The sequence below is a fragment of the Hylobates moloch genome, unplaced genomic scaffold (assembly GCF_009828535.3).
Source record: "Hylobates moloch isolate HMO894 unplaced genomic scaffold, HMol_V3 SCAFFOLD_9, whole genome shotgun sequence".
NCBI classification, from domain to species: domain Eukaryota; kingdom Metazoa; phylum Chordata; class Mammalia; order Primates; family Hylobatidae; genus Hylobates; species Hylobates moloch.
Window position 1 is genome coordinate 111661733 of NW_026652284.1, and position 72089 is coordinate 111733821.

Below are 72089 nucleotides of genomic sequence, written 5' to 3' on the forward strand. Positions count from 1 at the left end.
AGAATGGCCATCATTCAAAAGTCAGGAAACAACAGGTGCTGGAGAGGATGTGGAGAATTAGGAACACTTTTACACTGTTGGTGGGACTGTAAACTAGTTCAACCATTGTGGAAGTCAGTGTGGCGATTCCTCAGGGATCTCCAACTAGAAATACCATTTGACCCAGCCATCCCATTACTGGGTATATACCCAAAGGACTATAAATCATGCTGCTATAAAGACACATGCACACGTATGTTTGTTGCGGCACTATTCACAATAGCAAAGACTTGGAACCGACCCAAATGTCCAACAACGATAGACTGGATTAAGAAAATGTGGCACATATACACCATGGAATACTATGCAGCCATAAAAAATGATGAGTTCATGTCCTTTGTAGGGACATGGATGAAACTGGAAATCATCATTCTCAGTAAACTATCGCAAGGACAAAAAGCCAAACACCGCATGTTCTCACTCATAGGTGGGAATTGAACAAGAATTCATGGACACAGGAAGGGGAACATCACACTCCGGGGACTGTTGTGGGGTGGGGGGAGGGGGGAGGGACAGCATTAGGAGATATACCTAATGCTAAATGACGAGTTAATGAGTGCAGCAAAACAACATGGCACATGGATACATATGTAACAAACCTGCACATTGTGCACATGTACCCTAGAACTTAAAGTATAATAATTAAAAAACCAAAAAAACAACAAAAAAAATGTCCTTTGTGTAAGTCCAAGGGTTGGCAAACTTTTTCTGTAGAAGCCACTTTACATATATATAGTACTTTACACTAAAAAATATAGTAAATAACAAACTTCTTATTCTTTGTGTACCTGAAGGTCTGCCATAGCTACTCAACACTGCCTTTACAGTGCTAAAGCAGACATTGACAATACATTTAAGAATGCACGTGGCTGGATTTGGCTCTCAGGCATAGTTTACCAATCCCTGTACAGTAAATCCCCTTTATCCATGGGAAATACATTCTAAGACCCCCCCCCCCCATAGATGCCTGAAACTATGGATAGTATCAAAACCTCTATATAGTATGTTTTTTCCTAAGCATACATACCTATGATAAAGTTTAATTATAAATTAGGCACAGTAAGAGATTAACAACAATAGCGAATAATGAAAGAATGATTGTGACAGTATACTGTAGTAAAACATGTGAATGTGGTCTCTCAAAATTTCTAATTGTACTGTACTCACCTGTCTTGTGATGATGTGAGACGATAAAATGCCTAATGATGAGATGAAGTGGGATAAATGACATAGGCATTGGAGTGAGGCATTAGGCTACCACTGACCTTCTGAAGATATGTCAGAAGGAGGATCATTTGCTTCAGGTGATCCTGGATCACTGATCCATGATGATGTTGATGGTGGTATTTCAGGAGCAGACCATGTAGATGACTAATGGGTGGGTGATGTATGTAGAGTAGATACACTGGACAAAAAAATGATTCATGACCCAGGCAGGATGGATTTCATCGCAAAATACTTCGCAGTTTAATACTTAGAAATTGTTTATTTTCAGAGGTTGACTGAGGGTAACTGAAATCTTGGAAAGTGAAACTGGGGATAAGGGTGACTAATGCACTACTCCTTTAACTCTGTATGTGATTGTAAATTCTCATCATATAAAGTGTGGAGAGAAAACGGAGACTTGGTGTTGATCATCATAATGCATATCAATGAGGAAGTATTCAATATGCACAATGGAGTGGTGATGGACAAGGGTTGGCAAGAGGGCACCTCACAGTCTCTGATAAGGGCATGGGGCTTTGTGAGTGAGTAACATTGAGCCAGCAAAAGCATTCTCTACTCTCCTTACAATTGCTTGTTTTAAGAGCTTGGCTCCAAATCACTGTGTTATTTCACATTTGGTCTTTTTTTATTTTCCTCAGGTTTTTAAAATGTATTATTGTTGTTTCCTGTTTGCCCCCAAATGCTACTTGTGTATTTTTAATACAACTCAAAAATCTCTAGGTTTACTCAAATCTATCTTTATTGATCTTGCCAGTTATTGACTGTATAAAATAGAAAGGCCTTGAACCAATTGCAGACAATTATTTTATTTCTAACGCCCTTATCTTGATGTTCAGTTCTTTAGCAAGACTTATCTACTTTGACAGCTGGGCACTCTGGGACTTCATTCTGCCAAACCTCAAGTAGATGTGAAGCTATTAAGGGAGTTTGTTGGTTTGGAAAATTGAGCACTGAAAGTTCTCAGGTAAATAGGGAGGAAGTGCTAAAATGCTGCTTCTTCAGCTTCAGTCTGCTTTTGGCTAGCATTTTATCCAAGTTAACATTATAAAGAAAGGTTGGGGTTCTTCTGTTTAGTCAAGCTTTGTTTTCAAAGATCTGCATGTACCTCTACTTGGACAACACCTCAACCTTTGTTCTTTCTAGAGCGCTGACAGTCTTATCAGACAAACAGTCTGTTCAGAGTCAATCAACCTTATCTGGCAATTAGGCTGAAGATAAGCTATTCCTCTTTTTTGCATTTGCAGGTAAAATCATGCTTCCCATTCAAGAGGTTCACTCTGGGTATAGACGGCATTTCTGAAAACATGGCATTGACTGACATTATTGACAGTGGACTGGGAATGGAAAGATCAGAGTACTTTGCATGGCTGAGCATCTTACTTTTCCTTGATCTTGGGAAGGCAGGCGCCTTCTCTGATGGAGATTATCTGTCAGTGAAACTAGGTGGGTAGACCTGGAGACTTCCAGCTCCCACCTCCTATTTAACTACAAATCTATACACATGTTCATTTTTCCATTTTATTTTATTTTCTAGTCATGAAGGCAATTTTATGTTTCAAAATAAGAATCCATTTCCAGAGGAAGAATTTGTTAATTCAACTGTGCTGTTTAAATGATGAGGAAAATAGTGACTAAAGAAAATACACACACACGCATGCATGTACCTGCAGGCTTCCAGAACAATACTTTCTCAGAACAAATGTGTCAGAACTTGAAAGAAAATGTTATTAAATTGCCATGTCATTGTCATGCTCAACATGCTCTCTCTCAAAAGGAAAGAAGAGAAAGTAACCATTGTCACTTATTTAATCTGTAGTATATTCTCAAAATTCTTACCCTAATGTGTAATCTGTGTATATATTATAATTGACCTTCGTGTGTTATTTTTGTTGCTGTTCATTCTCCTGCTCCACTTTAAGCTGAGTACAGGTAGGCAAGGAATCTCTCAAACACCATTGTATCTCTAGTGCTCTGCAGTTTCAAGTGCATGTGCTCAATAACTATATGTTGAATCAAATACAACTGAATTAAATAGAGAAACAGAGTCTATGGAATCAGGTTTTATACTTAGACTATGCAACTAGTGTTTGAAGTGTGCTAGACGTTAGCCTGTGTTCATTCCGCTGAACTGTTTTGTCTTGTAAGATTATTATTTAGCATAGCCAAATAAGTGAACTTGAGGCACTTTACAAACAGAAAAGCTCTGGTTCACCTCCCCTCCCGCCACCAAGAAGCCCATTTTAAATCTAGCTGATACCAACAATTCTACCATAGTACGATGATTTTATCCTATGAGTGTAAGGTTCTGATTAATATGAGCAAATGCTAATAACCTTGGAAGATCTCACATGCACATTATCAGATATCTATCCTTTTATTTAAATAAAACATCTTATTCCAGCAGCACATGTTCTTTTCAGAGTTTAAATACCAATCACTATGGAGAAACAGATGGAGGAATGAAAACCAGGAATAAGGGGGAATTAAGAAATGTAAAACAATCTGACACAGTTCTCACAGTGACAGCACTTTCATTTTCTCTCTCAGCACTGTGCTTCTGGTGTCACTGGTATCCAAGTCATTAGCTGGTAAAGCTTAGCACCTCATCGAGGGGTCTGCATTATTTCACTCTTCAAGACAGAAAAGTTGTCAAGACCGAAAGAAAATAAACCTCTTAGGAAAAAGAGGATTGCTATTTTGGGATTTGGGGTTCTACCCAGCAACACCCAAGATACCACCTTTTTTACCATGGAGATGAGATCATTAAAAGTACACATACAAATGCTTATGTGAAATTAAATTATTTAGAACAAAAAGCAATATGATTTCAGAAGAAAGCATTTATGTGAAGACATATGTCTTGTTTGGCTCATTTGATTCTTTGAAATTGTTTCTTTTAAGGGAAGGAGAATGAAAAAAATCTCTATAATTCTACAAACATAAAATTATATGACTCAGTGATTCAGTTTCATACCGAGTATACTGCTAGCCAAAATATAAAAGCCTTTTTATTATTATTTTACTCTTTTAAAAAGAGTTGTTCCCAAATGACATGAATTCACATTGTGGCATAGAGAGTTAGCAAAACCCTAGAGGTGTTCAATCATTAACTAGATCATTATTTGGCAAATACATTATAGAGGCGAGTCCTGCAAAACATACGGTGGTTTTCAAAGTGTAGTCTGTGGTTCATACACATGAAAATCACCTAGGTTGCTTATTAAAAAGTAGTAACTAAAATCTCTAGTGACGAATTTTAGTAATTTGCATTTTAAACCATTTAACGGGAATTCTTTTGTTATCTGAAACTAAGAAGTACTAACAAAGAGAACTGGATCTAATATCATAAAGTCCAATTTCAGACCCTATTTTCTCTTCCTTTATGTTAGTTTTTAAAAGCATTCTGTTTGCTCAAAAGAAAACGGATGAGATAGTAGATCATCTAGAGTTCCTGAGTTAGGAGCACCAGAAACAAATTCTGCTAAAAAATGATAACAGAATAAAGGGAAAATAGTACAAAATCTAGCCTTTGGAAACACATGACCTGCAGTTGCTCTTATGAACTTGGGCAGTATGGGCTATCTTTTGAGGACATTGCTGCTAGCATAATTCATTTCTAGTTAACTTCAGCTTCCTAGATTAAAATTCAAAAGTTTTAGAGAAAAAGGCATTCATGTTGGAAAGAAAAAAGTAAAACTATATCTATTCACATATAAGATGATATATATGTGTATGTGTGTATACATGCATATGTATGTGTTTTATACACACACACACATACACACACACACACATATATATATAAAATCCACAAGAATGCTACTAGAGCTAATGAAGAAGTAAGCAAAGCTGCAGGGCACAGGACCCACATACAAAATAATTGTGTTTCTGTATACCACCAGTGAACAGTCCAAAAAGAAAATTTAAAAAGTAATTTTTAATTTTACTTACAATAGAATCTTTAAAATTTTAAAGATTTAAATTTAGATTTATTTAGGAATACATTTAAACAGAGAAGTGAAAAATCTTGTACACTGAAAACTGTAAAACATTGTTGAAAGAAATTAAGGAAGATCTTAAGAAATGGAAAGACATCCCACATTTATGGATAGGAAGACTTAACATTGTTAAGATGTGAATATTATTCAAAGCAATCTGCAGATTTGACACAATTTCTATCAGAATTCCTGCAGCTTTTTCCACCAGGATTCATAGCAGCATTATTCACAATAGCCCAAAGGTAGAAACTACCCAAGTGTTCAATAAATAGATAAACGAAATGTACTATATACACACTATGGAATATTATTCAGCCATAAGAAGAAATAACATTTTTATGTAGGTTACAACATGCATGAACCCTGAAGACATTGTGCTAAGTGAAATAAGCTAGACGCAAAAGGATGAATGTTGAATGATTCCACTTATATAAGGTCGAATAGACAAATTTCATAGAGACAGAGAGTAGAATAGAGGTTACCAGGATCTGGAGACAGTGAGGAATGCAGAGTTATTGTTTAATGAATAAAGGGTTTATGTTAGGGATGATTAACATGTTTTGATTATAGATAGTGGCAATGGTTACAAAACACTGTAAATGTATTTAATACCACTAAATCAAACACTTATAAATAGTTAACATGATAAATATGTCATACATATTTTACCACAGTAAAAAAAGAAAGGGAAAATGCCTTATGATAAAGAGACTAAGCATTAGCTTAGACTCGGATCCTATCTATGACCACTCCTTGCCTGGGAATAGTGTTTGTAGGGTGGGAGTTAGGATTTGGGGATGGGAGTAAATTTGATGGGTGGCCCCATCCAGGCTGCCAAAACGGTGAAAAAAATGCTTCCTCAAAGAAAAATCAAGAGGAAAGTAAGGAAACAAAAGCAAATGTTTACTGCAGTTATTTGAATGGAGGTTACTTCTTAGTATCCACACACTGCTAATCTCTTAAATTCTCAACTGCATTAACAAAAGAATGATTCAGCTGACCCCAGCAAACATAATTTGTATTTGCTGATTTAAAATATCACTTGCCCTTGACAATTTGACACGTGCCTCATTCAGTCATCTAGAGTGAGGGACTTCTTACAGAAGGAATAAAAACCTGCTGTCCCCAAAATTAGTGATTTCTGAAAATTTTTATTTGAATTTGTTTAATAGAAACCGATACTATCCAGTACACTTTAGGCCTCACAACCCCTCCAAGATCTTATACTTGACCCAACTCACTCACGGTGTGATCTACTTGGTCTACGTAGATTTTTAAGTTGCAGCCCTGGGCTTATGGTGAATTGGCAAGCACATGTGAGAAAGATCATGTTGTCTTAAGCAACTTTGATTCCAAGAGAAGAAGAGTAATATGAGTACTCCAGTCCAGTCACCTGATGAGAGATTCCTGAAGGGAGAACTTGCATCTTCAAAGCATTGGAGGTAGAAGGAAGACGGGCAGAAGGACATCCCAGAATCAACCCAGGTACTGTCCTCTGCCTGTCACACTTTCCACGTCTTCTCTCAGCTCTTTTCTCACTTATTTTCTTCACAGCACTTATTACTCCTTTCAGTGGTATGTATTTATTTCATTACTGTTTTTTTCCTCACATAGAATGTGCCTAGAATAAGAGGAGTTTTTTTTCCACTGCTCTACTTGAAGTATCTAATACAGTTTAGGCATACTTAGCTAGCACAAAATAGGTGGACTATAAATATTTGGTGAAAGAATAAATTCAAATCCGTATTCTTAAAAGTCAACTTTCTTAAACTACCTCCAACACCTCCCTCCTCCACAAAATGAAAAATGTGTTAGAGTCAGAGGGTTTCATATGGCACTATCTACTGCCTTCTATTATAGCAGATGAACAGATACAACAATAAATGTTATGTTTGTTCATTTTGATGTCTTTCCACTGAATTCTCAACTCTTCAAAAACAGGGAGTGTATAAACTCTTTTCAGTGAATATTTATGGAAGGGATGAAATAAAGCATGATTTGGGAAGTGAACTCTAAGCATAAACAATAAAAAATAAACTTCAGGTAGAATGGAATGCTTTTCTTCTCTTACTATCCATCAAATTCAAGAAAGTACATTGGTCCTGATTTGTTGCCCTAGTTATTTAAGCTTTTTGCTTCCAGCAGAGGATATCTAGATTAAAAGATAAAGGTTGAGATAAAGATGGATTGTAGAATGCCAAAAATAATTGTTATTGTCTTTTGAACAGTTCCAGTATAGTAGGATCTAAATTAATCCTGGATTACTAATATTTATTGTCAATCATATGAGAGATAACACAAAGGCCATATTAAAATTTTTGATCTTTAAAATCTTGCCTCCAAAGTTCAAGTAAGTTCAAGAATATATGGATAAAAGAAACACAAGCACTTTTTTAAAAATGTTATTAAGAAAGATGACTTTTCCCTAAGTTTCAAGAGGAATAACTTTAGCATTTAGAAAATATAGAAAATAAATGTGTATGTATTCATCAACATATATATGTGTATAGAGTTTAATATTTTCCACATTATTTAATATTTATACATTTTAACATATTTAATATATTTAGTATTAATTATTAAACTCCTGTTTTCTTATTTTATTAAATATTCCTTAAAATTACAATTACTGTTTATGATTTCAGTGTATTTGCATTATTGATTTATTCAGTCCCTTATTGTAGGGCTTTTATATCCTAATAGCAAGAATTGTCCAGTAATCTCTACTCTTATCTGTATTCTCACCATTTTTCAATGCAACTTTGAAGCTTCTCTTATTAAAAGATGCAAACTATTTCCCCACTGGTCTTTGATTAACAGAATGTGGTGGAAGTGACTGCATCAACCCTGAGCCGACACACCCAGAAGCCTTACAGACTTCTACTTCCTGCCTTGGAATCCTGACAAGCCACTACTTAAGCAAACATGAGCTACCCTTTTGGTGGTGGTTACACGGGATTAGATGAGATACATGGGGCCCAGATTCCTGATTGCCCCACGTGACAGCTGAGAAACACCTGGGAGCAGGGCTGCCCAGCTAACATCTGCTGACTGCAGATGAATGAACAAGCCCAGCCAGATAGAGAAGAAACAGTCAGCTGGGCCATAAACAACGTTTCGTAATAATCATTTATTTATATGGTTTACATTTTGTTTAACTCTCATTTTTTAATGGGAATAGGACTTTTTTATTGTGGTAAAATGTACATAATGAAAATTTACCATTTTAACTATTTTAGCTGTACAATTCAGTGGCATTCAATGTTGTGCAATGCTCACAAATATTTCCAATTTTTTTCATTGTTCCAAACAGAAACTCTATGCCATTAAGCAATAACTTTTGATTCTTCCCATCCCCAGCTCTTGGTAATCTTGATTCTACTTTCTGCCTATATGAATTTGCCTATTTTAGACACCCCACATAAGTAGAATCATACAATATTTGTTCTTTTGTATTTGACTTACTCTACTTGGCATATTTTCAAGGTTCATCATGTTGTATTATGTATCATACTTTTATTTCTACTTATGGCTGAATATCATCCTATGGTAGATAGATAGATATAAAATATGGTAAATAAATGTACATATATTATTTATCTCTTCATTTGTTAATGGGCACTTGAGTTGTTTCTACCTTTTAACTCCTGTGAATAACATTGCTATGAACACTTGTATAGAACTACCTGAATGTCTGCTCAATTACTTTGGGTATGTACCTAGAGGTTGAATTGCTGGGTCAAATAGTTATTCTATGTTGAACATTTTGAAGATTGCCAAAATTTTCCAGAGTGACTGCATCATTTTATATTCTCACCAGCAGTTCACAAAGATAACATTTTCTCCACATCCTTGCCAACACTTGTAATTTTCTATTTGTTTGATACCAGTCATGATAGTGAGTGTGAAGTATTGATATCTCACTGTGGCTTTGATTTGCATTTTCCCAATGACTAATGATGTTGAACATTTTCATGTGGTTATTGATCACTTGTATATCTTTTTTTGGAAAAACTGTCTATTCAAGTCTTTTGCTCACTTTTTAATTAAGTCTTTTTTGTTACTGAGTCATAGAAGTTCTTTACATATTCTGGATATGAATTTCTTTTTAGATATATGTTTTAAAAATATTTTCTCTCATTTTGTTGGTTTTCTTGATAGTGTTCTATCATTACCAAGTGTCAATGCTAATTTAAAAAATATTTGATGAAGTCTAATTTATTCATTTTTAAATTACTTGTAGTTTAATTACCATAATTAGACACCATTACCAAATCTAAGGTCATGACAATTTTTTCTTATGCTTTCTTTTAAAAATACTGTAGTTTTAACTTTAAATTCAGTTATGTAACTCTTCCGAACAATTTTTTCAAAGCATGCATTCCTTGGTGTGTTTGGCCATTGAAGTTTCTGTTCTATTATATTTGTGATCAGCCTGACAAGTAATTCTTTAAATGTCTGACTGACTCCAAAATGGGAAGGAACATTAAAAAGATGCTGTCTCCTTAAATCTGATAGATGCTTCTCAGGAATTCTGCTTCTGCTGAGAGGACCAAAACAAAGGCAAGCATTTGGGCAGGTTCCTCAGGGCACTGCCAGACCAACCTAAACACACAACTCCAAATGTTTAGAGGAGAATGTCTCCACTGCCTGTCCTGGCACCAGGCAGCAACTCCAAAATGTGGGATGCTAATTCCACAGCCTTGAAGGAACTAAGAAATAGGACATGATATTGGGTTCAAGCATGAGCACACTGGTCACTTACATGAGATCAGCAGCCTTTCCCTTCATTGAGCACTGCTCTAGTTGCTGTAAGTGTTAGATCGGTTCCAGAACTCCAATGAAATTCATCCAAATCACTTTCATCAGTTCAGTGATTTATTTGGGGGAGGACTCAATGTCTCCATTTCATCATAACATTTTCTACTCTGCCATTGTGTGACATTATTCCTTTCACATTTTTTAATTAAACATTTTGAGATAACTGTTGATTCACATGAAGTTGAAAAAATGATACAGAGAAATCCCACATATTTATTTATCCAGTTTCAACTTCTGGTAGCATGTTGTAAAACTGTAGTGCAAAATTACAAGTTGAATATCAGCATTGGTACAGTCAAGATGCAGAACATTTCCATAATACAAGAATTACTCATGTGGTCTTCAAATAGCCACATCCACTTCCCTTTAGCTCTCAACCCTTCTGAACCCCTGGTAATTAATATTCTGTTCTCCATTTCTATAATTTTGTCATTTCATCATTTGATCATTATTCCATAATTTTCTCAACCTTAAAATAAGAGTAATATTACTTCCTTCCCAGTGTAATTTCACATAATATACTTCAAATTTATTTGAGTACTTATCTGGTACATATTAAGTACTCCAATAAATGTTAGCTGTAATTATTGATGCTATTATTACTAATGGTCAGAATCATAGCCTTAGGGTATCAATATCAGGGATAAAGTATTGTCATTGGAAAAAAGTTAAAGAATATGGATTTGGCTTTAACTTTTTCTTAGCTAACTAGAAGGTATCCTCCATTATGTCATAATATTTCTAAATCTCACTTTCTTCACATTTAGAATGGAAATAAAAACTTATTTTACATTCAATGTTTTTGCGGTGATTAAATGTACAATGTTTATATAGGCTGATTCAGTCAGCTTTCTTTCACCTTTTATTATTCACTGACAATGTATGAGAGTTAAAGGTTAAATCTATTGTCAACCTGCAATGTACCCATTAGCAGAGGACACAGGCAAGAACATACTATACAATTCTTTAATGAAATTCTTACCCTTCTGCCTCAATGGCAGAGGAGAACAATATTTTGAAAATGCTTATTCTACCTCTTCTATGCTTTTTCTGGGAAAGCAAGTTGGTGTACTATCTTTGGAAGGTTATATGTTAGGTCTATTGAATTAGGCCATTCTTGCTTGCTACAAAGAAATACCTGAGACTGAGTAATTGATAAAGAAAAGAGGTTTACTTGACTCATTTTTCTGCAGGCTATACAGAAAACATGGTGCTGGTATGTGCTTGGCTTCTGGAAGCTTTTACTCAGGGTGGAAGGCAAAGTAGGGAGAAGACACATCACATGGCACAAGAAAGAGCAAAAGACAGTGACTTAGCGGGGAGGTGCAACACACATTTGTTTAAATGACCAGGTCTCATGTGAACTCTTATTATCCAAATCTTCATGATCCAAATACCTCTCACTAGGTCCACCTCCAACATTAAGGATTGCATTTCAACATGAAATTTGGGTGGAGATAAATATGCAAATAATATCATTTCATCTCTGGACCCTCCCAGATCTCATGTTCTTCTCATATTGAAAAATACAATCGTGCCTTCCCAATAGTCCTTTAAAGTCTTAACTTGTTTCAATGCTAACTCAGAAGTCCAAAGTCTCATCTGAGATAAGGCAAGTCCCTTCCATCTATGAGCCTGTAAAACCAAAAACAAGTTATTTACTTCTAAGATAAAATGGTGGTATAGGCAGTATAGGGTAAACATTGCCATTCAAAAAGGGAGAAATCAGTCAAAATAAGGGGCTGTGGGCCCCACATGAGTTCAAAACCTACCATGGCAGTCATTAATCTTAAAGAGCCAAAATAATTTTCTTTGACTGCATGTCCCACATCCAGGGCACACTGGTGCAAGGGGCAGCTCCATCCTTGTGGCTTTGCAAGGTTTAGCCCCTGTGGCTGCTCTCACAGGTTATTGAGTGCATGAGGCTTTTCCAGGCACAAGGTGCAAGCTGCCAGTGGATCTATCATTCTGCAATTCTTTCCTACAGCTCCAATAGGCAGTGCCTAGTGGGGACTCTGTGTGGGGGCTTGAAACTCACATTTTCGCTCGCATTGTCCTATTAGAGGTTCTCTGTGGGGCTTCAGCATGCTTCTGCCTGGGCACCCAGGGTTTCTCATACATCCTCTGAAATCTAGGTCAAGGTCAAGCCTCCTTAATTCATGTACTCTGCACACCAAGGCTTAATACCACATGGAAGCTGCCAAGGCTTATGGCTTGAATTTTCCAAAGTGACAGCTCTAGGTGTACCTGGGCCCTTTGAGCTCCAACTGAAGCTGGAGTGCGTGGGATCTCAGAAGTAGTGTACCAAGGCTGTGCAGGGCAGCAGGGGCCCTAAGCCATGCCCAGGAAACCATTCTTCCCTTCAAAGCCTCTGGGCCTATGATGGGAGGGTCTGCTGTGGAGGTTTCTAAAATACCTTTGAAGTCATTTCCATTATTGTCTTGGATATTAGCACTTGGCTTTCTTTTAGTTATGCAAATTTCTCTAGGAAGTGATTGTTCCACAGCATGTTTGAATTCCTTTCCCAAAAAGCTTTTTCTTTTTCTGCCACATGGCCAGGCTGCAAACTTTCCAAACTTTTATGCTCTGCTTCCCTTTTAAATGCAACTTCCAACTTTACCTCATTCTTCTGCTCCTGCATATGAGTGTAGCTCATTAGAAGCAGCCAGGAAACATCTTGAACTCTTTCCTGCTTAGACATTTCCTCTGCCAGATACTCAAAATAATCACTATTTAGTTCAAACTTCCACAGATCCTCAGGGCATGAACAGAATACAGCCAAGTTCTTTGCTAAGGCATAACAGGCATGAATGACCTTTGCTCCAGTTCCCAATACATTTTTCATTTCCATCTGAGACCTCACTGTTGATATAACTATCAGAATTTTGGTCACAATCATTTAACTATTCTCTCAGAAGTTTCAAACTTTCCCTCATCTTTCTATCTTCTTCTGAACCCTCCAAACTTCCAATCTCTGCCTTTTTCCCAGTTCCAAAATTACTTGCACATTTTCAGATATATTTATAGCAATGCCCCTCTCTTGGTAGCAATTTTCTTCATTCAGTGTTCTTGCATTGCTGTAAAGAAATAACTGAGACTGGGCAATTTATAAAGAAAGAAAGTTTAATTGTCTCATAGTTCTACAGGTTTTACAGGAAGCATGGTGGTGATATCTGCTTAGCTTTTGGGGTGACCTCAGAAACTTACAATCATGGCACAAGGTGAAAGGGGAGCAGACACATCACACGGCAAATGCAAGAGCAAGAGGGAGAGTTGGGGGGGAGGTGCCACACACACATAAACAACAAAATCTCAGGAGAACTCACAGCAAGAGCTGGCTTATTATGGCCCAAGCCATTTGTGAAAGATCTGCCCCTATGAACCAAACACCTCCCACTAGGCCCCAGTTCCAGAATTGAGGATTACTATTCAACACGAGATTTGAGTGGGGATGAATATACAAACTGTATCACCTATCAAAATGAAAAATCTACAAACTTGTATTTCTATGAATTCTATTTTCAGGTATTCATTATATAGACAGTTTTACAAGCGTAAAAGAGTATTATATTTTATTTTATTGCTTATTTGTAAGAGCTCTATACATATTGTAGATACAAATCCCTTATCAGATATATAATATGCAAATGTTTTCTCCCAATTGGTGAGATAATAAACATCCATTTAATAAAAATTTATTTCTATAAATTTAAGGGATACATGTGCAATTTTGTTATATGAATATATTGCATAGTGTTGAAGTCTTGGCTTTTAGTGTACCCATCACCCAAATAATGTACATTGTAATCTTAAGTAATTTGTTATCTCCCTTCCTCCTTTCAAGCCTTAGCCTTCTCAGTTTCCAATGTCTATCATTCCACACTCTTTTGTCCATGTGTACACATCATTTAGCTCCTGCTTACAAGTGAGAACAAGCAGAATTTGACTTTCTGTTTCTGAGTTGTTTGACTTAAGACAATGGCTTCCAGTTCCATCCATTTTGCTACAAAATACATCATTTCATTCTTTTATATGGCTGAATAGTATTCCATTTTGTATATATACACCATATTTTCTTTATCCAGTCATCCATCAGTGGACACTTGATTCTGTATCTTTGCTATTGTGAACAGTACAGCAATAAACATACAAGAACAGGTATCTATTTTATATAATTATTTTCCTTTGAGTAGTTACCAAGTAGTGGGATTGCTACACTTGTATTTTTAGTTCTTTGATAACTCTCCATACTGTTTTCTTTAGAAGTTGTACTAATTTACATTACCACCAACCCTTTTCTTTGCAACCTCACTAAGGTTATTTTTTGACTTCTTAGTAACAGCTATTTTCACTGGTGTAAAGTGATATCTCATTGTGGTTTCACTTTGCCTTTACATTTTGATTATTGATGTTGTGAATTTTTTCATTTGCTTGTTGGTCATTTGTTTTCTTTTGAAAAATATATATTCATAGCCTTTGCCCACTTTTAAATGGTGCTTTTTGTTGCTGTTGTTGCTGGAGTTGTCTGAGTTCCTTGTAAATTCTAGATATTAGTCCCACACTGGATGCACAGTTTGCAAATATTTGCAAATATTTTCTCCCATTCTGCTGGTTATCTGTTCACTCTGTTGATTATTTCTTTTGCTCTACAGAAGCTTTTTAGTTTAATGAAGTCAAGTTCCATTTGTCTATTTTTGTTTTTGTCATTTGTGCTTTTGAGTTTTTAGTCATGAATTCTTTCCTTAGACCAATATTCAGAAGAGTTTTCCCTTGGTGTTCTTCTAGTACTTTTCTAGTCTCAGGTCTCAAATTTAAGTCTTTAATACATCTTGGGTTGGTTTTTGTGTATTGTAAAAGATGAGTCCATTTTTATTATTCTGCATATGGCAATCCAAATTTCCCACCATTTATTGAAAAGAATGTCCTTTCCCCAGTGTATATTTTTGTTAACCTTGAAAAAACGGTTACCTGTAGATATGTGGCTTTATTTCTGGGTTCTCTATTCTGTTCCATTGATCTATGTGTCTATTTTTACACAAGTACCATGCTGTTTTGGTTACTATTGCCTTCTACTATAATTTGAAGTCAGGTAATGTGATGCCTCCAGCTTTGTTCTTTTTGCTTATGGTTGCTTTGGCTCTTCAGGCTCTTTTTTGGTTTTATATAAATTTTAGAATTCTTCTAATTCTGTAAAAACTCGTTTGGATTTTTATATAGATGACATTGAATCTGTAGATGTTTGGGGCAGTATAATCATTTTAGTTTTTTTTTTACTTTTATTTTAGGTTTGGGGGTACATGTGAAGTTTGTTACATAGGTAAACATGTATCTCTGGGGTTTGTTGTACATATTATTTTTTCACCCAGGTATTAAGTCCAGTACCCATTAATTATATTTTCTGTTCCTCTTCTACCTCCCACCTTCCCCTCTCAAGTAGACGCCAGTGTCTGTTGTTTCCTTCTTTGTGTTGATAAGTTCCTACCATTTTGCTCTCACTCATAAGTGAGAACATGCGGTATCTGCTTTTCTGTTGTTGAATTAGTTTGCTAAGGATAATAACTGGTAGCTCCATCCATGTTCCCACAAAAGACATGATCTCATTCTTTTTTATGGCTGCATAGTATTCCATGAAGTATATGTACCACATTTTCTTTATCCAACTTGTCATTGATGGACATTTAGGTTGAGTCCATGTCTTTGATAATATGAATACTACTGCAATGAACATTTTCACACATGTGTCTTTATGGTAGAATGATTTATATTCCTCTGGGTATATACCCAGGACTGGGATTGCTGGGTCAAATGGCAGTTCCTCTTTTAGCTCGTTGAGGAATCAACATACTGATTTTCACAACTGTTTAAAGGATCAATATTACTAAAATGGCATATTACCCAAAATAATTTAGAGATTCAATGCTATTCCTTTCAAACTACCAATGATATTCTTCACAGACATAGAAAAAGGTATTTTACAATTTATATGGAACCAGAAAAGAGCCCAAATAGCCAAGGCAAAACTAAGAAAAATAAAAAAATGAAGCCAAAAGCATCATGCTACCTGACTTCAAACTACACTACAAGGCTATAGTAGTCAAAACAGCATGGTACTGGTACAAAAACAGGTATATAGACCAATGGAACAGAATAGAGAGCCCAGAAATAAGGTTGCACATCTACGACCATCTGATCTTTAACAAAGCTGACAAAAACAAGCAATCAGGGACTTAAATGTAAAACCCAAATATAAAACCCTGGAATACAACCTAGGCAATACCATTCTGGACATAGGAATGAGCAAAGGTTTCACAGCAAAGACACCAAAAGCAATAGCAACAAAAGCAAAAATTGACAAGTGGAATCTATTCAAACTTAAGAGCATCTTCACAGCAAAACAAACTATCAACAGAGTAAACAACCTACAGAATGTGACAAAATATATGCAAACTATGCATCTGACATAGATCTAATATCCAGCATCTATAAGGAACTTTAACACATTTACAAGAGAAAAACAAACAACTCCATTAAAAAGCGGACAAAGAGCATGAATAGAAATTTCTCAAAAGAGGACATACATGCAGCCAACAAGTATATTTTAAAAATCTCAGTATCAGTGATCACTAGAGAAATACAAATCAAAGCCACAATGATCATTTAACAATAGTAATTCTTCTGTTTCATAAGCATGGAATGTTTTACCATTTGTGTCATCTATCATTTCCTTCATCAATGTTTTGTATTTTTCCTTGTAGAGATCTTTAACCATCTTGGTTTCCAGATATTTTTTTGTTGTTCTTGTGGTTGAAAACAGAATTATCTTCTTTATTTGATTTTTAGTTTTATAGTTATTGGTGTATAAAAATTCTACTGATATTTATATGTTGGTGCTGTATCCTGAAAACTTATTGAATTTTTTAAATCAAATCTAAGATATTTTGGTGGAGTCTTTAGGGTTTTTAAATGTAAGATCACATTGTCGGCAAACAGAGATCATTTGACTTTCTCTGTTTCCAATTTGGCTACCTTTTATTTCTTTCCCTTACCTCATTGCTCTGGCTAGGACTTCCAGGACTAAGTTGAATGAGAGTAATGAAATTGACCAAATAAGATAAGGACACTTTTATCTTGTTTTAGGGGGAATTCTTTCAACTTTTACCCATTCAGTGTGATGTCGGCTGAGGGTTTATTGTATATGGCCTTTATTATGTTGAGATATGTTCCTTCTATGCCTAGAAGGCAATACAAAAAGGAACTGTAGAAATGATATAAAAACACTGAAATTTTAAAACATGCCCTGAATGACCATTGAGTCAATGATGAAATTAATATAGAACTTAAAATAATTTTAATTATTGCATGAAATGAAAACATAACATACCAAAATATTTAGGATACAGCTAGTTGTAGATATTTTGGTATGTTATGTTTTCATTTCATGCAATAATTAAAATTATTTTAAGTTCCATATTAATTTCATCATTGACTCTACATATCTACAACTATCTGATCTTTGACAAACCTGACAAAAACAAGAAATGGGGAAAGGATTCCCTATTTAATAAATGGTGCTGGGAAAACTGGCTAGCCATATGTAGAAAGCTGAAACTGGATCCCTTCCTTACACCTTATACAAAAATTAATTCAAGATGGATTAAAGACTTACATGTTAGATCTAAAACCATACAAACTCTAGAAGAAAGCCTAGGCAATACCATTCAGGACATAGGCGTGGGCAAGAACTTCATGTCTAAAACACCAAAAGCAATGGCAACAAAAGCCAAAATTGACAAATGGGATCTAATTAAAGAGCTTCTGCACAGCAAAAGAAACTACCATCAGAGTGAACAGGCAACCTACAAAATGGGAGAAAATTTTTGCAACCTACTCATCTGACAAAGGGCTAATATCCAGAATCTACAATGAACTCAAACAAATTTACAAGAAAAAAACAAACAATCACATCAAAATGTGGGCGAAGGACATGAACAGACACTTCTCAAAAGAAGACATTTATGCAGCCAAAAAACACATGAGAAAATGCTCATCATCACTGGCCATCAGAGAAATGCAAATCCAAACCACAATGAGATAGCATCTCACACCAGTTAGAATGGCCATCATTAAAAAGTCAGGAAACAACAGGTGCTGGAGAGGATGTGGAGAAATAGGAACACTTTTACACTGTTGGTGGGACTGTAAACTAGTTCAACCATTGTGGAAGTCAGTGTGGCGATTCCTCAGGGATCTAGAACTAGAAATACCATTTGACCCAGCCATCCCATTACTGGGTATATACCCAAAGGACTATAAATCATGCTGCTATAAAGACACATGCACACGTATGTTTGTTGTGGCACAATTCACAATAGCAAAGACTTGGAAACAACCCAAATGTCCAACAACGATAGACTGGATTAAGAAAATGTGGCACATATACACCATGGAATACTATGCAGCCATAAAAAATGATGAGTTCATGTCCTTTGTAGGGACATGGATGAAACTGGAGAACATCATTCTCAGTAAACTATTCCAAGGACAAAAAACCAAACACAGCATGTTCTCACTCATAGGTGGGAATTGAACAATGAGAACTCATGGACACAAGAAGGGGAACATCACAGTCCGGGGACTGTTGTGGGTTGGGGAGAGGGAGGAGGGACAGCATTAGGAGATATACCTAATGCTAAATGACGAGTTAATGGGTGCAGCAAACCAACACGGCACATGGATACATATGTAACAGGCCTGCATATTGTGCACATGTACCCTAAAACCTAAAGTATAATAATTAAAAAAAAACATTGTAAAAAAAAATTTAGGATACAGCAAAATTAGTACCAAGTGAAAAGTTTATAGCATTTTTTGATGCCCACATGAAAAATACAGAAAGATTACAAATTAGCAGCCTAATGTCACACCTCAAGGAACTTTAGAAAAACAAAAACAAATCAAATCCAAAGCTAGCAGTAGAAAAGAAATAACAAAGATCAGAGTAGAACTAAACGAAAATGAGACCAAGAAAATAATGCAAGGATTTGTGAAACCAATAGTTAGTTCTTTAAAAAGATAAACAAAATTGGCCAGGCACAGTGGCTCACACCTGTAATCCCAGCACTTTGGAAGGCCGAGGTGGGTGGATCACGAGGTCAGGAGATCGAGACCATCCTGGCTAGCATGGTGAAACCCCGTCTCTGCTGAAAATACAAAAAGTTAGCTGAGTGCTGTGGCAGGCGCCTGTAGTCCCAGCTACTCGGGAGGCTGAGGCAGGAGAATGGTGTGAACCCAGGAGGTGGAGCTTGCAGTGAGCCGAGATTGCGCCACTGCATTCCAGCCTGGGTGAGAGAGAGAGACTCTATCTCAAAAAAAAAAAAAAAAAAAGAAAAAGAAAAAAGATAAACAAAATTGATAACTCACTAGCTGGACTAACCAAGAAGAGAGAAGATCCAAATAAACACAATCAGAAATGAAAAAGAAAACATTACAACATATGTCACAGAAATACAAAAGATTATCAGAGGCTCTTATTAACAACTATACATTTACAAACAAGAAAACCTAAAAGAAATGGATAAATTATTGGAAACATACAAATGCCAAGATTGAACCAGGAAGAAATAGAAATCCTGAACAGACCAATAAAAAGTATTGAGATTGAACTAGTAATAAAAATCTCCCAACAAAATAAAGCCCAGGACCAGATGTATTCACAGCATAAGTTCTATTAAATGTACAATGAAGAACTGGGAGCAATCCTCCTGAAACTATTTCAAAAAATTAAGGAGGAGGGAATTACCCCTAACTCATTCTAGGAAGCCAGTATCATCCAAGACAATGATATAACAACAACAACAACAACAAATGAAAATCAATATCCTTGATGAACATAGATGCAAAAATTGTCAACAAAATACTAGCAACCAAGTCCACCAGCATATCAAAAAAATCAAGATCAAACTCATGATGAAGTTGGTTCTACTCCAGGGATTAAAGGATGGTTCAACCTACAAAAATCAATAAATGTGACTCATCACAGAAACAGAAAATTAAAGACAAAAACTATATGATCATCTCAACAGATGCAGAGGAAGCATTTGATAAAACTCAGCATCCCTTCCTTCATAATAAAAACCATTTACTTTTAACATGAATCTTTACATTTAAAGTGGGTTTCTTGTAGCTCACATATAATTGGGTTGTTGTTCTTTTTTTATCCACTCTGACAATATATGTCTTTTAACTGGTGTAATGTGACCAGTCACATTTAAAGTAATTATTGATATAGCTGGATTAATATCTACCACATTTGTAGCTGTTTCCTATTTGTTGCACTTTATCTTTTCCTTTCTTTTTCTTTTGATCTTGCTTTAATTGAACATTTTATATAATTCCATTTTCTCTCTTCTTTCAGCATATCAGTAATGCTGCTAACAAAAAACTTACTACTTCTCCTAAAGTTTCCAATATACATTTCTAACTAATCTAAATTTAACTTCAAATAACACATCACCTCACATGTAATGCAAGTGCTTCATAATATTCTCAATCCCTCCCTCCTGTCCTTTGTGAATTGCTTCATTTCTTTTACTTATTTATGTTATGATTGCTTAATGCATTGTTACTAATATTGCTTTAAACAAAGTTACCTTTCATATCAATTAAAACTAAAAAATAAAATATTTTACCTTCATTTACTCTTTCTCTGATACCCTACCTTTATGTAAGTCCAATTTTCTGACATCATTTCCCTCCTGCCCAAAGATCTTTTATTATTATTATGATTATACTTTAAGTTCTAGGGTACATGTGCATAATGTGCAGGTTTGTTACATAGGTATACATGTTCCATGTTGGTTTACTGCACCCATCAACTTGTCATTTACATTACGTATTTCTTCTAATGCTATCCCTCCCCTAGCCCCTCACCCCCCAAGAGGCCCCGGTGTGTGATGTTCCCCTCCAAAGACCTTTTAAATGTCATGCACAGCAGATCTGCTGGTTACAAGTTCGCTCAGCTTTTGTCAGATATCATTATTATTTCTCTTTAACTTTGGAAGGATAATTTTCACTGGGTATAGAATTCTAGGCTGGTGTTTTGTTTCCTTTCAACACTTTAAATATTTCACTCCACTTTGTTTCCACTTGCATTATTTTTGACAAAAAGTCTGCTATTCCTATTCTTATTCCTGATAAGTAGGTATTTTATTTCTCTGACTTCTTTCAAGGTGTTCTCTTTGTAAGGCCTCTGAGCCCAAGCCTGCAGGTATACATCCAGATGGCCTGAAGCAACTGAAGAATCACAAAAGAAGTGAAAATTGCTGGTTCCTGCCTTAACTGATGACATTACCTTGTGAAATTCCTTCTCCTGGACAATGAATCTCAGGAGCTCCCCCACTGAGCACCTTGTGACCCCCCCCACCACCACCCCTCCCTGCAAGAGAACAAACCCCTTTGACTGTAATTTTCCATTACCTACCCAAATCCTAAAAAACTGCCCCACCCCTAACTCCCATTGCTGACTCTCTTTTAGGACTCAGCCCACCTGCACCCTGGTGATTAAAAAGCTTTATTGCTCACACAAAGCCTGTTGGTGGTCTCTTTACATGGATGCACGTGACACTGTTGACTTTAATTTTCTGCAGTATGAATATAAGAAGAGTATGTATTTGTTGGTGGTGGTAGTGTTTGTTTTGTTGCTGCTGTTGTTGCTTTTTGTCTTTATTATGCTTGGGGTTCTCTAAACTTTCTGTATCTGTGATTTGGTGTCTATCATTAATTTTGGAAAGCCCTTTGCTGTTATTACTTCAATGTTTGGGGTTCTCTAAATTTTCTGTATCTGTGATTTGGTGTCTTTCATTAATTTTGGAAAGCTCTTTGCTATTACTACTTCAAAATTTTTTTTTCTGTTTGGTTCTGTCTTTCTTTTCCTTTTGGTATTCCAAAGTTTCTCACAGTTCTATAATCTTCTAATTAGAACTCAGTCTTTTACTGGACATGTGTCTCAGGGCTGAGGCCTTCCTGTGTGTTTCTCAAATGATATAGCATTTCCTCCCCTGCTTTCAAGCTGCAACATTTCCACTGCATTTCCTTGAAGTTCCCAAAACCTGTTGGCTATATTTTTCCCTTCATGTGTGAGACAGGAAGAGAAGAGTGGATTAGATTGAGAAAAATACCTTTTCTTAAACTGAAATACATCTCTACACATTCTCTTCTTCTGGAGGGTAGCTCTTTGTTATAGAGAACACTCTGGGTGTGTTTCACAATTTTGATTCTTCCCTATTCTGTGCCACAGCCAGGAAAGGGTCTTTCTTGGATCTTTGAGGATATGATAGGATTCCTTGAAATACAGCCCATGCAAATATGGGATTTCCTAAAACTGTGGTCCCCAAAAGGCTCTCCCTCTCATGCTATTATACAGTTAGCCTCCATCAGTTTGTTAAAATTGCAATTTCAGTATCTTTACAGGGTATATGGCTCTATTACATTCTGCTCCAGTGTTGCTGTATTTTTCTGATTGTACCTGTCTCTAGATTTTAGATTGCAATTTGCCCTGTGACCTCAGTTTTCTGATAAGTAGCATAAAAGAAAAGTCACTTTTCAGAATTTTCAGCTTTTTCTTACTGTAGGCATGGGAGTAAGAACTTCGAAGCTCTTACATGTTGGAGCTAAAATTGCCAACTCCCATGCATGGGGTTATGATAAATAGTAATCATTCATCTTCAGAAAAACTGATATCAGCTTTGCCAAAAGTATGCTTAAGAAAAATCTTTCTTTATGTTAATATCAGACCCTGTATGGTTTTTAGCCCTTTCTCATCCCTACAGCTAAAGGCATGTGGTCCTCTGTTCCTATACCAAACACTATGAGTCAAGATGGAGATTTCAGGGGCCTCATTTTTACTTACTACTGAAATCAGTCCTTCTATAGCTAAGTCATTTTGGGGCCTAATTTCCAGATTTCTAATTCTTGGGATTGTTTTCTCCAGCTGAGGTATTCTTAACCAAATAAGAGACTTGTTTTTTCATTTCCTAATCTGATGATTCCCTTTCCTATCACCTGTTTTTAAGACTTAATTCTTGCCTCTAAACTCCAGCTAAGTGTTACCTTTTGAGCCTAATCCTTGTATCTCTGGAAGTCAGTATTTGCTACCTGTCAGGCCTCTGAGCCCAAGCTAAGACATCATATCCCCTGTGACCTGCACATACACATACAGATGGCTGATTCTTGCCATAACTGATGACATTCCACCACAAAAGAAGTGAAAATGGCCTGTTCCTGCCTTAACTGATGACATTGTCTTGTCATTCTCCTGGCTCATCCTGGCTCAAAAGCCCCCCCACTGAGTACCTTGTGACCCCCACTCCTGCCTGCCAGAGAACAACCCCCCTTTTTCCTTTACCTACCCAAATCCTATAAAATGGCCCCACCCCTATCTCCCTTCTCTGACACTCTTTTCGGACTCAGCCTGCCTGCACCCAGGTGAAATAAACAGTCATGTTGCTCACACAAAGCCTGTTTGGTGGTCTCTTCACACAGAAGCACATGAAATTTGGTGCCATGACTCGGATCTGGGGACCTCCCTTGGGAGATTAATCCCCTGTCCTCCTGCTCTTTGCTCCATGAGAAAGGTCCACCTACGACCTCAAGTCCTCAGACTGACCAGCCCAAGAAACATCTCACCAATTTCTTTTTTTTTTTTTTTTTTTTTGAGACAGAGTCTCGCTCTGTTGCCCAGGCTGGAGTGCAGTGGCACGATCTCGGCTCACTGCAAGCTCCACATCCCGGGTTCATGCCATTCTCCTGCCTCAGCCTCTCCGAGTAGCTGGGACTACAGGCGCCCACCACCACGCCCGGCTAATTTTTTGTATTTTTAGTAGAGACGGGGTTTCACCATGGTCTCGATCTGACCTCGTGATCCGCCCGCCTCAGCCTCCCAAAGTGCTGGGATTACAAGCGTGAGCCACCGTGCCCAGCCACATCTCACTAATTTCAAATCCAGTAAGAAGCCTATTTTTACTCTCTTCTCCAACCTCCCTCACTATCCCTCAACCTCTTTCTCCTTTCAATCTTGGTGCCACACTTCAATCTCTCCCTTCTCTTAATTTCAATTCCTTTCATTTTCTGGTAGAGACAAAGGAGACACGTTTTATCCGTGGACCCAAAACTCTGGCACTGGTGGCAGACTAGGGAAGGCAAGCTTCCCTTGGTGTTTAATCATTGCAGGGATGCCTCTCTGATTATTCACCCAGGTTTCAGAGGTGTCAGACCACAGAGGGATGCTTGCCTTGGTCTTTCACCCTTAGCGGCAAGTCCTGCGTTTCTGGGGGAGAGGCAAGTACCCCAACCCCTTCTCTCCGTGTCTCTACCCCTTCTCCACCTTTCTGGGGGGCAAGAAACCCCTGACCCCTTCTCCTTCACTCTTAGCAGCAAGTCCTGCTTTTCTAGGGGAGGGGCAATTACCCCAACCCCTTCTCTCTGTGTCTGTACCTCTTCTCTGCCTTTCTGGGGGGCAAGAAACCCCCAACCCCTTCTCCTTCAGTCTTAGTGGCAAGTCCCGCTTTTCTAGGGGAGGGGCAATTACCCTAACCTCGTATCTCTGCACCCCAATACCTTTTTTCTGTGCCCCAACCTCTTATCTCTGTGCCCCAATCCCTTATTTCTGTGCCCCAACCTCTTATCTCTGAGCCCCGATCCCTTATTTCCATACCCCGACCTCTTATCTCTGCACCCCATCCCTTATTTCCATGCCCTGACCTCTTATCTCTGTGCCCTAACCCCTTATTTCCATGCCCCAACCCCTTTCCTGCTTTTCTGGAAGGTAAGAACCCCTGAACCCCTTCCCTCTGTGTCTCTACTCTCTCTTTTCTTTGGGCTTGCTTCCTTCACTATGGGCAAACTTCCACCCTCCATTCCTCCTTCTTCTCCCTTAGCCTGTGTTCTCAAAAACTTAAAACCTCTTCAACTCACACCTGACCTAAAACCTAAATGCCTTATTTTCTTCTGCAATGCCACTTGACCCCAATACAAACTTGACAGTAGTTCCAAATAGCCAGAAAATGGCACTTTCAATTTTTCCATCCTGCAAGATCTAAATAATTCTTGTCATAAAATAGGCAAATGGTCTGAGGTGCCTGACGTCCAGGCATTCTTTTACACATCAGTCCCTTCCTAGTCTCTGTGCCCAATGTAACTCATCCCAAATCTTCCTTCTTTCCCTCTTGCCTGTCCCCTCAGTCCCAACCCCAAGCGTCATTGAGTCTTTCTAATCTTCCTTTTCTACAGACCCATCTGACCTCTCCCCTCCTCGCCAGGCTGAGCTAGGTCCCAATTCTTCCTCAGCCTCTGCTCCTCCACCCTATAATCCTTTTATCACCTCCCCTCCTCACACCCAGTCTGGCTTACAGTTTCGTTCCGTGACTAGCCCTCCCCCACCTGCCCAGCAATTTCCTCTTAAAAAGGTGGCTGAAGCTAAAGGCATTTAGTCAAGGTTAATGCTCCATTTTCTTTTTCAGACCTCTCCCAAATCAGTGAGCATTTAGGCTCTTTCATCAAATGTGAAAAACCCAGCCCAGTTCATGGCTTGTTCAGCAGCAACCCTGAGACGCTTTACAGCCCCAGACCCTAAAAGGTCAAAAGGTCGTCTTATTCTCAATATACATTTTACTACCCAATCTGCTCCCGACATTAAATAAAACTCCAAAAATTAAATTCTGACCCTCAAACCCCACAACAGGACTTAATTAACCTCACCTTCAAGGTGTACAATTAATAGAGTAGAGGCAGCCAAGTAGCAACATATTTCTGAATTGCAATTCTTTGCCTCCACTGTGAGACAAACCCCAGCCACATCTCCAGCACACAAGAACTCCAAATGCCTGAACCGCAGCTGCCAGGGGTTCCTCCAGAACCTCCTCCCCCAGGAGCTTGCTACAAGTGCCAGAAATCTGGCCACTGGGCCAAGGAATGCCCACAGCCCAGGATTCCTCCTAAGCCATGTCTCATCTGTGTAGGACCCCACGAGAAATCAGACTGTTCAACTCACCTTGCAGCCACTCCCAGAGCCCCTGGAACTCTGGCCCAAGGCTCTCTGACTCCTTCCCAGATCTTCTCGGCTTAGCAGCTGAAGACTGACACTGCCCAATCACCTCAGAAGCCTACAGGACCATCACAGATGCTCTAGGTAACTCTCACAGTGGAAGGTAAGTCCATCCCCTTCTTAATACGGAGGCTGCTCACTCCACATTACCTTATTTTCAAGGGCCTGTTTCCCTTGCTTCTGTAACTGTTGTGCGTATTGACAGCCAGGCTTCTAAACCTCTTAAAACTCCCCAACTCTGGTGCCGACTCAGACAGTATTCTTTTAAGCACTCCTTTTTAGTATCCCCACCTGCCTAGTTCCCTTATTAGGCTGAGACACTTTAACTAAATTATCTGCTTCCCTGACTGTTCCTAGTCTACAGCCACACCTCATTGCTGCCTTTTCCCCCAGTTCAAAGCCTCCCTCACATCCTCCCCTTGTATCTCCCCACCTTAACCCACAAGTATAAGACACCTCTACTCCCTCCTTAGTGACCGATCATGCACGGCTTACCTTCCCATTAAAACCTAATCACCCTTACCCCACTCAATGCCAATATCCCATCCCACAGCATGCTTTAAAAGGATTAAAGCCTGTTATCACTCGCCTGCTACAGCATGGCCTTTTAAAGCCTATAAACTCTTCTTACCATTCCCCCATTTTACCTGTCCTAAAACCAGACAAAGCTTACAAGTTAGTTCAGAATCTGCACCTTATCAACCAAATTGTTTTGCCTATCCACCCTGTGGTGCCAAACCCATATACTCTCCTATCCTCAATACCTCCCTCCACAACCCATTATTCTGTTCTGGCTCTCAAACATGCTTTCTTTACTATTCCTTTGCACCCTTCATCCCAGCCTCTCTTTGCTTTCACTTAGACTGACCCTGACACCCATTAGGCTCAGCAAATTACCTGAGCTGTACTACCACAAGGCTTTGCAGATAGCCCCCATTACTTCAGTCAAGCCCAAATTTCATCCTCATCTGTTACCTATCTCTGCATAATTCTCATAGAAACACATGTGCTCTCCCTGCTGATCGTGTCCAATTAATCTCCCAAACCTCAATCCCTTACAAAACAACAACTCCTTTCCTTCCTAGGCATGGTTAGTGTGGTCAGAATTCTTACACAAGAGCCAGGACTGCACCCTGTAGCCTTTCTGTCCAAACAACTTGACCTTACTGTTTTAGCCTAGCCCTCATGTCTGCATGCAGCAGCTGCCACTGCTTTAATACTTTTAGAGGCCCTAAAAATCACAAACTATGCTCAACTCACTCTCTACATTTCTCATAACTTCCAAAATCTATTTTCTTCCTCATACCTGACGCATATACTTTCTGCTCCCCGGCTCCTTCAGCTGTACTCACTCTTTGTTAAGTCCCACAATTACCATTGTTCCTGGCCCGGACTTCAATCTGGCCTCGCAAATTATTCTGGATACCACACCTGACCCTCATGACTGTCTCTCTCTGATCCACCTGACATTCACTTCATTTCCCCATATTTCCTTCTTTCCTGTTCCTCACCCTGATCATGCTTGATTTATTGATGGCAGTTCCACCAGGCCTAATCACCACACACCAGCAAAGGCACGCTATGCTATAGTACAAGCCACTAGCCCGCCTCTTAGAACCTCTCATTTTCTTTCCATTGTGGAAATCTATCCTCAAGGAAATACCTTCTCAGTGTTCCATCTGCTATTCTACTACTCTTCAGGGATTATTCAGGCCCCCTCCCTTCCCTACACATCAAGCTCTAGGATTTGCCCCCACCCAGGACTGGCAAATTAGCTTTACTCAACATACCCCGAGTCAGATAACTAAAATACCTCTTAGTCTAGGTAGACACTTTCACTGGATAGGTACAGGCCTTTCCTACAGGGTCTAAGAGGGCCACTGCAGTCATTTCTTCCCTTCTGTCAGACATAATTCCTCAGTTTAGCCTTCCCACCTCTATACAGTCTGATAACAGACCAGCCTTTGTTAGTCAAATCAGCCAAGCAGTTTTTCAGGCTCTTAGTATTCAGTGAAACCTTTATATCCCTTATGGTCCTCCGTCTTCAGGAAAACTAAATAGACTAATGGTCTCTTAAAAACACACCTCACCAAGCTCAGCCACCAACTTAAAAAGGACTGGACAATACTTTTACCACTTTCCCTTCTCAGAAGTCAGACCTGTCCTCAGAATGCTACAGGGTACAGCCCATTTGAGCTCCTGTATAGACGCTCCTTTTTATTAGGCCCCAGTCTCATTCCAGACACAGGACCAACTTAGACTATGCCCCCAAAAAACTTGTCATCCCTACTATCTTCTGTCTAGTCATACTCCTATTCACCGTTCTCAACTACTCATACATGCCCTGCTCTTGTTTACACTGCCGGTTTACACTGTTTCTCCAAGCCATCACAGCTGGTATCTCCTGGTGCTATCCCCAAACCGCCACTCTTAACTCTTGAAGTAAATAAATAATCTTTGCAGACAGGACTATGCTGAATCTCCTTAGGCACTCTCTAATCAGATGTCCTAAGTCCTCCCAATTCTTAGATCTTTAATACCTGTTTTTCTCCTTCTCTTATTCCATTTAGTTTTTCAATTCATACAAAACTGTATCCAGGCCATCACCAATAATTCTAAATGACAAATGTTTCTTCTAACAGTCCCACAATATCACCCCTTACCAAAAAATCTTCCTTCAGCTTAATCTCTCCCACTCTAGGTTCCCACACCACCCCAATCCCGCTCGAAGCAGCCCTGAGAGACATCACCCATTATCTCTCCATACCACCCCCCAAAATTTTCACCATCCCAACACTTTACCACTATTTTGTTTTATTTTTCTGATTAATATAAGAAGACAGGAATGTCAGGCCTCTGAGCCCAAGCTAAGCCATCATACCCCTGTGACCTGCACATACACATCCAGATGGCCGATTCTTGCCTTAACTGATGACATTCCACCACAAAAGAAGTGAAAGTGGCCTGTTCCTGCATTAACTGATGACATTGTCTTGTGAAATTCCTTCCCCTGGCTCATCCTGGCTCAAAAGCTCCCCCACTGAGTACCTTGTGACCCCCCACTCCTGCCCGCCAGATAACAACCCCCCTTTTTCCTTTACCTACCCAAATCCTATAAAATGGCCCTACCCCTATCTCCCTTCGCTGACTCTTTTCGGACTCAGCCCACCTGCACCCAGGTGAAATAAACAGCCATGTTGCTCACACAAAGCCTGTTTGGTGGTCTCTTCACACAGACGCGCATGAAACTACCTACACCCATATGGAAGGGAACAAATCATGGTAAACCGCAAGCACTGGTAGCATTTACAATAGTTGCTGAAGATCCTCCTTAGCTCCCAGTCTTCTCTTCTGTTGCAGGTCAACCTGCCTCCTGATGCTGGAGGTTCTCCCTCCTCCGTGACCTTTATAAGAGCTCGTGGAATTGAGGGCTGCACTGCAGCCTACCTCTGCTTTTATGGAACACACTGAATCTACTAAAATCAGTGTTTTCTCACTAAAAGCAAGATCTCAATTATGTAAATAGTACAGGCCTTCAAAAATCTCCTTCACTGGCGATTTCAGGTAGTTGGATCTAGGATACTGAGGGAGACAGAGCGTGATCAAGCTTGTTCCTTAATTGGCCAGATAGTTAATTCAGTTCAGTATTTTCTGTGTATAGACAGAGATGTATGGTTGTACACAATTCTTTATTTTTGATCCTAAAAGTCAATCATGCTAAGTAACTAGTTACATATATTTAGTGCTTGCACACACATTTTTAGTTATAGTCTTTAGAAAAACTATGAGCTGTGTTTGAATTATGCTTCAACCACTAACTTTGTGACCTTAGCTAAATCACATAAACTCCCCATATCGCTTTCCTTAGTCTTAAATAAAGATAACACACAGTGAGTGCTCAGAAAATACCAACTCCTCTTTACCCCCGTACATACTGCTCAGCCTGAACGTTGCATCTTCTGGGCCTCGCTCGCTTTTGCCAATTTGTGACTTGCTACAAAAACATGTGTTCATGGATGAGATGTCTTTTCAAAAACCTTCCCTCTATGCCTATCATGCTGGTATTTTTTTAAGCTAGTCTATCACTGAAAATTCACAAACTCATACCTGCCTGTTGAAAGTATGTCCTTGCTTCACATTCTAACTCAAGATCTAACTGTGATAAAATATTTTTCACTCTCACTACCCACGTTGTTTTACACAACTACATTGGTGTCTGTCAACTTTGCAACAGAATACACTTATATGTAAACCTCTTTCACTAAACCATGAACCCATAGAGTGCCAACAATTTACAATTAGTGTCGATGTGGAATTTTGTTTTCAACGGATACTGGGTAAATTAAATGTTTTATCAAATAATGATCACTGCACCTGAATAGCAGATATGTTGACATTTCCTTTTAAACTGGAGTACATTTATCTCCATTACAGGGACTGTGTGGTCTAACCTTTGTAAACACTGTGCATAGCATTGAACCATGAAGTAAATATTTATTAATCAATTTTGAGGCCTTACTGTATTTCATAGTTTAAATTGGTATTCTGATCAAAAGAAAGTAAGAAAATGGTGGAACAAAAGTTTTAGAATAAAAGGGTAGGGAAAGAGGAAAGAACGAAGTAAAAAAATGAAGATTCCTAGCCCTATAGCAACAAATATCTAGCAGGTGCTGAAATTTTTTTTTTTTTTTTCAGAAAAGAAATGGAATGCCACAGCATAGTCAGTTTTGAGAAAAGGCTAACCAACAACAACGACAATGAAATATCATAGGCATGCTCAGATTGCACATGAACAGAAAAATGTTGGAGATAAACCACTGAAATAACCCACCGGTCCTCTTGTGTTGCTGCTTATCTGATTATCTGAGGTCAAGGGAACTGAGGACAACAAAGGAAATTAGGTCTTCCATAGTTCTCATTAAATGCTGGAGGAGTCTGACTACTGCTGAGCTGAGCACTTCAGTGGCTTTGGAAAAGGAAGTGTGGCTAGTTATTTCACCACCTTCATTGTGCTAGAGGAAATAAGAAATAGCTCTGAGACTAATAATAACAGAAATGGCATCCACAGCAGCAGAGCCCAGTTGCACTTCCTAAAGGCAGTATAAATAATTAAGTGTCTCTATAGGCAAGCCACTAGGAATAAACGAAAAAGAGCTGCAATTGCTGATGTGGTTTCACCCCATTCCTGCCCATGTTTCTTAACAGGAAAGGGAGTTGCAATGTCGATAATAACATCTTAGAGCGGGAAAGAACATTTATTTGTATGTTTATTCATTAATTTAATCAGTAATTATTGGGCACTTATGGTAGACTAGTCATTATGTTACCTACTAGGAGCTTGGATATCACCCACTTCTATGTCTTCATTCTCTGAGTGAAGAGCTGTCTACATGGTGAGTCCAAAAGTGCACCAGAGGAAACCTGGCTTGTCCAAACCAAGGGCTATAACTTAGTTTCCTAACTCCCCAGCAAAAATATTTTCAATTAGGCTCCACTTTAACTCTTAAAAGTGTGGCTTGTGAATTACTTGATGAATAATTTTACTTTCTTGATTATATTAAGCACAAAAAGGAAGAGAAACACAATTACAATATTAAAATTGTTAAAGGCATCTCACCAACGTGCTGCTTCTGAGAATTCCATGTCTCCATTGCTTATTTGAAACCTTTATTTTGCTTGGCCTCTGGGTCCCACTGCCTCTGGATTTACCTCTTACCTGCTGACAGCTCCTTCTTTTTTACTTTTTCTGTATGCTCTCCATCTTCCTGACCTCTTTAATTTGACTGGCCTAGGACTCAGCCCTTTGGCTTCTCTTTGCAATCAGTGCACACACCCTAGGTTTACCCATCCAATGCCACAGCCTTAAATGACATCAATATTCTTCTGATGGCTCTCAAATTAATATATTTTGCTCTGACCTCCCTCTTTAATTCTACATGTATATCAGACTGTCTATTTGGCAGCCCCAGTGTGATGTTCCTCTAGAATCACAACCTTAAACATATGTAAAACAAACTCTTCTCACCCCACTCCTCACCAAAAAAAATCTATTTTTTATATACCTACCCATTCAAGAAAAGGAAACCTTCTTCTTTCATTTGCTCAGGTAAAACACTGAGTAACCAGTTCCTCTAATTCCTCTATTTCTCATATTCAATCCATCAGCAAATTTTACAACTGTAACTTTGAAATAATACACACAGCATCCAATCACTTCTCTACAGCTCTGTCACTGCCGCTCTGGTCTAAGCACCATCATGTCTCACTAGGATTATTGCGACAGTCTTCTTAATAGGTTTTCAGCATTTCCTTTTTGCTCCACTGCAGTCTATGCTTCTCAGAGAAGCCTAAGTCACTCCTCTGCTCAAAATGCTCCAATGCACACTGCACTCTATCAAAGCCCTACCTATTGCTAAAATGACCCATTGTCACCTTTATTCCTGCTACCTCTCAAGTCACATGCCCTATCTCCTATGCCTCCTCCAACTGTCCCTCTGACGCAGCTATCGAGTGCCTTGCTGTTCCTCAAACACAGTAAGCACACCCTCTCTTAGGGTGTTTGCACTATCTATTCCCACTGCATGGAGTGCTTTTTTTTGCTATGCACCCACATGGTTTATCTTCACGGAGATCTTGGCTAACGCTAGCATCTTTTCACTCTATGGTCCTTTCCTCTGCTTTATTTTTCTCTTTGCACCTTTCACCATCTGATCCATACTTTTGGTTTGTTTGTTTTCCCCTCAAGGACGTAAGCACCATGAGAATAGGAATGTCACTTTCTTTATGTATGTTTCCTTCTACATAAGTGCATTGGCCCCAGAAATCTTGACCTCTAATTTTAAAGAGGGCATTTTTTTTTCCTCCAGCTTCAAAAAAATTGCACTTCAAAAGTGTAATACTTTGTGAACAAAGGAAAAAGATTGAAAATTATGGGTCTAGGGTCAAACCAATGGTGGAAGATAAAAAGGAAAGATGTTACATTCATTGGGGGACAAGGCTGGTCTTGAAGAAGGAAGAAAACAATGAGGATGTTGAATGAAGTAAAATAAAATGTTGGCCGGGCGTGGTGGCTCACGCCTGTAATCCCAGCACTTTGGGAGGCAAAGGCGGGTGGATCACAAGGTCAAGAGTTTGAGACCAGCCTGGCCAACATAGTGCAACCTCGTCTCTACTGAAAATACAAAAATTAGCCGGGCATGGTGGTGCACGCCTGTAGTCCCAGCTACTCTAGGGGCTGAGCCAGGAGAATCGCTTGAACCCAGGAGGTGGAGGTTGTGGTGAGCTGAGATCACGCCACCTCATTCCAGCCTGAGCAGCCAATCGAGACTCCATCTCAAAAAAAAAAAAAAAAAAAAGTCTAGGAAAAGAGGATAATATTCCAACATAAATGTTAATATAATTATTTCCATGAGGCAGTAATTGGAATAATCAAGGGAAATGACTCACAATGAAGGCAGTCATGCCTGTTTGAAGTGGATCTAAGAGTAGAAACAGCAAGCAGCGTGTCTATTTGGGTAATGAGAAGGGAGAAAGTGTTGGTAAACCAAAGGAAGAACGCTACTAATTTTCCCAGAGTCTGTTTAAGATGAAGTTCTGCTCCAATCAGCTAATTTTAAGAGGTTTTAAATTAATCTTGTTAAACATTTCAGCATGATGGATTTTGAGGTTATTTGATGTAAATAGTTCTTACACAAAATGTAAATGTTATCTTAATAAATATTTTTAAAAAAGGATTTGAGAAAATTCAAGGACTATTTCTAATAAAACAAATTAGCATATAATCATTAAAAAATTAAAAAATAATTTTATTTTAAAATATTTTTATTTTAACATTAAACTTTAAAAAAAATGTCAGACACCATGGCTCATGCTTGTAATCCCAACTGTTTGAGAGGCTGATCGAGGCGTTTGAGGCTGCAGTGAGCTATGATGGGACCACTGCACTCTAGCCTGAGCAACATCATGAGACTCCATCTCTTAAAAAAAATAAATAAATGGAAATGACAAGGATAATTGGTTTACCACTTTTGATAAAATTCCCTGGGAATTTTCTTCTAATGACATTAAGTATACTAGAGTTACTCCTATTTGAAGGCATGATACAAAATTATTATTATTTATATGCAATGTGATGGGAAAACTCGAGTCAGCTGAAAACTATTAGAACCAACAAAAAATATTCAAGGCAGTAGCTTTGTAAAGAATAATTACCCAGTTCCTTTTCTACACTTCAGCTATAACAAGATAAAAAATTTATGAATAAAGCTTAATTCTCATAATGATAAAACTGATTTAAAGGAATACATAGTAATGCATTTACCAAAAAAAAATTGTTTAGGAATTATATGGGGAAAATTACAAAGAGAAATTATGGCTTGAGAAAATCTCATTAAAAACTCATATTGTGGAAAAGAAAGACTAAATATTGATATAATATCAGATCTTCTGAGGTTAATATACACGTTAATGTATTTCCCCACAATGAGTCTGTAATTACCCTATAATGAACTTAAATACTTTAGAAATAGAAAAACTCATATCTAAATATTAGAAGCATTGAAGACATTTGAAAGATTAGTCAACTGTTAGTCATATGTCCCATGAATTGGTAGAATGAATAGTGTAACAAAAAATTACACAGGAAAAAATTGTGTAATAAAAATATCAGGGATAAATAAGAACTGAATCTTAACAACTATATTTCAAACAAAGGAATTTTCTTCAGATAATACATTTTATGTTGAAAACAGATTATTAGTGGCCACTGATAAACAGTTTATATTTCACATATATATTAGTCATCTGTGCTACAGTAATACGCAGTCCATAATGTCAGTGGCTTATAACAAGGGCTTTGGTATGAAGGTGTGCCCCTCTAAATTTTATATTGAAATGTAATACCCAAAGGTGTCATGAGGGCTTCACCTTCATGAATGGGGTTAGCATCATTTTATAAGGGCTGTATGTTAGAGGGAGCATGCCCTTGCCTTTCAGTTCCTTCCACCACATGAGAACACATTCTTCATCCCCTCCAGAGGATGCAGCAACAATGATTATCTTAGAAAGAGAGAGTAGCCCTCACCAGACACCGTGCCTGTTGGTGCCTTGATCTTGGACTTCCCAGCCTTCAGAACCATAAGTAATAAATTTCTTTTGTTTATCAATTAGTCTGAAATATTTTATTACAGAAGTACAAATAAATGAAGACAACAACAAATCCTTATTTCTCATGCATGAAAGGGTGAATCGCTACACAATATTTTCATTTCTAGAAATTGTACCACTGATCTGTTCTTATAAGCATAAATATGCAAGGGTAAAAACTGTCTATTGCTATGTTGTCTTGCAATGGGTACTTAATAAGTCACAAGTTCCAGTGTTTCTTTATGGTGAAGGCTGGCTACCTCACAACCATCCTAGCTATAACTTTAAAGACTAAAATGATTGATTACTATAATCTGTGTTAACAAAACAAAAACAAGAACACAGAAAATAAAACAAAACAAAATACTAAGTATTATGGCACAACCCTGCTAAAAACCTTCAATGACACTGTTTTGCTTTTAGACCACATAACCAGTTAGCATCTGGTCCCCATTTCATCACAGCCTGGTAGATTCTCCCAGAGCCAGGACTTTTCTTACACAGAGCTATACACATGTATATTTCTTTGTGAGATTTTTGTTTAATAATTTTTCCCACTTGGCATTAAGCTATTTGAGGGCAGAAACTATCTCTGTTTTTATTTCTACACTGTATCTTTGGCAAATAAAAAGCCTAACACATGGCACTCAGTAAGTACTTACTCTCTGAGTGAAAAAGTTCAAAAGAGGTTAATTTCAAGCTTGGTAAACAAGCTTCTCTCTTGCCCTGTGCCTCACTTTTTCATCAAAGCATAGTCTGCCCTGAAAAGTTGGTTTTTACTAAACTATGCTATTTTTTATGACCTGAACCCTACAGATATTTATTCATGTCATTGGTTTATTAAATTTAACATATACATATTGAGGGCAAAATATGTTCTTGGTATAATAGGAAATAGTGTATACATTTTTTCATTCTCTGCTCATTTAAAACCATTTAACTAGAATATGAAAGCAGTCATACATACATGTGTAATTACATGAATAATTATAGTGGGTTCCTTAGTGACACAGAAATGTATTTCTCTCTTGAAATACATAGGGGAAAATTAATATAGACAGGACGAAATGGAAGGGAGCAGCAATATTAAATAAGAGTACTTTCACAAGGTATTTTCTAGATAAGCATGCAATATTGGCCCTGATTTATTTCAAGTGTGTAGTTTAAGGAAATTGAGATGATACAGATGAAACGCTAAGCTAGCCGATGAATCTTTTAGAAAATGGAATTAGCAATGTTATGCAATCTGCCTTTAAAAATTATTAATCTTGGATGGCTTTCAGAGTTCCTGGCTTATGTAACTGCCTGTGATCCTTCCAGAAGTCATTTATATGACCTTGGGTGTATCCCCTTTTTTTTGTTGTTGTGTCTTGGTTTCCATATTTTTAAGATTAGAAAGTCGAATGATCAATTAGATTTCTTCCAACTCCCTTATTCTTTACTTGTATTTTTCCTCCTTACATATCTTGAAAACTTATTTTGGCCTTCAGTGGCTTCTGTGACTCAACCTTCTTGTTTGGCTGGCATTGAGTCTAGACCCTTGCAGTGTATGGGGAATGTGACATTGGTGTCATCTGAATGCTGACCAGTCCAACTTTGTTGGTGGCATTATGACATATCATTCATCTTGGCCACAGAAATTAATGAGCTGAGAGTGTTTTTATAATCAGACTCATTCTAAAGTAGTTTAATCCAAGTTAAATGATAAAGCTTTGTATTACTTCAATCAGGCTTGGGGGCAAATATATCCTGTTCAGTTGCCATAGGGAATGAAAAATTGAAGGAAAGATGTTAAATGGTGATATGATATTTAGTCTATTGGAGTTGTAATGAAAGTGGTAATGACTAAGCATCATTAAACCAAAGAGTGTCACAGGGATCACTCAGCTACACCTTTGGGGAAATCTCAGGCTGCAGACAATGAGGCATCGCACCATCTTCCACGAATGGTCTCCAGAAATGTGTGATAATACCCTTTATGGCAGATGTGGAAGTCTGTGCCAACAGTGATGAGCCACTGACTTCTCTACCTCTATTACACCTCAAAATCCAAGAATGCAGACCTGAAAAGCTTCAGGAGAAGTTAAATATTTCTTCAAGATGCCCCCCAAGGACTCTATCCAAGACTTTTCATGTGTAGTAGTTCATGTAGCCTAAGGATACCTACAGCATGGTGACTAAGAATGAGCTGAGGTTAGACTACCTGGTTCCACAGTAGGGTAAGTTTACCTGTAATAAAAAGCATCTTGTAATCAAAAGCACTGATATTTTTATAGCAAAAACTTTCACAATAGGTGAAATAAAGATAAATAATAAACAGTTTCATATAAATTCAGGCTTAGATTTTCTGCCAAAAGGATTAGCAGCAAGCTAATACAAAACAAAACAGAACGAAACAAAACACACACCAAAACAAGTAAAATGGAAAGCTCTTAAAACAAGCTCTGTCTTACATGAAATGCTTCATTGTAATAGCTCTTATCACTGTCATTATTTTTGTTATTACAGAAATGGGCCACAAATCTTCTATGTAGCCAGCTAGAATCCATACTCACATCTCCAGGACTTCAAAGTTCACCTTCTTCTTACTGCACTACAAAGCTTTCCTTGTTCCAACTGCATTATCTGTGAAATGAAATTCAAATTCAAGACAATTCAGTTAGAATTTAGGTTTTCTTGTTTTGGAGGAGTGAGGACGTCTGAATCTGTGAAGTAAGAGATATTTTTATTGGTTAATTTAATTAAAAACACTGGATACACAACAAAATCAATTACATTTTTGCATACTAACAATGAATGTGGAAAGCAAAATTATAAAGATCATACCATTTACAAGCAGTCCAGAGGAAATGATACACTTAGGAATAAGCTTAAAATATACACAGTGTTTATGCTGAAAATTATAAGATGTTGTTAAATATATTAAAGAAGACCTAAATAAATGAAGAGCTATTGTGTCATGAATTGAGAAACCTAAACATAGTAAAGATGTCAATTCTCCACAAATTGATCCATAGGTTTCGTGTGATTGTATACAAAAACATGCTTACTCTAAAATTCATATGGAAGGGCATATGCTTAAGGACAGCTTATAAACCATCCTGACAAAAAAGGTTGAAGCGGAAAGAATCACTCTACTGAATATTAAGACCTACTATATGGCTATAGGCATTAGACTGTGTGGTTTTGGCAGAGGAACAGACACAAAGACCAATGGAAGAGAACAGAGAACCTAGAAATAGATCCAAACAAATATACACAACTAATTTTTGACAGTCATGCAAAGGCAATTCAATGAAAGAAACACAGCCACTTCACAAATAGTGCTGGGGCAATTGGGCATCCACATAATAATAATACTCTACTCCTAAACATCCCATTTATACAAAAATGAGCTCAAAATTTATCATGGAATTAAATGTAAAAACAAAATTTTAAAACTTCAAAGAAAATAAATGAAAGAAATCTTTTGTATCTATGACTAGGCAAAGAGTTCTCAGATTTGGCCAAAAGCATGATAGATAAAAAGAAAAATTAATAAAATGTTCTCATTAAAATTAAAATTTTTCTTCAGCAAAAGCCAATATCAAAGAAATGAAAGACAAACTACAATTTAAGGGAACATATTTGCAAATCAAATAACCAACAAAGGACTAAGAGCTAGAATAAATTAAAAATTCTCAAAACTCAATGATAAAGAGAAACGAGCATTCAAATTAAATCATGGGCAAAGGACACGAAAAAGCATTTCACTGAAGATGATGTACAGATAGCAAGAAAAGCACTTGAAAAGATTTTCAACATCGTTAGCCATTAATCACATGCAAATTAAAACCAAAATGAGTTATTACTCTACATCTATAAGAATAAAGTAAAAAATATTGACAACACCAAATGATGATGAGGGTGTGGAGAAGTAGGATCACTCATACTCTACCGGTGGGAGTCTCAAATGTTACAGCCACTCTGGAAAACATTTCTGTAGTTTCTTATATAACTTCTGTAGTTTTTTATATAACTAAGCATGCAATACCATACATCCCAACAACTGCATTTGTGAGCATTTATCCCAGAGAAATTAAAAATGTGGTCACACAAAACTTGTCCATGAATGTTCATAGAAGATTTTTTTCTTAATAGTCAAAAATTGGAAACAACCCAGATGTCTTTCAGACAATGAATAGTTGAACAAACTATGGTAAACCTATACCAAGGAATACTAATTAGCAATAAAAAGTACAGACTATTAATGCAACGATTTTGATGGATTCCAGGGGTTTATGCTAAGTTAAAAAAGCCAATCCCAAAAGTTCACAAACTGTGTAAATCTATTTATATGGTAGTCTCAAAATGACAAATATAGAAATGGAGAGCATATTGGTTTTCACCAGGGTTCAGGAATTGGGGGAGGCAGGTGGAGGTGACAGTAGCTATAAAAGGCAACACAAGAGTATTGTAGTGGTGGAACTGTTCTGTTATAGTGACTATAAATTTCAATATCCTGATTTTGATATTGTACTATAGTTTTATAACATGTATTATTTCTTGCAACTGCATGTAAATCTATAATAATCTCAGAATTAAACATTTAATTAAAAACTACTATACACTGGATGTTTTATTCTCCCAAACACTTAGATTTAAAATAATGTACTTTTTGAAAGTTTTAATCAATTTATTCTTCTTTTTAAATTAAATTTTCCTATTATAATTGTAAATGGAAACAATTAATAAAATAGAAGGAAAGGATTTAAAACAATGCCTTTTAGTCCCACATTTCAGCAGTCATCTCATTCACTTTCTTGTGTATTTCCCAGAACACACACACTCTTACTTATGTACATCACATATATACATAGAATCATTCATATTTGCATCTCACTTTTTGATGGCCACCTGGTATTAAGTGCCTTGTATGCCCCATGATTTAGTTTATTGTTCCTGTTTTAATCAACATCCTTTTTCTTCAGTTGCATTTTATTTTATTATTTTATTTTATTTATTTTTTAGTAATAGTATCCTTTATTAGTTGTTATATGAATCTGTGGTGTCAAAATTTATAAATCACTCCAAAACATCAATTTCATATAAATAAAATAAAATATAACTTAAAAATGCAACATTGAATCATCTTGTAGCTTCACCTTTTTTATTCTTGTGAAACTTGTCTGTAGAGTAAATTTGTGGAAAAAGAATTCTTGGAAAATTGATTTGTACATTTTAAATTTTGACAGACCTCAAGATTTAACCTTTAAATAAGGTAAACCGAGTTGCTTTCCACAAAACTGTAGAAGACCTAGAATGAACATCTTCAAAAGCTTCTGTGTTTGAGGCAGAGGGCTAAGGATTTTAGGAAAATGTTGCATAGTAACAATTTTCTTCTCTGACTCTGCTAATAGATAACATGTAGGTGGACTACAGATTAAGCCTCATGCATCATCAGTGACTAATGGGAGAAGAAAGATAACTGTCACACAAATACACATTGTGCATTTGATCACTATAAAAACACTGAAAACCAAATAATTTTATTTCCATTTATTATAAACTGAACTGTGCACCTTCTCCTCACCCCACCAAATTCATATGGTGAAGTGCCAACCTTTAATGTGACTGTGTTTGGAAGGCATTTAAAGAGGTAATGATAATAAGGATGGGGCTGAAATCCAATATGACCAATGTCATTATAAGAAGAGAAAGAGACACCAATGACCTCCCTCTCTTCACCTACACACTGATGAAATACTATGTGAGAAGATAATGAGAAGGAGGCCATATGCAAGCCTAGAATAAATCCCTCACCATCAACCAAATCTGTCAACATCTTGTTCATGGACTTCCAGCTTCCAAAGCTGTGAGAAAATACATTTCTCTTGCTTAAGCCACACCCAGTTTGTGATATTTTGATATGGTCCCCCTAGATGACTAACATACCATTCTAAACGTGACAAAAGTGGGATCTAGAAATACTGAAACTTAAGTGCGCACACCCTTCTAGGTTTCTTTTTTTAAGTTATGATCAAAAGGAAGATGGTACAGTAGGAAGCACAGGAATCTCTCTTTCCACCAAGACAACAATCACACTGGCAGAATCTGTCTGATATAACTATTTGGGAAATTTGTAGTGTATTGAAAGCTTGTAACTTCCAAGGGAAGTCTTGGACAGTAAGTTGTGTTTGCTTCATTCAGTTTCTACTCAGCATAGTGGCAGCTATGCATCCCCCACCCACCCCCATTCTGGTGGCAGGCAGCTGTGCACAGATTTCTAGAGCAGCTTGCACACAGATTGCAGGAGCCAGGGCGGGCAAAGAGGGCCCTGTTCTCCAAATGTCCAAGATCTGTGCTCAAATTGCTAACTGCTGCTTCTGATCACAGGGGTGCAGATACAGAGGCAGGCAGCCATTGTTGTTGCCTTTACTGCTCCAACTAAAATTACTTCCAAGGGATTAAAAGAGCCAACACCTCTTTCCCATATTCATTTTTCTCTTTATCTCTTTTTGGGAACCAGGCATTAAAAATTAGGACCTTAAGAAAGTGATTATGCATGCTCAGGGAAAGGTTCAGGCTCAGAAAAGTACTGAAAAGGTGTTATGTTTACTCCTCACACTGATCATTGGCAAAGCCCACAATAATTAAAAAAAATGAGAAGAATTACAAAATCCAGCAAATCCTGGGAAAGGGGAAGAATTTAACTTTCAGAGTTTTCATACTATGAGATTCAGGTGCTCAGTTTTCAAAAAAAAAAAAAAATCAAAATGTACAAAAGTAACCAGGAAAGTATACCTCTGGAAAATCCTCGTGGTAGATCTACTAGACGCAAATGTTAAAACAATTGTCTTAAAAATTGTCACAGAACCAAAGGAATACATGAAGTCAACAAAATAATGTATGAACAAAATAGAAATATCAATAAAGAGATAGAAAACCTAAAAAGAAACAAAAAATAAAATTTTTAGATGAAAATTACAGTAACTAAAATGAAAAATTTGCTAAAGAAATTTAGAGGTAGATTTGAGCAGGCAGATGAAATAATCAGCTCACTTGATGAAAGGACAATGGAAATTATTGAGTCTGAAGTATAAAAAGATAAAGAAAAGATGATGATAAGTAAACAGAGCCTAGAGGACATATGGGACACCATCAAGTAGACTAACACACACGTTGTGGGTATCTCAGAATAAGGAAAAGGAAGAGAAAATATTTTTTAAATAATGGTTAAAAAAAAACTTCCTACATTTGATAACAGACATGAATAGAAACATCTAAGAAATTCAAGTTCAAATGGTATGTCTAGTTCTAGATCCCTGAGGAATCGCCACACTGACTTCCACAATGGTTGAACTAGTTTACAGTCCCACCAATAGTGTAAAAGTGTTCCTATTTCTCCACATCCTCTCCAGCACCTGTTGTTTCCTGATTTTCTAATGATGGCCATTCTAACCCAGCCATCCCATTACTGGGTATATACCCAAAGGACTATAAATCATGCTGCTATAAAGACACATGCACACGTATGTTTATTGCGGCACTATTCACAATAGCAAAGACTTGGAACCAACCCAAATGTCCAACAACGATAGACTGGATTAAGAAAATGTGGCACATATACACCATGGAATACTATGCAGCCATAAAAAATGATGAGTTCATGTCCTTTGTAGGGACATGGATGAAACTGGAAATCATCATTCTCAGTAAACTATCGCAAGGACAGAAAACCAAACACCACATGTTCTCACTCATAGGTGGGAATTGAACAATGAGAACTCATGGACACAGGAAGGGGAACATCACACTCTGGGGACTGTTGTGGGGTTGGGGGAGGGGGGAGGGACAGTATTAGGAGATATACCTAATGCTAAATGACGAGTTAATGGGTGCAGGAAATCAACATGGCACATGGATACATATATAACAAACCTGCACATTATGCACATGTACCCTAAAACCTAAAGTATAATAATAATAATAAAAAAAAGAAATTCAAGTTCAACAAATTCCATGTGGATGACCTTAAAGAAACCCACATCAAGACACATTATAGCCAAACTTTCAAAACACAGAAACAAAGAATCTTGAAAGCAGCAAGAGAGAAGTAGTTTGTCACATACAAGGGATCCTCAATAAAATCATCTGTAGATTTCTCATCAGAAACTCTAGAGGCCAGAAGGCAGTCCGCCAATATACTCAAAGTGGTGGCAAAATTATCCTGTATAAGTGAAGGAGAAATTAAGGCATTCCTAGATAAACAAGAGTTGCCGCTAGACCTACCTTGCAAGAAATGCTTAAAGGAGTCCTGAAAGATGAAATGAAAGGACACTAAAAAATAACTCGAAGCAACCTAAAGAAATAAAGATCTCAATAAAGGTCACTATACAAGCAATTATAAGAGCTAGTATTATTGTAAAAATGATTGATATACTCCAGTTATCATTTTCTACATGATTTAGGAGACTAACACAATTTAAACAACGTTCATCTAAAAGCTAGTATTATTGTAGCTTTGGTTTGTAACTTCATTTTTTGGTTTCTACATATCTTAAGAGACTAAAGCATTTTTTAAATTATTAGTTTATGTTTCTGGGCACACAATATATAAAGATGTAATTTTGTGACGTCAACTGAAAGGGTCAGAAATGGAGCTGTAAAAGAGCAGAGATTTTGAGTGTTATGGAAGTTAAGATAGTATAAATTTAAGTTAGAAAGTTATAACTTTAGAATGATAAATGTAATTTCTATGGTAATCAGAAAGAAAATAGCTATAACATATACACAAAAAGAAATGAAAAAATAACCTTAAACATTTTGCTACAAGAATCAACTAAATACAAAAGACAGTGATGCAATGAGGGACACTAAAAGTGATAAAGCATTTAGAAAACAAATAGTAAAATAATAAAAGTTCCTCTTTATCAATGATTACTTTATATGAGAACAAATTAAATCAATAAGAACATAAAGATTGGGAGAATGAATAAAACACATGATCTAACTCTCTTTTTTCTGCAAGAGACTCACCTTAGATCCAAAAATACAAACACATTAAAAGTGAAAATATGAAAAAGTATATTCCATGAGCATAGTAACCAAAAGAGAGCAGGGATGGATATACTAATATATATACATATGTTATATTATATAATATATGTTATATATGTTTAATTATATATAACTTATTCTATGAGGCCAGTATTACTTTCTGATACCAAAGCCAGATAAAAACACTACCAAAAAAACTATAGACCAATATCCCTTATCAAAATTGATGAAAATATCTTCAACAAAATACTAACACACCAAATTCATCAGCATACTAAAAGGATTATACACCATGACTAAATGGGATTTATTGCCATAATGCAAGGATAGTTAAATGCGTAAAAATTGGTCAGTGTAATACACCAAATTGGCAGAATAAAGGAAAAGAAAACACATGATCCTAACAGTTGATATAGAAAAAACACTTGACAAAATTTAACAAACTTCCATGATAAAAACTTTTAACAAATAAGAAATGGAAGTAAACCACCTTAATATAATAGAAGCCATAAGGAAAATCCTATGACTCAGATCATACTCAATGGTGATATATATACACACATATAATATAGAATATATATAACATATATATAATATACAATGGTAATATATATTATATATAATTATAATATATTAATATATTAATATACTAAACATATATTAATATATTTATATATTAATATACTATATTAAACTTATATGTTTGTTAACTTATATATAATTATATTTAATATAGTATATATAAGCTTAATATAGTATATTAATATAATTATATATTAAATGTTATAATTATATATAAGTTAACTTCCATGATAAAACCTTTTAACAAATTAGAAATGGAAGTAAACTACCTTAATATAATAGAAGCCATAAGGAAAATCCTATGACTAACATCATACTCAATGGTGAAAGACTCAAACTTTCTCAGCAAAGATTACTGAAATGTACATTTAAAAATGGTTAAGATGGGCTGGGGGCGGTGGCTCACACTTGTAATCCCAGCACTTTGGGAGGCTGAGGCGGGCGGATCACGAGGTCAGGAGATCCAGACCACGGTGAAACCCCGTCTCTACTAAAAATACAAAAAGAAATTAGCCGGGCGTGGTGGCGGGTGCCTGTAGTCCCAGCTACTCGGAGAGGCTGAGGCAGGAGAATGGCGTGAACCCGGGAGGCAGAGCTTGCAGTGAGCCCAGATTGTGCCACTCCACTCCAGCCTGGGCGACAGAGCAAGACTCCGTTTCAAAAAAATAAAATGGTTAAGATGATAAATTTTATGTTATGTGTATTTTACCACAACATGAAAAACTAGAAAAAAGTGTTTTTCCAAACCTAGGTTATTTTTTTCCAACAACCGACTGTATTCACCTGTTCTCACACTGCCATAAAGAACTTCCCCAGACTGAGTAATTTAGAAAGAAAGAAGGTTTAACTGACTCACAATTCTGCATGGCTGGGGAGGCCTCAGGAAACTTATAATCATGGCAGAAGGTGAAGGGGAAGCAAGGCATCTTCACAAGGTGGCCGGAGGGAGAATGAACAGGAGCAGCTACCAGACACTTTTAAAACCATCAGATCTCCTGAGAACTCACTCACTATAATGAGAACAGCATGGGGAAGACCGCCCCCAGGATTCAATTACTTCCACCTGGTCTCTCCCCGACTGTGGGGATTATCAGGATTATGGGGCTTACAACTGAAGATGAGATTTTGGGTGAGGACACAGCCAAACCATATCACCAACACTTTACCACCTGATACTGGTTCCGACAAGACTGTTCTTTGTACTACAGTGTAATAATACCAATAATTATAGCTAAAGTTTAGCTGAACACTTATTATGAGCCAGACATATATTAAATGTATGTTATGTGTATTAACATTTTGAGATAGGTATTACTATTTTTCCACTTTATTGGTGAGAAACATGAGGCACAGTGCCTGAATTAAGTTGTCCAAAGCCAGAAAATCAGTGAATAAAAAGCTGGGATTTTAACTTTTGTTCTAACTCATGCTATTACAAATGTGGTACATGAATTAGCAAGACCATCATCACCTGGGAGCTTGTTAAAACCACAGACTTTTCAAGCTGCACCCTAGACCTACTGAAAAGGAATTTTTAACAAGTGTATTAGTCCATTTTCATGCTACTGATAAAGACATACCTGAGACTGGGTAATTTAACAGGAAAAAGGATGTAATGGACTACCGTCCCATGTGGCTGAGGGGGCCTCACAATCATGGTGGAAGGCAAGGAAGAACAAGTCACATCTTACATGGATGGCAGCAGTCAAACAGAGAGAGTTTGTGCAGAGGAACTCCTCTTATTGAAACTATCAGATCTCATGAGACATATTCACTGTTGTGAGAACAGTACTAGAGAGACCCACCCTCATGATTCAGTTACCTCCCACTAGGTCCCTTTCACGACATGTGGGAATTGTGGGAGTTACAATTCACGATGAGATTTGGGTTGGGACACGCCAAATGATATCAACAACATACCCATTATTTTAGGGAAGCGTTGTTCTAAATCATGATTCCTTTGCATCTTTGTCTCGTCCAACCTGATAAGAACAACAACTGGCCAACTCTGCAGTCATTTTCCACTTAGAAATGAAATACTATGATTCTGTGATCAAGCCCAGCTGTGCCTAATGTCCACACCCCCCCATTGCTCCTTGACAGGCCTTTTCATTGTGCTTTTTCTTTTTCTTTTTTTTCTTTTTTTTGCAGTTCCTAGGTGAAAAATAAAGCATAATATCTAAGAGACACCTTTATGTAACTTAGAGTGATGGGCACTTTTGATAACTTACACAATTATTATTCTTTATTTCCACACATATGACTTTCTGTAAACCCAGTGATTAACCTTAATTGGAGTCATTGACAAGAGAAAAAACCAAATGTCTAAAATACCTAGAAGAGGTTAATCAGGGAAGACCAAGAAGGAACGTACTAACTTGTAAGATGCCTTCCACCTTCTAAACTCTTCCAACAATTGCCAAGGGAGACATTGTTTTACAAGTTCAGAGAAGTTAAGAAACTTGCTCATAGTCACATATCTAGGAAGTATTAGGAGGGTGCAAAAGTAATTGTGGTTTTTGCATTGTTGAAATTTGCCACTTGATATTGGAATATATTCTTAAATACATGTGGTTATGTGATACAGCATTTTAATGGGTATTTCTCACTTTATGGTTTTTTTTTGGCTAATGACTTATTACTTGCTGTTTATTTTAGACTATAGAAATGATTTTAGACAAAAAGCAAATTTGAGTGATTTTTTTAATTCAAATTCAAAATGGGTCATAAAGCAGCAGAGACAACTCACAACATCAACAACACAACACATTTGGCCCAGGAACTGCTAACAAACCTACAGTGCAATGGTAGTTCAAGAAGTTTTGCAAAGAAGATGAGAGCCTTGAAGATGAGGAGCATAGTGACCTGCCATTGGAAGTTGACAATGACCAATTGAGAGCAATCATCTAGACTGATCCTTTTATGAATACATGAGAAGTTGCTGAAGAACTCAACATCGACCATTCTGCAGTCATTTGGCATTTGAAGCAAATTAGTAAGGTGAAAAAGCTCGATAAGTGGGTGCCTCATGAGCTGAGCAAAAATTTAAAAAAATCATAATTTGAAGTGTCATCTTCTCTTATTCTACACAACAGCAATGAACCATTTTTCAATCAGATTGTGATGCGTGACAAAAAATGGATTTTATGTATGGCAACTGGCAATGACCACCTCTGTGGCTGGACTGGGAAGAAGTTTCCAAGCACTTCCCAAAGCAAAACTTGCACTAAAAAAAGGTCATGGTCATTGTTTGGTGGTCTGCTGCCGGTCTTATCCACTACAGCGTTCTGAATCCCAGTGAAACCGTTACGTCTGAGAAGTATGCTCAGTAAATTGATGAGCTACACTGAAAACTGCAATGCTTGCAGCTGGCATTGGTCAACAGAAAGGCCCCAATTCTTCTCCATGACAATGTCTGATGACACATTGCACAATCAATGCTTCAAAGGCTGAATGAATTGGGCTATGAAATTTTGCCTCATGAAATTTTGCCTCACCCACCATATTCACCTGACCTCTCACCAACTGACTACCACTTCTTCAAGCATCTCAACAACTTTTTGCTGGGAAAACACTTCCACAACCATCAGGATGCAGAAAATGCTTTCCAAGAATTCATCAAATCCCGAAGCACAGATTTTTTATGCTACAGGAATAAACAAACTTATTTCTCATTGGCAAAAATGCGTTGATTGTAGTGGTTCCTATTTTTATTAATAAAGATGTGTTGGAGCCTAAATTTAATGATTTAAAATCCACAATCTGAAATAGCAATTACTTTTGCACCAACCTAATACTTAAAGTGGAATCAATCCCAGGCATGGTTGGTTAGAGTTAGGGTATCAAACCATGCCTGGGTTTGGGAATCGAAATGGGTAACATCACTGAAGGTTTTACCCATGCTCTGCCTCATACTAATTATGCAAGGTCAGTCATTGCATGTCCGTTTCATTATTCATGGAATAGAAATAAAAAACCCTACCTCTTAAGGGCATTGTGAGTTTTAAATGAGAGAATGTAGTCAAAAAGACTGCACACATTTTAACATGTTTTGTAAATGTTAGGAAGTGAGCCTATTTTATCTACAGCCAAAAGTATGAAAGCAGTGTTTAATAAAATCTTAAATAGACTGAAACCAAGTTAACCAGTTTCCTTAATTAGCAAGACAACATGCTTCTAATTTGCAAAGAAAAAAGAAAATCATAAGAAAATGTGCTGACATCTATCTCTTATTAAAAACAAAAGTCTAAGAAATACCCTGGGGCTGTATTAATTCAATTAGATCCCAAAAAGCTTTTTATTTCCTCCTGACCTTGAAAATGAAAATTATCACTTACAATTCACGGGGCTAATTTTTTTTTAAGGGGAGAGAGAGAGAGAGTGAGTGAGTGTGTGTGTGTGTGTGTGTTGGGTGTGAGGGGAGACAGGGTTATTGGCATCCAGACATCCTACTAGTAAGATTACTGTTGTCAGGATGCAGTTCGGGAGGAGGTGTAGGGGTAAGAAGAGAGAAGAAACTAAGTAAGAGCAAAAGGCTCAGAAAGTTGCAGTAGCATACACTAACATCTGTTTACCATGTGCCACACAGGGCTCTTATGTAAATTCAATTCATCTGCAAAACAACACTGTGAAATAGAACCATTACTGTTCCCATTTTACAGATAAGAAATTGAGGCACAAAAATGTTAGGTAACTTGCCAAAGATCACACAGCTAAAAAGTGCTAGGGCCAGTAGTTCAACTCAGGCAGTCTAGCTGCAGGTACAGACCCAGGGGCATGAGTCATGAATTCTGCATTCTTCAAAATTTTTTTGAACATAGACTCTGACTTAGTGATAAATCTAAGGTGAGAACAAATATTGATTTGTCATGTACTATGTTCTAGAAACTTTCTACACTTTCTATTATTTCCTAATACTACCATTTTTCCTAATTCTTCTCCTAATTGAGATAAGAACACAAATTAAGGTAATCTTTTTTCCTTTCATTCCCATTTTGAAAATTAACTTGATGCTCAGAGGTTTATTGTGTTCCCCAAAGTCACACAGCTCATATCTTTTCAAATTTTATCTGAAAAGATAAAATTTGATGTCGGGTCTTTTTTACTTTATTTACTTCTCTTGGAATATGAAAACAAATATCCTAGTTATATAAGAAACAGATATTTTACCCAGCATTGATATAACAATTGTGATTTTTGGAGGATACACTTTGTGTCCATTTGGGATCTCTGAGTAATAAACACCAAAATGGAATTAAATGTGCAAGAGGTGTATTGGGGAAATGCCAGTAAATGACAAATGGTGAAGAAAGAAAGAATAAGAGAGACACTTTAGGGTGTGATGCAGATGTGGGATCTATAAAAGGAGAGAGGGAAATGAGGATGATTGGGTAGAAGAGGCTTCAAACTGCTGGGAAATTCTGAGAAAATCTTGGCCAGGCCAATGAAAATATCTCTAGTGAAGACTGACATTAGAGAAACCCTGTGCTGAGTAGAAATGGTCCTGGTGAGTCATTGTCTGTGACCTAGGATCCACTCAGAGATCTCGTGGCATTGTTGTAAAGACTGTGGCAGGTTCAAAGGTAGAACAAACGGTTGTCAACCAACTACATTTCTCACAGCAGTTCTCTTGAAGGAAAATCTGAGTGGTACATTTAATAGGCCACTTCAACTTCTTGTGTTCATGTACACACAAGAAGATAATGCATGGAGATAATTTGTTCACTGTGATATTTACCAATGGACTCTGAATGCAACTTTCCTTCCCATTGGATTCCACTGCTGAAAAAGGAGTGAGGCTCCAGATGTAGAGGAGGGATTTCACTGGATTTGCCCTGGATATTGTCCAAGTTACCTGAAAACATATAAGGGAGGGAACAGTAGGAAAAGACACACACACACACACAAATACTGTTATGCTCATGCATATTGAGTTTTAGGGAAAGCCAACAGCTGGGCCATGTGGCTGAGCAGTTTTTCTATCTACTTATACCTGGGGTACAAACAGGGAGTGTCTGATCCATAACTATGTAAATCTATTAGTCATCTTGGTCCTATTCCATTATCTGTTGGTGTTTAGTGAGGTTCTCTTAGTGAATGCTGGACTTCCTGGCTGCATCAAGAAGAAACACAGAAGCAAACTTGTTGTGTATTTTAGAGAGGGGAGTAGTGGCCTTCTGGAGACCTACAAGGCAGAAGAACCAGAGAGAGAGAGACAGAGACAGAGGGTGAGAAACAAAGAGACAGAGAGGGCTCCGAAAAGAAGGAGAAATCCAGGAACATGTTCTTGTTACTTATATAGCTCTTCCTTTTCATTCATTCATTAAAAAACAATATTTTTGGTCCCATATTGTCCTCAAATAGGTATGTGAGGCCCTGTAGATACAACCATAAAAAAGAAATATTATCTATTGGCCGGGCCCAGTGGCTCATGCCTGTAATCCCCACACTTTGGGAGGCTGAGGCAGGGAGATCACTTGAGGCCAGGAATTCAAGACCAGCCTGGCCAACATGGTGAACCCCCCATCTCTACTAAAAATACAAAAGAATTAGCCAGGCATGGCGGCATGTACTTGTAATCCCAGCTACTCAGGAGGCTGAGGCAGGATAATCGCTTGAACCAGGGAGGCGGAGGTTGCAGTGAGCTGAGATCGCACCACTGTACTGCAGCCTGGCCCATGGAGTAAGACTCCATCTCTAAAAAAAAGAAGAAGAAATATTGCCTATTCTCCAGGAGCTTATAGGTCAGTCAAATCTTCCAAAACCATGGAGGGATTCGTGTCTTATTTTAGGGAAGGAGTCTTTGTTCTTGTTGAATTATTTGAGGAAAGGCAAGGTGATGGAGGAGATGCAGCAGTTTTGTCAGAGTTACCATTATTCCTCTGCATTGTACATGAAAGGTGACAGAGAATATATGTGCAAACATCTTAACTCAGAATATGCCCTTCTGCCCTCAAAAGAAAAAAAAAAAGAAAATAAAAGATTATTGGAACCACCCAGACAAGGAAAATTCAGTTATAGGATCCCCAACAAAGTTACAGAATTTTCATTCTCTCTCCCTTTCTCTCTCTCTCTTCTCTCTCTACTCTCCCTACCCTCTTCACATTTGCTTCTTTTCTGATTAATTGTAGAAAGGATATTGGACTGGGAAATAGAAGGTCTAGAATTGGATCCCAGATTCTCCCCTGCTGAAAAGTAACTTTACTTTTTTGACCCTCAGACTGAATCTCATCATTGTAAAATACCTCTTAAAGTAACTGAAACCATTTACAACATATCTGACATTTAACAAGTGCCCAGTAAATATTACTTCCTTCTCTCCCTGTTCCCTCCTTTCTTACTTTTTTCCTCTATTGTTTTCTTCGACGTGTTTCCAAGGTAAAGTTCAATAATTTTAATGCCATGCATTATTCCTACAAGACATTCAGGTACAAATGCTTGAGGGAAGGTTCTAGTTAAAAGCCTGGATTCATACATCAAAGCTCACACATGCAAAATTGGGCATAGATTGAGTGGTACTTAACTGAGTAAGCATAAGTATAGCCCAAAGGTAAGATCTACAGAACAACTGACGTAAGGATCTGCTTCCTGTACCTGTAATTGTTTTTATGCAGTGCCTAGAGTGAGACTCAAGCCAGTGGTAAATAGTACATGCACAGATTTCCGATGCAAACTTTTGTCTCATACCGCAAACATTTGTGATAAATAAAGTTTGGTTCATTTTTCTTCAATGTCATATTTTTATCGGCAGGTCTTTTTTCTTAGAGCTCCCAAGGTGGTGGTGGGCCCACTCCCAAGATGGCGGCAAGCCTTTTGTTCTCTGACCTGGGGTTCTTGGCCTCATGGATTCCAAGGAATGGAACCTTGGGCCATGCGGTGAGTGTTATAGCTCTATTAGAAGCCATGGGTCATGGAAGAGAACCAGCGACCAGTATTCAGCTCCATTAGGATGAACCCGGGCACTTAGCCATGTAGGAACCATGGCGAACCTCTAGCCCCATCAGGAGCAGCAGTGGGCCCCTCCTTGGATCAGAAGCACAGCGGACACCCCGCCAGATCCGGAGGGGTGACAGTCAGTGGCGGGTCTGCGGCAATGGCGATCAGCAGTGGTGGACGGTGAGCGAAAGCTCACCTCGAGCCAGAACAAACACGGACCAGAAGAGAGTGCAGCTGCAAGATTTAACAGAGTGAAAACAGAGCACTCACACAATGGGAGGGGACCCAAAGGGGGTTGCCTGATCCGGCTTGAATGCCTAGGTTTATATCCCCATCATTGTCCCTCCCCATGCTCTCAGGTGATAGATAATTGACTAGTTCTTTACCTCCTGCTTTTAGCCTAATTGGTATTTTAGTGAGCCCTCTTTACTACCTGATTGTTCGGGTGTGAGCTGAGTTACAAGCCCCATGTTTAAAGATGGGTGCGGTCACCTTCCCCAGCTAGGCTTAGGAATTCTTAGTCAGCCTAGGAAATCCAGCTAGTCCTGTCTTTCAATATGAATCTGTGCACAAAGTCTTCAGTTCTCATGAGTCACTAGGACTGTATGGATCTCCTAGGTCACCATTACTCTTGGTTTTCTATGTAATGCCTACTATGCCTTCTTCTTTCAAAATTATTTCATTTCTCAGCCAGGCATGGTGGCGCATGCCTGTAATCCCAGTACTTTGGGAGGCTGAGGTGGACAGATTACTTGAGGCCAGGAGTTTGAGACCAGTCTGACCAACATGGCGAAACCCAGACTCACTAAAAGTACAAAAAAATTAGCCAGGCATGGTGGTGTGTGCCTGTAATTCCAGCTACTTGGGAGTCTGAGGCAGGACAACCACTTGAACCTGGGAGGCAAAGGTTGCAGTGAGCTGAGATTACACTACCACACTCCAGCCTGGGTGACGAATTGAGACTGTCTCAAAAAAAGCAAAAAGAAACATTATCTCATATCTTGACTCCCTGGTAAAGGTTTTGGTTTCTCTATTCCTATCATGGAAGCTGTGTTTTCTTGTCCCTTTTTAATGCAATTGAAAAGATACTTCTAGGGTTTTCTTTTGACTCACATGCTCCTAAAGAGAATTAGGCTTGGCAAGGCTGATAGCCACAGACCGATAAAAATCCCTATTTCCATCATATCTCCTTCCAACATCCTGAATGCTGAGGACTAGACTTAAAAAAAGAACTACTTTCATTCAGCTTAATAATTCACCAAATATATACTGAACGTCTACCATATGCCACTTTCTATATGCTCTAATGATAGAGAATAATTAACAAGTCGTGCACTAATTCAATATCATAAATACAAGAAGCTATAAGAGGACAAAATACAAGAATCTAGTCATTATTGAGAGGTGAAGAAAGTTAATAGGAGCAGGTGATATTTGAGCTGTCTTAAAAAGGTACAAATGAGTTTGTCAATCTGACAAAGATGGTGAGAAAATGCATTCCAAGCAGAGGAGGAATTATGTAACAAAATTAAAAAGGCCAAAAACACAGCATTTTTGAGAAATAATTAAGGCAAGAGTCAGGAAAGAAAGAAATAAGGTTTTAAAGATAGCAGAAATGATGAAAAATGTCCAGATTTTGTAATGCTCTGCTAGTTTGCCTTTATTCTATAGGCTCTGAGAGCCATTGAAAGCCTCTTAGCTGGTGCGTGCATGAATGATCATATTTGTATTTTGAAAATATCTCTCAAGTGGTAAGGAATAAATATTCTTAGAAGACAAGTACAGAAGTAAATAAATGAGTTAAGTACTCACTGTAAACAATGCAGGCCACTGGCAACAAAGATAGACAGGGAGTTGAAGTGAAAGGATTCTTTGGTGGATAAAACACAGGGAGTTAAGGAAAAGTGATTATTTGAGGACAAAGCCCACATTTCTTAAAGTACTTGGGGAAAGCTATTGATAGCAAGACAAAATTTAGGCTGATAGTTCTTGAAATGCTAAGACAAGTTAAAATAACCAACGTTTATTCAATACTCCCTATGGGTTAAATGCTATTGTCACATGTACTTGCATGTACTATAAGTAATTACAGTTGTGATGAACACATAAAAAGAGGCAGAAAGTAGAATGGGTATTTGTAGCAAAGATACTGAATATAATTTCAGGAATCTTTGATATTGGGGTATGATATTCATCTTAAATTAACCATTACGTATGGAGCTTTCATTATCTGTGAATCTCCTGAAGACGAGGAGAAAATACCCAAGAATTAAGCAATTCACTTGTCCACTTACCAAGCCTCCGTTCTGAGTTATTAAGTTATACCGAGAAGATTCCTAGGAGCTATTTCTGTGTAGTGAAGATAACAAACAAATAGGTTGGTAAGGATCCGATTTGTCACAACCAGAATCAGGAGACACTTAGAGAAGCTTGTTGTAAGGTCCATGGGTGCCGTGAGTTGCCTCAGTGGTTGTGAATTCTATGCTCACCAATATAATACAGTTCCTGAGCACCTGCTATATGCCTGGAACTGTGCCAAGAGCTCTGTATCATCTCATAATAAACCTTCAAGGTAAGGAAAGACTCTTCCATCTTACTGGTAAAGATATTGAAGCTAAGAGATAAATGACTTTCCTAATACCTTACTGGGAGTTGATGGGGCCAGAGTTCACTTCAATGCCTGTTTCCAGACTCCATACTCTTTCCAGAACACTATATTGGCTTTATCAATAGTTCAAGAGAGCTCAATGTTGCAAATATGGATTAAATATTCTCTTGTGCCAAGCATTGTATAAGGTTTTTAGGATTCCTAACCCTGAGAAGCGAATAGAATAGGAACAGCAACAGACGTAAGCAGCAATTCAATGCAAAGAAGTGAGTAGAATGCCTGGAAATGAAGAGGGTGGTTTGGAAATATGAACTTAAGGTGGAGTTCCAGAAAGATTTTCTGGAGCATATGATGCCTTAGCTGACTCTAGGAGGGTCAGTGAGATTTAGTAAGAAAAGGAAGGTGAGTGAGGCAGGAAGTAAGTGGCTGGAGATGAGGTAAATCTTGAAGAAGAGCCTAGACCAGGTCATAGAGAGGCCATGTGAGGGGTCAAGGTCATGGAGAGATTGAATGCTTCACTAACTCCATCTTTATCTTTGGCAATGATTAGCCCTTGATGTATTTCAAGTGAGATTTTTATGTTAGATCATTTAGGATGCATTCGGAATAATGGATTTTAAGAATTTAAAGGATGAGTGGAGTGCAAGTGATGAGAATGGAGACAGAAAAACTGGCTAGCAAGCGTGACAGACAGCATTTATCTCTCTCCTGCATCCATTCATCTCTCTCCTGCGTCCATTCATCCCTATTTTGGATAAATCTATTCTAATTGTGTTCTGAAGAACCACCTCCTCTTTTACTCCCAGTCCATGTGCTTCCATTGGCAGTGATTTCCCATCAAACTTTAGTGGTGGGCATGTGACTCTGTTTTGGGCAATCAGAGCATTATGCTGTCTTAACTACAATGATTGTTTCAGGTTTGGACACAGGACTAATTTGAAGTCTATGAGACGCAATGAGACTTCTACCAAGACTGCTGAGCAAGGCAGGCACTTTTTCTATTGGGCATGAATCTAAGAGGGTACAGTCCCCTTGAAGGCAGGCTTCTTGTCATCATGCAGAGTCTGGGAATCAAAGCAACATGGATATGGCAGAGCCAAGAGAAATAAGCACTGTCGTTCAATGCCTGTCAAGTCATACATGAGAACTATTTAGAAGATTTCTTCAGCTAATAAGTTTTACATTTGTTTAAGCCCAAATTGAAGTTGAAATGTCTACTATCTGTGAAAAAAGAAAAAGACAAGAAAAAAATTCCCATCTACAGAAGCCATCTGCAATAATCATGAGGTTTTCAAATATGATATCTGACTATATCACTTCTTTCTAGGCTGCCTCAATTTCCTTACCTATAAAATAGGTTTGGTTATATAACTTTTAAGGTGTTTCCCTGTCCAACACTGCATGCAGTGCTGAGTTTAATGCAAATACATTTTTTGCAGTCACATAAACTGAAAATGCCTCCTCACCACCCATTTGCACTTCCCCAAAGTTGTCTTGGTTCATCCCTGAGCAAAGAACTTTAAATTTAGCCAAGACCCATTAGGGAGATTCATAGCTAAAGGGAAACTTTCAAATGGCTTCCCAATTATCCTCCTTTCAGGAGAAGTTCATGAGAACCCAGAGATGACTATACATCCTCTTCCCTTCCCAGTAAGGAAGATTGTTACATGAAAAATTCATTAGTGCTTTGGGTCTCAAATGCTTAGTTCCCCTGCCACAGAGGGTTCATAACTCCCACTGAAAAGACAGTGAATTTAATCTGCCCAGAAGAATTCACCTCTGAATACTCAATCTTGCCAAAACATATACATTTGCTTCTTTGTGACATTCTCCATAGCATTACCTGTATCTTTCCTTTTGTTTGCAGCAATAAGAACATGGAGTGATTATTAACAGACGGTGCAAAATGGAGATTCATTTGAGTTATATAGCATCATCCACAGAGCAGAATTTAAAGTCATGAGCCTACACTTTCATGCATAGCAATAGTGCGGTGGGTTATACCTCCCTAGAGCGTTTGGAAGCAAGAAAAAACTATCTCCTTTATGATTAAGTCATGATGGAAATCCTCCCTATACTTGCTTAATGAAGTCATGCCTCATAGTTTTCAGACAGCGCATTCCATTTGATTCAATTCCTTCAGCATTACTGAGCTCTGTTTTAGATGCTGCAAATATAAACATGAAAAAGATGTAATTCTAGTCCTCGTGAAACTCAAAATTTTGTAGTGGCAAGAGGCAAGTACACACATACTTAGAGTCCGGCATAGCAAGTACAATGAAAAGGACCTGTGAAAGTACAGGCATTGTACAGAGAAGGGAATGATGAACTACAGTGGAAAGAGCTGGAAGAAACAATAACTGGGATGGATTCTTAAAAATGAGGTGGAATAAATGAATGTGGCAGAGGCTATTATTGTACTACCAGGAGAGAGATCAACAGGTGCAAAGACATAGAGACATGATGCAGATTGGCATTTTGCTGATGAAAAGTGGTTCATTGGCAGCAGGGTAAAGTGCCAAGAGAGGGGCTGTGATAGGAGAGGAGGCTGAAAAGACTCGAGTTCAGCAGGAGGAGAAATAGGAGGCAACTTTGATACAGTAGTCTAGATAAAGGCCTTAACAACAGCAGTTGTGGTAGGAATGGGAACTGGAGGCATGGGAGACACATTAGGAAGTAGGGCTGGAAGGGCTGGAAGGGCTGGGTGACTAATTAGTCTGTGGGGTTGGAGGTGATAGAGCAGGTAGAGTCAAAGAAGCCTTGTAGATCTGCCTTAAAAAGCAATCACACTTGCAACATGCCTTCCTTGAGCACACATTTTCAAACAAACTTAGCAGGGCTCCTCTTTTGCTGTACAATTGGCCCATCATTTCAGGAACTGAAATTTTCAAATAAAATATTTGAAGTGTAATTTTCAAATAAAATATTCAGAAGCCCTCTTAACCTTACACCTAAACCAAGTTTCCTAAGTTTATTAAAATTAAAAGTTTCCTAATTTTATTAAAATAGGTGAAAATTTCCATCCCCATCTGCCTGGCTCCTGTATCTGTATGTTATTTTATTTGGAACTTGGGTGAGGAAGAGAGGAGTACTCCTCATAAGCTTCTTCAAACACCAAAACCTGAGTCCAGATTTCCTTTCTCAACCACACTCGGCCTTCTCTTCATTCATTTATTTAAAGAAGGAAAATGTTACTGAAGTAAAAATTGAGCTCTTCAGTGCTGTTGTGTTTCCCCTTCTGCACTGGGCTCCCTGGCACACACCATCTCATTTCCAAAGCATTCCATTCTCCAGCCCTCTGACTTGGCATAACTTCATACAGCACCCCTGAGTTTGTAGAATTTACTCTGTAATGAGCGACTTGGCTGGTGTTTCCTATTCCTCAGCCAACCATATCATAGATGTTTATTTGGAATGAGCCTTTTCTCAATTTTCCACAATTAATAAGATTTGGCCACATAGTGGGCATCAAAAATAAAAAGATTCCAAATTATTCCATTATCGTCTGAAGGAATTAAAATTACTTTCCAGCTGGGTGAAATGATTTCTGAGGGTTTCTTAGGAGGGTTTAGTTGAATATGCCTTGAAACTGATGATAAACCTACTAAGCTTAATGATCATTCAATACGTCTTAAAACTACTTCTCCAATGGTGTCAAATTCATGCAACTCTTGACTATTGTAGAAAAGAATCCAGAGATCCCTGCCAACAGAATTCTATGCATTTAGACTTCTCTTACTGTTTTTCACTCTATGAGCTTAAGCCATAAAATTCAGATTTCTATTATCACAAGTTGATTTTTATCCAGTGCCCAAGGGTTGGGGATTAAGTGAATATTTTCGGAGTTTCTAATATATACTATATTTTTAGTTTGAAATACATTATCTCATTCAATTTTCACATGTATCTTTTAGGTAAAGGAACCAAAGCTCTGAGAGGTTAGGTGACTTGCCTGATGTAACACAAGCTAGTAAGTCTTAATGTAGTAACCGGGAAGCAGGGCTTCAAAACCCATATTCTTTGCAAATAATAAAATACTGCCCTCAATAAAATTTTTTTCTGGTCTAAAATGTGAAATGTGCAATGATGCAGTAATGGGTTTAAATTCTCATGAGGCCTCCATTGTCAACTGTGAATTCTGAAATTAGAAGTGGGCAACCTTATCAACTGACAGCTTTTTACAGAAGGGATTAACATATAGAGAAATGTAAAAAGAGTCAAATCACATTGAGTTATAAGCATGGAAAAAAATTACCCATTCCATATTTAGGAAAATGGTACCATTTTAGACAATTCAGGTCAAGTACATCTCTATATCCAAAACTGGAAAAAATCTTTTTATTATAATGAATTTGTTTATGGAACTTGAGGTACATCAGAGAAACAGCATAATATTTTATGTGTGTCAGCTCAGAGAAAGAGAGTGTAATCACTCTGTTTAAGTCAATAATGACAATGAAACTCTGTAGCATCTTTCTATGTCAATAAAAATGATTCCCTTGAACATATATATGGCTATGCATTTAACAAAGTACTTCTATTAATGTAGATTTATTTGATCGTCACAACAGTGCTAGCAGGAATTAACATCTTGCTTTTAGCAAAAACAAAATTGAGACTTTTAGAGGTCAAACGCTATATTTGGGCCACAGCAGGTAACTAGCAATGCTGGGGTTGGTGTCTTGGGTTTTGACTCCTGAGCTCTCCCCTCTAGCACCTACTCCTTCCAGAAAATTAGTTTTCCAACTTGTTCGACTCTTTAAAGAGCATTTGGACTCTATTAGATCATTTGATAGTCCTAGAATGATATGAGTTTCTGAAATTGTCTGATGAATAACATTTATCTTCCCCACTCAGGTTCTGAAAAGATTGATGAAGGAAAAAAAATACCTCGACCAATAAAGCACTAAACTCCCCCTTCATTACTGAAAAACACAGAGCTGGAGCTTGTATCTTGGAGTGGGCCTGCTGTCTAAACATCAGGATTAAACTAAATTACCCACAGGCTTATAGGTCACTTTCCATAGGGGCAGGCATCCCAAGCTCGGAAGAGTCTGCCCCTGAAGGAGGAGCGGTAGAATGTGGTGTCAGAAAGCACACTTTCAGGGAGAAGAAGGGACAGGCTGAGCTGATGATGCCCGATTTGATTTATGTTTCCCAAACTTACCAGTAAGTTAAATCCCTCTGCTTCCTTTGGGGAAGAATGAATAAAAGGGTAGAGCCTATTACAGCTGGTAAAGCTCCAAATCTTTATAAGAAATATTATACTTAGGGAGAAAGAAGTAAAGCCTGGAAGTCCTGTATATTGTTCACTCATTGATTTTTTCACTTATTTATTTTTTTGAAAAGGAGTCTCGCTCTGTCACCAGGCTGGCGTGCAATGGCGCTATCTTGGCTCACTACAACTTCTGACTCCCTGGTTCAAGCGATTCTCCTGCCTCAGCCTCCCTAGTAGCTGGGGTTACAGGCATGAGCCACCATGCCCAGCTAATTTTTGTATTTTTAGTAGAGATGGGGTTTCACCATGTTGGCCAGAACGGTCTCGATCTCCTGACCTCGTTATCCACCCACCTTGGCCTCCCAGAATGCTGGGATTACAGGCATGAGCCACTGCGCTGGGCCCACTCATTCATTCTTTTATTTATCCATCCAGCGTTTACTGAGTGCTTTATCTGTGCCAGGCACTGGTGACCCCAAGACAAATGATGCCATGACAGTCCTTGTCTTCCAAGAGGTTAATTTCCAGGCAGGAATATAAACACTATTAACAAGTAAACAGTCAACCAGATGATCTCCCCAACTAGTACAGGCTATCAAACAAATGATGCCTGCTGTTGTAATAGAGTGACTGGGGAGGTTCCTCCTTCATCGCTTTTTTCTTATCCCTCGATGCCAGGTGGACAGGACAGCAGAATGGGCCTAGTGTGGCTGCATGTCCTTGTGTGAGTCAATTTTTTCAAGCCTAAAGTTTTCTTGTCCTCAGCCACCTCTCTTTACAACCTCCAATCATGAGGCTCATCCTGGTCCCCAGATACTGAGATTAAATTGTTCAACATTCAGATTCTCAGTACCCATGCTACATCCTCCCCACAGGAGTATCTGAGACCATGGTCCCCAGAATCTGCATCCTTGACAAGTCCTACAGCTAACACAGGTGATTCTTGGATCATATGTTGTACAAAGTTGCTCCAGGGACGTAAGTAGATCCAACCCTAATTGGGCATCAAATCTTTTTAAGTAAAAGTCTCACCTTTTCATAGTTTTGATATTCGTGGAAATCCTGGCTCTGCAGCTGTGTAGCCCTTAGAATTTTGCTCAAATTTGCTTTGCCTAAGTTTTCTTTGCATAAGTTTTGCCTAAGTTTCTTTGCCTAAGACCTTATCTCTCAAGATTGGTTTATCTATTAAAAGAAATAATATTCATGAAATGGCCAAGTGACTAGAGTCTCGCAGGTACATACAAATATGTGACAAGTCAAAGAAGAAATGGATGAATATATTTACGGCATGCCTTCAAAACTTTGTTCCATTTATGGGGTCTTCTTTTATTTCTGTGCCTGAGTTTATTCTTAGTGACAGCCTAACATTCCAGAACTTCATAAACCAATGGCCCAGTTTTTGGACCCTAACCAGGGCCTCGACCTCAAACTAATCACTGGCTCTGTTGCCTGCTTACAGACGCCTCATCTCAGTACTAGCCAGGAGTCAGTACACCATCTCCCATTTGGTCAGTGTTGGCATTGCTTTTTGGGGAATGTCTTCTTAGAAGAACTTATACCATTTTCACAATCTACATGCTGAAGTTTGAAAACTTATATATTCGCTATTGCAGTGTATACACCATGAGGCTCAACATTTTGCTCTTAGTGTTTGTTTGGCTTAGAAATATGACACCAGTACTCGGGCAACATCAGCGCCCAGAGGCAACTGTTTTCATTCTGTGTTGAAGCCTGTGCATGACTCGGGTCTTTGATCTGTGAGACAATGCTTAACAGAAAGCACTTGGTTCATCTGTTATGAAAATGGGTTGGAAAGTGAAAAAAGAAAATCTTGGTTGGTACTGCAAAAAAATTTAAAAAGTTAAAAAAATACTTCCGAAAAGCACAGTGGCCAGAGTGCTAAAAAATGTGTGTTGTTAGAGTTAGAGGAAAGGATTTTAGGAAGAAGTTTTTTGAGAAGAATAAACAACATAGTCCCTTTACCAAAAATGTTTTATCATCTAGGTCATGGTCTTTTTACTTACTGAATGTGTCCTTTATGTTTCCTCTCTAAAATTATTAATTAAAGTTTATTTATTAAGAGTTTGTGAGGTACAAAGATTAAGAAAATAGGTTCCGAAGAGAGAATATGGGTTAATTACAGAGAAACCTTGGGCAAGCCATTTATCTTGTACCAACATCAATTCTCTCATCTGTAAAAGGGGAGTCATAGTAAATAAGACACAAGGTCCTGGTTGCTTACGGGAGTAGATAGACATACAACAGTTGGCAGAGTGGCTTCTTCAGAGTGAGGGCTCAATACGTGTTTGCTACCATCACAATCACCTGCTCTTCAATTCTTTGAGGTTTGGTTACACCCACTTCTCAAAGTCCCCTGGAGAGGGTATAGTAACATATTGCCTTTCCCAGATAATTCAGGTTGATGACTAATTACATGTCATGTATCAGAAAGCCGCTTCCTGAGCTTCTGATATAAAACAGCACCTTTGCCTCCAATGGTCTCTCCTTGCCCCTTACTTTTATTTATTTTTCCCCATAGCTCTTATCACTCGTAGTCACATCATTATATAATTATTTGTCTTTTATCTGTATCCCCAACCATAAATGTATAAGTTTCATGAAGGCAGGGACTTGTTTCACTCACTGCTCTTTTTCCGGGGTCTGACTCACAGTAAGCACTTAAAGAATATTTGAAAGTGAAGGAAAGAACAATCTGTGTGTCTTGAAGACAAAAAGGGAATGGCAAGCAATGTTCATCATAGTTATATTATTATTTAACATGAAAGTAAAATTGGAATCAACTGGGGTAAGAGTAGTAAGGGATACTTTTTTCTGCCTGCTCTTATTATCTGATCTTTGTACTTGCTTTGAAGTTACACATGGTGCAGTCCCGTTTCATTGCTTTAGAAAGACTGCTACCTCCTTTATGCTGGAAACAAGAACCATCTCAACAGATATGCAAAATATGAGTAACCTCAAGAGGCAAAAGAGCTTCTTGATTGAGTATGCACATGCCAACACCAGATTGGCAGGTTTTGAATCCAATTTAGACACTTACCAACATTGAGATCTTGACATACTCCAGTGTTCTTATCTGAAGAAATGATTATAATCAATAATTACTTTGTAGAAAGTTTTGTAAAGATTAAAGGAGATGTTGTATAAAAAGCATTTAGCACTATGACTAGCATATGTTAAGCACTCAATAACCCTTAGCTAATATTATTAATATTGTCTTCAAAGCACAAAGTCATATATCCTGGTAGTGGTGTAATGTGAAAGGCCAAAAGATCTAAACAAAAGGTGGTTTGGATCATTTTTCTTGTCCATCAATTTTAAGATACTTTTTTTTTAAGTCTTAACATCTCTGAAATTAGAATGGATTTTACAATTGCTTACAGTAAGGCAGCAGTCAAGACTTAGATCTTATTGCCTGGGTATATACATCAAAACTTGCAGAAGGGACATCAACAGCTTGGAAGCAAATTCCAGGAATAATAATAGAGCATCTTTGGAGAAATTTCACATTTCCAACACAGGAACCACAGAGGATATTGTAAGGGAACAAAAAATATTTTAAAGACTTGGGTCTAAATGTGATTTTGAAAAATCAGGTACTATGAAGAAATTTTAGGAGAAACTTTACCAATACATTTCACTTTGTCTTTCCTTTTTATGTGTGCACATAAGTGATAGTAGGTGAAAATCTATTTCTTATAAGTATGAAAGTGATTGTTAAATAAGTATAAAATAAAAATTTAATTGGTAAGAAAACATTGTTGTATCACTTAATTGGCACATTTTTCTTTATTAAACACATAATGGTGTCACTTACAACTGATGGCATTTTATTTATTTATTTATTTTCTTTTTAACTTTTAGGTTCAGGGAGTATATGTGCAGGTTTGTTACATGGGTAAATTACATGTTGTAGGGGTCTGGGGTGTCTGGGGTACAGATTATTTCATCACCCAGGTACTATGCATTGTACCTGAGAGGTAGTTTCTGAATCCTCACAGTTCTACCACTCTTCACCCCAGGTAGGCCCTGGTGTCTACTGTTCTATTCTTTGTGTCCCTGTGTACTCACTGTTTAGCTACCACTTATAAGTGAGAATATACAGTATTAGTTTTCTGTTCCTGCATTAATTCTCTTAGGTTAATGACCTCCAACTCTATTCATGTTGCTGCTAAGGACATAATCTCATTTTTTATGGCTGTATAGTATTCAATGGTGTATATGTACCACATTTTCTTTATCCAGTCTACCATTGATGGGCAAATATTCCATGTCTTTGCCATTGTGGATATGCTACAATGAAAATACATTTTCATATGTCTTTATGGTATAACACTTTATATTCATTTGAGTATATACTGAGTAATGAGAAAGCTGAGTTGAACGGTAGCTCTGTTTTATTTGAGAAATCTCCAAATTGCTTTCCGCAGTGGCTGAACTAATTTACATTCCTACCAGTAGTGTATAAGCATTCCCTTTTCTCCACAACCTCACCAGCATCTCTTATTTTTTTACTTTTTAATTATAGCCATTCTGATGTATGAGATGGTATCTTACTATGGTTTTGATTTGCATGTCTCAGTGATTAGTGATGTTGAACATTTTTTCATATGCTTGTTGACTGCATGTATATTTTCTTTTGAGAACTGTCTGTTCATGTCCTTTTTCTATTTTTTTTTTTTTTTTTGAGACAGAGTCTCGCTCTGTCACCCAGGCTGGAGTGCAGTGGCGCTATCTCGGCTCACTGCAGGCTCCGCCTCCTGGGTTCACGCCATTCTCCTGACTCAGCCTCTCCGAGTAGCTGGGACTACAGGCGCCTGCCACCACGCCCGGCTAATTTTTTGTATTTTTTTTTTAGTAGAGAAGGGGTTTCACCATGGTCTCGATCTCCTGACCTCGTGATCCGCCCACCTCGGCCTCCCAAAGTGCTGGGATTACAAGCGTGAGCCACCGTGCCCAGCCTTTTTCTATTTTTTTAATGGGGTTGTTTTTTGTTTGTTGATTCAGTTAAGTTCCTTACAGATTCTGGATATTAGACCTTCGTTGGATACACAGTTTGTAAATATCTTCTCCTAATGCGTAGGGTGTCACTTTACTCTGTTGGTAATTTCTTTTGCTATGCAAAAGCCCTTTTGTTTAATTAAATATCACTAGTCAACTTTTGTTTTTGTTATAATTGATCTTGGAGCTTCATCATGAAATCTTTGCTATGGCCTATGTCCAGAATTGTATTTCCTAGTTTTTCTGCTAAGGCTTTTTATAGTTTTAGCCTTACATGTAATTTTTAAATTTATTTTGAGTTGACTTCTGTATATGGTGAAAGCAAGGGGTTTAGTTTCAATATTCAGCATGTGGTTAGCCAGTTATTTCACTACCATTTATTGCATAGGGAGTCCTTTCACCATTGCTCGTTTCTGTTGATTTTGTGGAAGATCAGATGCCTTTAGGCATGTGGCTTTACTTCTGAGTTTTCTAGCCTGCAGCATTGGTCTATATATCTGTTTTGTACCAGTACCATGCAGTCTCAGTTAGTGTAGGGATATAGTTTAGTTTGAAGTTGGGCAGTGTGATGCTTCAGCTTTGTTCTTTTTGCTTAGAATTGTTGTGGCTATTTGAGATCTCCCTAGGTTCCATGTGAATTTTAGAAAAGTTTTTTTTTTTCTAATTCTGTAAAAAATGTCATTGGCAATTTGTTAGAAGCAGCATTAAAGCTGTAAACTACTTAGAGCAATATGGCCATTTGAACAATATTGATTCTTCCCACCCATGAGCATGGAATGTTTCTCTATTTGTTTGTGTTGTCTCTAATTTCTTTTAGCAGTGTTTTATACTTTTCATTGTAGAACAATTTCACCTCTCTGGTTAGCAGTATTTCTAAATATTTTTGTGTGATTGTCTGTGTTGCTTGAATGGGATTGTATTTTGATTCAGCTCTCTAATTGGATGTTGTTGATATACAGAAATGCTACCGATTTTCATACATTGATATTGTATACAGAAACTTTGCTAATATTGCTTGTCAGATCTAGGAGTTTGGGGGCAGAGACTATGGGGTTTTCTAGGTATAAAATGATGTTGTCTGAGAAGAGGAATACTTTGACTTCCTATTTGGATGCCCTTTATGTCTTTCGCTCACCTAAGTGCTCTGATTACAACTTCCAGTACCATGTTGAATAGGAGTGGTGAGAGTGGGCATCCTTGTTTTGTTCTGGTTCTAAAGGGGAATGCTTCCAGCTTTTGCTCATTTCATATGATGTTGGCTATGGGTTTGTCATAGAGGGCTCTTATTATTTTGAGGTATGTTCCTTCAATGACTGGTTTGTTTAGGGCTTTTAAACATCAAATGAGGTTAATTTTTTTTTTTTTTTTTTTTTTTTTTTTTTGAGATCGAGTGCCCACATTTCTTTTGTTAAGTATTCTGGTCCATGGAGCTTCCTCAGGCTTGTCTGACAAGTTGTACCCTTGCAAGGTTGGCCCTAATCTGCTGCCCATGTGCTTCCTGGGGCAACACAGGGTTGTGTTCACTTGCAGAGTTCAAGTGGAACTGGGGCTGCTGTGTTGGGAACTCTAGTGGGTATGGTCCATCTCGCTAAAGTGTGTGGAGGTAGGTGAGGTTACCAATTTGCTGTCCAGGTGTTTCCAGGGCGATGGGAGGCTGCACCCCTCAGCAAATTCAGGCAGATGTAGGACTGCCAGACTAAAGCCTCTAGCAGGTGTTGCCTGCTTGACTATCAGTGACAGAGGTGAGTGGGGACATGCACCCTGCCATTCACTTGTGTCCTGGAACAACAGGAGTCAGCACACTCCAGCTGAGTTCACACAGAAATTGGGTAATTGTGTTGGCAGCTCCAGCAAGTGTTGCCTACCTGGTTACAAGTGGAGGGAGCAGGTGGAGACTCATGCTCTTCCATTAGGTTGCTTCCTATGTCAGTAGGAAGATATACCCTCTAGTTGAGCTCACACAGAAAGAGGACCACTTGACCAAAGGCCCTAGCAGGCATTGCCTGCCTGTCTACAAGTGGCTGGGGCAGGTGGAGTCTCGTGCTCTGCCATCAAGGTGTTTCCCATAACACCAGGAAGCTGTAACTTCCAGGTGAATTCACACAGAAGTGAGGTTGCTGGGCCGAAAGCTCTAGCAGGCATTGCCTGCCTGGCTACCAGTGGCAGGGGCAGATGGAATGTCCTGCTCTTTTATCCATGTGCCTCTCATGACAACAGAAAGCTGCACCCTGCAAGTGAGTTCACACAGAAGCAAGGCTGCTTGTTTAGAAGCTCTAGCAAGCATTACTCACCTGCACCAATGGTGAGGGCAGGTAGGGTTTTGTGCTCTATCATCTGGGTGTGTACCATGACAATAGGAAGCTGCACTCTTCAGCTGAGCTCACACAGAAGCAGGTCCACTGGTCCAGAGGCTCCAGCAGCTGTTGGCCTCCTGGCTATCAGTGGTGGGGATGGATGAGGTCTTGTGCTCTGCTGTCTTGGTGTTTCCTGTGACAACAGGAAGCTGCATCCTACAGCTAAGTTCACACAAATGTATGACCTCTGGGCTGGAAACTCCAGCAAGTGTTGCCTCTTGCTACCAGTGGCAGAGGTTTAAGGGGTGGCCAGCCAAGTTCAGGACAAAGCAGGACTACTGAGCCAGAAGTTGCTGAGGGCCAGTAAGCAGTTGTGGAGTGATATTACTGCTCTCTGGTACCACAACTGTGGCCACTATTCCACTATTGGGGTTGTGGCACTGGTGCTGGTCTGCTGTAAGGCCCAAGGCCTGTGGAGGTCCCCTTGGACTTGTGAGTTGCCCCCATAAAACATCCAGGTGGCTCTGCCTCAATCTAGAAGCATGGTGGGAGGGTGCAGGAGGATCCAGGGTGATTCTCCCATTCCCAGTCTTGTGCAGGCCTCTGTGGAGAGCAAGAATCCTTCTGGAGGCTCTCACTTACTCACCCTTTCCCATGTTGAAGAGGTTCTCCTGACTCCATATTGAGTCCAGGTGGGCTGAGGCCCAGCTTTGCTCCTCTCTATTCTCTGTGTTGCCCTGCTGCTCTGATGAATCTCAACATGGTTTTATAGATGACCGGCCTGCAGAGTCCATGTTCACTAGCCCTTTTGCTTCCTCTCTGTGAGGGTGGTGCATGCAAGCTGTTTCTAGTCTGCTATCTGGGCCCTGCCTTCAATAGATCTTCATATTATTAATTTCTATTTTTTATTATTCTGTGATCCAAGAGAATGGTTGGTATGATTTTGTTTTGTTTTTGAATTTGTTGAGAATTGTTTTATGACTGAGCAGGTAGTCCATTTAAGAGAATATGTCATGTGTAGATGAGAAGAATGTATATTCTATTATTTGGTAGAGTGTTCTGTAGATGTTTGTTAAGTCTATTTGGTCAAGTGTCAAGTTTCAGTCCCAAATATCTTTGTTAATTTTCTGCATCAATGATCTATCTAATATTGTCAGTGTGGTTTTGAAATATTCCAGTATTATTGTGTAGTGATCTAAGTTTCTTCCTAGGTGTCTGATAATTTGTTTTATGAATCTGGGCTCTCCATTGTTGGGTGAATATATATTTAGGATAGTTAAGTCTTTTTCTTGAATTGAAAGCTTTGTCATTATGTAATGCCATGCTTTGGCTTTTTTTGATCATTGCTTATTTCCAGTCTGTTTTGTCTGAAATTAAAATAGCTATCCCTGTTCTTTTTTGCTTTCTGTTTGCTTGGTATATTTTCCTCCATCTCTTCAGTTTGAGTGTATGGGTGTCATTGCTTGTGAAATGCATCTCTTGAATATAGCATATATTTGTTCTTGCACCTTCATCCAACTTGCCACTCTGTGCCTTGTAAGTGTGGTGTTTTACCTATTTATGTTTGAGATTAATATTGATATATACAGATTTGATCCTGTCATCATGGCATTTGCTGGTTGTTCTGTAGACTTGATTTTGTAGTTACTTTATAGTGTCAGTGGTCTATGTACTTAAGAGTGTTTTTGTGGTGGCCAGTAGTGGTCTTTTGTTTTCATGTTTAGCACTCCCTTAAGGACCTCTTGCAAGGCAGGTCTGATAGTAACATCTTCCCCTAGAATTTGCTTGTCTGAAAAGGATTTTATTTCTTCTTCACTTATGAATCTTAGCTTGGATAGATATGAAATTATTAGTTAGAATTTCTTTTCTCTAAGAAAGTTGAATATAGGCCCCCAACCTCTTCTAGCTTGTAGGATTTCTGCTGAAAGGTCCACTGTTAGCCTGATGGGATTCTCTTTGTAGGTGACCTGTCCCTTCTCTCTAGCTGGCTTTAATATTTTTTCTTTTGAGTTTACCTTGGAGAATCTGATGACTATGTGGAAGGTTTTCTTATATATCTCACAGGGGTTCTCTGAATTTCCTGAATTTAAATGTTGACCTGAGGTTGGGGAAATTTTCAGGGACAATATCCTCAAATATGATTTCCAAGTTGCTTACTCTCTAACTCTTTCTTTCAGGGATGCCAATAAGTCATAGGTTTGGTCGTTTTACATAACCCCATATTTCTGAGAGGTTTTATTCATTTTTTAATTCTTCTTTCTTTATTTTTGTCTGATTGAATTGACTTGAAGAACCAGTTTTTGAGCTCTGAGATTCTTCCTTCAGCTTAGTATATTCTGCTGTTAATACTTCCAATTGTATTATGAAATTTTTATAGTGAGTTTTTCAGCTTCATGAGATCAGTTGGTTCTTTCTTAAAATGACTATTTTATCTTTCGTCTGCTGTATCCTTAGATTCCCTGGATTGAATTTCACCTTTCTTTTGAATCTCAATGATCTTCGTTGTGATCCAGATGCTGAATTCTTTGTCTGTCATTTCAGCTATTTCAGATTGGTTAAGAACCATTGCTAGAGAGCTAGTGCGGTCATTTGGAGATAAGAAGACATTCTGGCATTTTGAGTGGCCAGCATTCTTGCTCTGGTTCTTTCTTATCTGTGTGGGCTGACGTTCTTTTAATGTTTGAAGTTTCTGTCCTTTCGATGGGGATTTTTGCTTTTATATTCTCTGATGCCCTTGAGTGTTCAACTGTGGTAAAAAGTTGGGTTCATTCAACTGGCTTTCTTTCTGGCAATTTCAGAGGACCAAGACTCAGCTCAGCACTGCTGGACTGTGTGCTTTACCCTTAGGGGGCTGGGTCCAGACCCACAGTTTTGTTCTCTGGCCCCTTGAGGTTAAGCACCTGCTCTTCTGGAAAGCATGTGGTGTTCCCAGTCCACTGGCAACAACACTCTCATGGACTGGCAGGGACAGGGGGTGGGCAGCAAGAGCTCTTCATTGGGGTGGTGGCAGTGGGTTCCACACATGTGCATGAAAGGCATTTTAGATGCAATGAAATTGTATGGGTTCTCATGGAAAGCTATAGGGAGCACATTGGAGAATACGATGTTATTCTTAAAATATTTAGAGATAATTTACCCTTCAGAGAATGATTCCTGTGATATGATAATTGTAATGCGACCAGTTAAATCTTCAAAGATTATTCTAACTCAATATATTTAACTATGTGCTACTACATGATTTTTAGGCTCACAGTTGCAGGAGTAATTATCTTTGGTACAATAATGAATATGTACTTTTGAATGAATTAGTAGCATATGTCGGTGAGAATGTGGAGAAAAGGGAATGCTTATACATGGTTGGTGGTAATACATATATTGGCACAACCTCTATGGAAAACAGTATGAAGATTTCTCAAACAACTAAAAATAGAACTAGCATTTGATCCAGCAACCCCACTACTGAGTATCTAACTAAAGAAAAATGTCATTATGTAAAAAATATATATGCCTTTGTATGTTCATGGCACACTATTCACAATTGCAGAGATATTGAATCAACCTAAGTATACATCAATGGATGACTGGATAAAGAAAATGTAGCATATATACATAATGGAATACTATTCAGCCACAAAGGGAATAAAATGTCTTTTGCAGCAACGTGGATGGAACCGGAAGCCATTACCTTAAGTGAAACAACTCAGAAAGAGAAAGTCAAATACCATATTTTCTCACTTATCGGTGGAAGCTAAATAATGTATACACATGGACATAGAGTATGGAATGACAAACATTGGAGACTCAGAGGGTGTGTGGGTAGGAGCAGGATGAGGGATGAGAAATTATTTAATGGGTACACCACAGACTATTTGGGTGATGGTTGCACTAAAAGTCCAGGCTTCACCACCGTGCAATATATCCATTAACAAACTGCACTTGTACCACTTAAATTTGTACAAAAAAAGAAAAATAACATAAACCATGGTTTATCTTTATAATCTGAGCACTTTCTGGTTCAAGAAGAAACATAGGTTCTACTTTTTATTTATTTATTTATGTTTTTTGA